Genomic DNA, 70,325 nt, shown 5'->3' with positions numbered 1-70,325 from the left:
GGAACAAACTCATTTATTTTTATCTTCGTGATTAGTGATACTTCAAATCCTGCCTCAGCACAGCTAAGAGACACTTTTGTTGCAGGGCGCTCCGTGTTCCCTGAGAACCTCACTGCTTTGAAACACAGAAACCGTTCGCTTTCCTCGCTCACAGGTCATGAGAGAAGGAAGGGGTTTTTCTTGCACTGCGGTGCACTCCAAGTGCCTCGCTCAGACCGTCCCGTTTTACGGCAGGGCAAATCCCCACCGGAACGGCCACTAAATCCTCTCTGTGAAGGAGCTCTCTTCGTAGAGCCTAGAGAAGACTGCCGCTGAAATCTCACGTGCAAAGCTGCTGCTGCGAGATCGGGAAGGGAGCGAGCGGGTCCGGTCAGATTCCCACCCGACCGACGGGCATTCGGACGATCAGACGGCAATGCCGTCTGTCCGACCGGTGTCAGACTGCATCTCGACAGTCCTGTCTCGACAGAACCCAGGAGAAGCGGTGGGGGTGATTCGCCCTGCTGAAGAATCTGTGTTTGCAGCGTTACACAAACCAAATGCGTGTTTCAGAGCGCAGGTTTTGTGGAGCAACACGATGGAGCTGCCTACACGGCTTTACACAGCAGCTGGGTGACCTTGAGGAGCTGAGGGCCCTGCGCTCTGCGACTGCTCCTGAAGCCTTTTCATTCTTTCTCTGCCTGAGCGTCTGCACCTCGACCTCAGTTCTGCCACTAACTTTTCAGCCTCATGGCTGTGAAGTGGACACTTTTTTAATGTAACTTTCATTTACTTAGGAATTGTCCCATTGAGATTAAGAATCTCCTTTTTTCAAGGGAGTCTTGGCTAGGGGGAGGAAACAATAAATTACATTTACAATAGACGTTTCAACATTAAAAACGTAGAAATGAATAAGAATGAGAGCTCATGTAAAACAGGTACAGTTAAAAGTGACTTCTGAGCCTCCCATCTCAGATTAGGAGACCTGACTGCACTGGCCCAGACATACGTCTTCATACTTCATACTTCATACCACTATATTTTGTTTTAAAAAGTAAAAATGCACATTGCGTCCTGCCCGGTCTTCGTCCAGCTGAGACTAGGAGGCCTGCTGCTCATGACTGCACCGTCTGCCCCAAAGAGCAGCTTCCATCATCATTTAGCGCTGTTTCAGTCACGGGATACAAAAACCCTTTTCAGTGTTTCGGTACATCTAGTGAAAGAAATCATTCACGTGTGTCTGAAACAAAACCAGCTTGGAACAAACTCATTTATTTTTATCTTCGTGATTAGTGATACTTCAAATCCTGCCTCAGCACAGCTAAGAGACACTTTTGTTGCAGGGCGCTCCGTGTTCCCTGAGAACCTCACTGCTTTGAAACACAGAAACCGTTCGCTTTCCTCGCTCACAGGTCATGAGAGAAGGAAGGGGTTTTTCTTGCACTGCGGTGCACTCCAAGTGCCTCGCTCAGACCGTCCCGTTTTACGGCAGGGCAAATCCCCACCGGAACGGCCACTAAATCCTCTCTGTGAAGGAGCTCTCTTCGTAGAGCCTAGAGAAGACTGCAGCTGAAATCTCACGTGCAAAGCTGCTGCTGCGAGATCGGGAAGGGAGCGAGCGGGTCCGGTCAGATTCCCACCCGACCGACGGGCATTCGGACGATCAGACCGCAATGCCGTCTGTCCGACCGGTGTCAGACTGCATCTCGACAGTCCTGTCTCGACAGAACCCAGGAGAAGCGGTGGGGGTGATTCGCCCTGCTGAAGAATCTGCGTTTGCAGCGTTACACAAACCAAATGCGTGTTTCAGAGCGCAGGTTTTGTGGAGCAACACGATGGAGCTGCCTACACGGCTTTACACAGCAGCTGGGTGACCTTGAGGAGCTGAGGGCCCTGCGCTCTGCGACTGCTCCTGCAGCCTTTTCATTCTTTCTCTGCCTGAGCGTCTGCACCTCGACCTCAGTTCTGCCACTAACTTTTCGGCCTCATGGCTGTGAAGTGGACACTTTTTTAATGTAACTTTCATTTACTTAGGAATCGTCCCATTGAGATTAAGAATCTCCTTTTTTCAAGGGAGTCTTGGCTAGGGGGAGGAAACAATAAATTACATTTACAATAGTAGTTTTAACATTAAAAACGTAGAAATGAATAAGAATGAGAGCTCATGTAAAACAGGTACAGTTAAAAGTGACTTCTGAGCCTCCCATCTCAGATTAGGAGACCTGACTGCACTGGCCCAGACATACGTCTTCATACTTCATACTTCATACCACTATATTTTGTTTTAAAAAGTAAAAATGCACATTGCGTCCTGCCCGGTCTTCGTCCAGCTGAGACTAGGAGGCCTGCTGCTCATGACTGCACCGTCTGCCCCAAAGAGCAGCTTCCATCATCATTTAGCGCTGTTTCAGTCACGGGATACAAAAACCCTTTTCAGTGTTTCGGTACATCTAGTGAAAGAAATCATTCACGTGTGTCTGAAACAAAACCAGCTTGGAACAAACTCATTTATTTTTATCTTCGTGATTAGTGATACTTCAAATCCTGCCTCAGCACAGCTAAGAGACACTTTTGTTGCAGGGCGCTCCGTGTTCCCTGAGAACCTCACTGCTTTGAAACACAGAAACCGTTCGCTTTCCTCGCTCACAGGTCATGAGAGAAGGAAGGGGTTTTTCTTGCACTGCGGTGCACTCCAAGTGCCTCGCTCAGACCGTCCCGTTTTACGGCAGGGCAAATCCCCACCGGAACGGCCACTAAATCTTCTCTGTGAAGGAGCTCTCTTCGTAGAGCCTAGAGAAGACTGCAGCTGAAATCTCACGTGCAAAGCTGCTGCTGCGAGATCGGGAAGGGAGCGAGAGGGTCTGGTCAGATTCCCACCCGACCGACGGGCATTCGGACGATCAGACGGCAATGCCGTCTGTCCGACCGGTGTCAGACTGCATCTCGACAGTCCTGTCTCGACAGAACCCAGGAGAAGCGGTGGGGGTGATTCGCCCTGCTGAAGAATCTGTGTTTGCAGCGTTACACAAACCAAATGCGTGTTTCAGAGCGCAGGTTTTGTGGAGCAACACGAAGCAGCTGCCTACACGGCTTTACACAGCAGCTGGGTGACCTTGAGGAGCTGAGGGCCCTGCGCTCTAAGACTGCTCCTGCAGCCTTTTCATTCTTTCTCTGCCTGAGCGTCTGCACACCGCGCTCAGTTCTGCCACTAACTTTTCAGCCTCATGGCTGTGAAGTGGACACTTTTTTAATGTAACTTTCATTTACTTAGGAATCGTCCCATTGAGATTAAGAATCTCCTTTTTTCAAGGGAGTCTTGGCTAGGGGGAGGAAACAATAAATTACATTTACAATAGACGTTTCAACATTAAAAACGTAGAAATAAATAAGAATGAGAGCTCATGTAAAACAGGTACAGTTAAAAGTGACTTCTGAGCCTCCCATCTCAGCCTGGATTTAAAAATATTCAGAGAAAAGAGTTCTTTTAATTTCCATCTTTTTTGTAGAGTGTTCCAGGTGAATGGGGAAGAAAAGAGAAAAGCCTTTTTTTTTTCCCCCAGTTCTTTACGAGCGAACGGAACAGCGAGCGATAGATGGTCATTTGAGCGCAGTCCGTATGGTTCCACGGTCCTCAGCTTGATCAGGCTGCAAATGTAGGAAGGTAAAAGTCCAAGAAGAGATTTGTAAATAAAAATGCACCAGTGTGTGAACTCCTGGTGGACAGAGAAAACCATCCCACTCGAGAGTACAGTTCACAATGATGAGTCCAGGCCTTTGTAGTTTGTCACAAACCTTATAGCGGCGTGATACTCGGAATCAATCTTACTCAAACATTGAGCTGTCGCATTCATATGTAAAAGGTCTCCATGATTTAAAATGGATAGAAAAAAAGTTGCTGTGACAAGTCGTTTATTTATTTTTTAATCCCACATGTAAAGCAACACTTGTTTCCAAATAAAAAAAAAACAGTTTCAATTTCAGTTTCCTAACAAGAGCTTTCGGGTGAACCGAGGATTACCTCGCCCTTTCACTCTAAATGTCTTTATTGGAGCATGTTTATTTTTGACATTTCAACATTAAAAACAAAGAAATAAATAAGAATGAGAGCTCATGTAAAACAGGTACAGTTAAAAGTGTCTGGATTTAAAAATATTCAGAGAAAAAAGTTATTTTAATTTCCAGCTTTTTTGTAGAGTGTTCCAGGTGAGTGGGGAAGAAAAGAGAAAAGAACGGAATAGCGAGCGATAAATGGTCATTTGAGCGCAGTCCGTATGATCCCACGGTCCTCAGCTTGATCAGGCTGCAAATGTAGGAAGGTAAAAGTCCAAGAAGAGATTTGTAAATAAAAATGCATCCTGCTCACGCCAAGTTTAAATCTCCAGCTCCAGTCAGGCCTGCATTGCCGATCTCCAGCTTCAGCCAGGCCTACACTGCCAATCTCCAGCTCCAGTCAGGCCTGCACTGCCGTTACCCAGCTCCAGCTCGGCCTGCAATGCTTACCTCCAGCTGAAGTTTGACCTATACTGCCAATCTCCAGCTCCAGCCAGGCCTACCCTGCCGATCTCCAGCACCATTCAGGCCTGCACTGCCAATCTCCAGCTCCAGCTCTGCCTGCAATGCTTAAGACTGGGCAGGACGCAATGTGCATTTTTACTTTTTATAACAAAATATAGTAGTATGAAGTATGAAGCATGAAGAAGTGTGTGGGACAGTGCAGTCAGGTCTCCTAGTCTCAGCTGGACGAAGACTGGGCAGGACGCGATCTGTATTTTCATTTCTTTTTTATAAATGTATTTTATGTTTGTAAATGAATAATAAAGAAAGAAGGAAAGAAAGAAAGAAAGAAACAATCAAGTTTCATTAAGAATTTGAACAGGTTCCCAGACCAGCCCAGTAGGGACATTGTTCCAGGACGTTTCTGGATCTGTCCAAGATTTTCAGCCTCTAATTAGGAAGAACTCCCTGGAGAGCGCCGAGCTCAGCAACGCAACGCTGCTTTCCAAACACTGCGTTGAACTGTCTGCTTTTTCCAGCTAAGTAAGGCCCTCGTAACCTTCTCACGCCAAGTTTAAATCTCCAGCTCCAGCCAGGCCTGCACTGCCGATCTCCAGCTCCAGCTCGGGCCTGCAATGCTTAACTCCAGCTGAAGTCTGACCTACACTGCCAATCTCCAGCTTCAGCCAGGCCTGCAATGATTACCTCCAGCTGCAGTCTAACCTGAACTGCAAATCTGAACTGCAAGTGGACAAAATGGCCCTCTTCATTATCTTGACATGTTTGTTGGGATTCTGGGACTTCAGGCCTAACAATGCTCCCTGGGTGAATACCCATAACAACAGAATGTATTTCTGAGACTCTTTCTGTGGTGGCACTTCTAATGCTATGTCTGGGCTACCGCAGCCTCATCTGGTCATGGACCCAAAATTCTGGACAAATAAACCTACAGTGTTACCTAAACTCCAACATTTTCTTACTTTGTACGACCTGGCCTCAACATATACTATTACTGTCTTGAAAATGTAATATAAAACAAAGTTTGATGATAATTCCACTTTAACCTTTATCTGAAAATGTGCAGCCAACTCCAGGGCCTGAAGTGCAATGTATTCAGACACCTACTGATTTAAAGTTGATATCTGGGCTCAAACTTATTCATCTTAACGTGCGCGTCTTGGCTCCCAAAATGGACATGGTTAAAATTTGGTTTACATCAACTGAGTCGGACATTGTAATTATCTCTGAGACGTGGCTGACTAAACCTATCGCAAATGATGACATAAATGTAAATGGATATAATGTGTATCGAACAGACAGGCCCAAAAAAGGTGGTGGTTGTGTATTCATCTATCTTAAATCTAGATTTGAAGCATCAACAGTCATGTCCAAGTCCATCCCTGAACAGTTGGAGCTTTTAGTCTTGAATGTGAAATTAGGCAAAATACCTGTCCATAACAGTAGTAGTGGGATGCTATAAGCCACCCCCCATCTGCCACCGAGGAGGCACTATCATCTTTAAAAGTTCTTCTCTCCAGAATAAATTATGGGGAACTTTTAATGGTTGGAGATCTCAACTGGGACTGGTCGAGTACGGCCTCTGAATAATCTAAATCCTTCTGTGACTCTATAAATCTCGGCCAGTTGATTAGTCAGCCAACTAGGCCAAATACTGAAAGTCCTGAAAAGTGTACTTTGATTGATTCAATTCTAACAAATGCTCCACACAAATCTTCCTCTGTGGGTGTTTTCTATAATGATTTGAGTGATCGTTGTTTTGTTGGAGCATGCAGAGACGCAAAAATCCCCAAAATGTCATTTTGTAAGGGTAACTTTGAAAAGATTAAAAATAAACATGCTCCAATAAAGACATTTAGAGTGAAAGGGCGAGGTAATCCTCGGTTCACCCGAAAGCTCTTGTTAGGAAACTGAAATTGAAACTGTTTTTTTTTTATTTGGAAACAAGTGTTGCTTTACATGTGGGATTAAAAAATAAATAAACGACTTGTCACAGCAACTTTTTTTCTATCCATTTTAAATCATGGAGACCTTTTACATATGAATGCGACAGCTCAATGTTTGAGTAAGATTGATTCCGAGTATCACGCCGCTATAAGGTTTGTGACAAACTACAAAGGCCTGGACTCATCATTGTGAACTGTACTCTCGAGTGGGATGGTTTTCTCTGTCCACCAGGAGTTCACACACTGGTGCATTTTTATTTACAAATCTCTTCTTGGACTTTTACCTTCCTACATTTGCAGCCTGATCAAGCTGAGGACCGTGGAACCATACGGACTGCGCTCAAATGACCATCTATCGCTCGCTGTTCCGTTCGCTCGTAAAGAACTGGGGGAAAAAAAAAAGGCTTTTCTCTTTTCTTCCCCATTCACCTGGAACACTCTACAAAAAAGATGGAAATTAAAAGAACTCTTTTCTCTGAATATTTTTAAATCCAGGCTGAGATGGGAGGCTCAGAAGTCACTTTTAACTGTACCTGTTTTACATGAGCTCTCATTCTTATTTATTTCTACGTTTTTAATGTTGAAACGTCTATTGTAAATGTAATTTATTGTTTCCTCCCCCTAGCCAAGACTCCCTTGAAAAAAGGAGATTCTTAATCTCAATGGGACGATTCCTAAGTAAATGAAAGTTACATTAAAAAAGTGTCCACTTCACAGCCATGAGGCTGAAAAGTTAGTGGCAGAACTGAGCGCGGTGTGCAGACGCTCAGGCAGAGAAAGAATGAAAAGGCTGCAGGAGCAGTCTTAGAGCGCAGGGCCCTCAGCTCCTCAAGGTCACCCAGCTGCTGTGTAAAGCCGTGTAGGCAGCTGCTTCGTGTTGCTCCACAAAACCTGCGCTCTGAAACACGCATTTGGTTTGTGTAACGCTGCAAACACAGATTCTTCAGCAGGGCGAATCACCCCCACCGCTTCTCCTCGGTTCTGTCGAGACAGGACTGTCGAGATGCAGTCTGACACCGGTCGGACAGACGGCATTGCCGTCTGATCGTCCGAATGCCCGTCGGTCGGGTGGGAATCTGACCAGACCCTCTCGCTCCCTTCCCGATCTCGCAGCAGCAGCTTTGCACGTGAGATTTCAGCTGCAGTCTTCTCTAGGCTCTACGAAGAGAGCTCCTTCACAGAGAAGATTTAGTGGCCGTTCCGGTGGGGATTTGCCCTGCCGTAAAACGGGACGGTCTGAGCGAGGCACTTGGAGTGCACCGCAGTGCAAGAAAAACCCCTTCCTTCTCTCATGACCTGTGAGCGAGGAAAGCGAACGGTTTCTGTGTTTCAAAGCAGTGAGGTTCTCAGGGAACACGGAGCGCCCTGCAACAAAAGTGTCTCTTAGCTGTGCTGAGGCAGGATTTGAAGTATCACTAATCACGAAGATAAAAATAAATGAGTTTGTTCCAAGCTGGTTTTGTTTCAGACACACGTGAATGATTTCTTTCACTAGATGTACCGAAACACTGAAAAGGGTTTTTGTATCCCGTGACTGAAACAGCGCTAAATGATGATGGAAGCTGCTCTTTGGGGCAGACGGTGCAGTCATGAGCAGCAGGCCTCCTAGTCTCAGCTGGACGAAGACCGGGCAGGACGCAATGTGCATTTTTACTTTTTAAAACAAAATATAGTGGTATGAAGTATGAAGTATGAAGACGTATGTCTGGGCCAGTGCAGTCAGGTCTCCTAATCTGAGATGGGAGGCTCAGAAGTCACTTTTAACTGTACCTGTTTTACATGAGCTCTCATTCTTATTCATTTCTACGTTTTTAATGTTAAAACTACTATTGTAAATGTAATTTATTGTTTCCTCCCCCTAGCCAAGACTCCCTTGAAAAAAGGAGATTCTTAATCTCAATGGGACGATTCCTAAGTAAATGAAAGTTACATTAAAAAAGTGTCCACTTCACAGCCATGAGGCCGAAAAGTTAGTGGCAGAACTGAGGTCGAGGTGCAGACGCTCAGGCAGAGAAAGAATGAAAAGGCTGCAGGAGCAGTCGCAGAGCGCAGGGCCCTCAGCTCCTCAAGGTCACCCAGCTGCTGTGTAAAGCCGTGTAGGCAGCTCCATCGTGTTGCTCCACAAAACCTGCGCTCTGAAACACGCATTTGGTTTGTGTAACGCTGCAAACGCAGATTCTTCAGCAGGGCGAATCACCCCCACCGCTTCTCCTGGGTTCTGTCGAGACAGGACTGTCGAGATGCAGTCTGACACCGGTCGGACAGACGGCATTGCGGTCTGATCGTCCGAATGCCCGTCGGTCGGGTGGGAATCTGACCGGACCCGCTCGCTCCCTTCCCGATCTCGCAGCAGCAGCTTTGCACGTGAGATTTCAGCTGCAGTCTTCTCTAGGCTCTACGAAGAGAGCTCCTTCACAGAGAGGATTTAGTGGCCGTTCCGGTGGGGATTTGCCCTGCCGTAAAACGGGACGGTCTGAGCGAGGCACTTGGAGTGCACCGCAGTGCAAGAAAAACCCCTTCCTTCTCTCATGACCTGTGAGCGAGGAAAGCGAACGGTTTCTGTGTTTCAAAGCAGTGAGGTTCTCAGGGAACACGGAGCGCCCTGCAACAAAAGTGTCTCTTAGCTGTGCTGAGGCAGGATTTGAAGTATCACTAATCACGAAGATAAAAATAAATGAGTTTGTTCCAAGCTGGTTTTGTTTCAGACACACGTGAATGATTTCTTTCACTAGATGTACCGAAACACTGAAAAGGGTTTTTGTATCCCGTGACTGAAACAGCGCTAAATGATGATGGAAGCTGCTCTTTGGGGCAGACGGTGCAGTCATGAGCAGCAGGCCTCCTAGTCTCAGCTGGACGAAGACCGGGCAGGACGCAATGTGCATTTTTACTTTTTAAAACAAAATATAGTGGTATGAAGTATGAAGTATGAAGACGTATGTCTGGGCCAGTGCAGTCAGGTCTCCTAATCTGAGATGGGAGGCTCAGAAGTCACTTTTAACTGTACCTGTTTTACATGAGCTCTCATTCTTATTCATTTCTACGTTTTTAATGTTGAAACGTCTATTGTAAATGTAATTTATTGTTTCCTCCCCCTAGCCAAGACTCCCTTGAAAAAAGGAGATTCTTAATCTCAATGGGACAATTCCTAAGTAAATGAAAGTTACATTAAAAAAGTGTCCACTTCACAGCCATGAGGCTGAAAAGTTAGTGGCAGAACTGAGGTCGAGGTGCAGACGCTCAGGCAGAGAAAGAATGAAAAGGCTTCAGGAGCAGTCGCAGAGCGCAGGGCCCTCAGCTCCTCAAGGTCACCCAGCTGCTGTGTAAAGCCGTGTAGGCAGCTCCATCGTGTTGCTCCACAAAACCTGCGCTCTGAAACACGCATTTGGTTTGTGTAACGCTGCAAACACAGATTCTTCAGCAGGGCGAATCACCCCCACCGCTTCTCCTGGGTTCTGTCGAGACAGGACTGTCGAGATGCAGTCTGACACCGGTCGGACAGACGGCATTGCCGTCTGATCGTCCGAATGCCCGTCGGTCGGGTGGGAATCTGACCGGACCCGCTCGCTCCCTTCCCGATCTCGCAGCAGCAGCTTTGCACGTGAGATTTCAGCGGCAGTCTTCTCTAGGCTCTACGAAGAGAGCTCCTTCACAGAGAGGATTTAGTGGCCGTTCCGGTGGGGATTTGCCCTGCCGTAAAACGGGACGGTCTGAGCGAGGCACTTGGAGTGCACCGCAGTGCAAGAAAAACCCCTTCCTTCTCTCATGACCTGTGAGCGAGGAAAGCGAACGGTTTCTGTGTTTCAAAGCAGTGAGGTTCTCAGGGAACACGGAGCGCCCTGCAACAAAAGTGTCTCTTAGCTGTGCTGAGGCAGGATTTGAAGTATCACTAATCACGAAGATAAAAATAAATGAGTTTGTTCCAAGCTGGTTTTGTTTCAGACACACGTGAATGATTCCTTTCACTAGATGTACCGAATAAACTGAAAAGGGTTTTTGTATCCCGTGACTGAAACAGCGCTAAATGATGATGGAAGCTGCTCTTGTGGGCAGACGGTGCAGTCATGAGCAGCAGGCCTCCTAGTCTCAGCTGGACGAAGACCGGGCAGGACGCAATGTGCATTTTTACTTTTTAAAACAAAATATAGTGGTATGAAGTATGAAGTATGAAGACGTATGTCTGGGCCAGTGCAGTCAGGTCTCCTAGTCTGAGATGGGAGGCTCAGAAGTCACTTTTAACTGTACCTGTTTTACATGAGCTCTCATTCTTTTTTATTTCTATGTTTTTAATGTTGAAACGTCTATTGTAAATGTAATTTATTGTTTCCCCCAACCTAGCCAAGACTCCCTTGAAAAAAGGAGATTCTTAATCTCAATGGGACGATTCCTAAGTAAATGAAAGTTACATTAAAAAAGTGTCCACTTCACAGCCATGAGGCCGAAAAGTTAGTGGCAGAACTGAGGTCGAGGTGCAGACGCTCAGGCAGAGAAAGAATGAAAAGGCTGCAGGAGCAGTCTTAGAGCGCAGGGCCCTCAGCTCCTCAAGGTCACCCAGCTGCTGTGTAAAGCCGTGTAGGCAGCTCCATCGTGTTGCTCCACAAAACCTGCGCTCTGAAACACGCATTTGGTTTGTGTAACGCTGCAAACACAGATTCTTCAGCAGGGCGAATCACCCCCACCGCTTCTCCTGGGTTCTGTCGAGACAGGACTGTCGAGATGCAGTCTGACACCGGTCGGACAGACAGCATTGCCGTCTGATCGTCCGAATGCCCGTCGGTCGGGTGGGAATCTGACCGGACCCGCTCGCTCCCTTACCGATTTCACAGCAGCAGCTTTGCACGTGAGATTTCAGCTGCAGTCTTCTCTAGGCTCTACGAAGAGAGCTCCTTCACAGAGAGGATTTAGTGGCCGTTCCGGTGGGGATTTGCCCTGCCGTAGAACGGAACGGTCTGAGCGAGGCACTCGGAGTGCACCGCAGTCTCAGAAAAACCCCTCCCTTCTCTCATGACCTGTGAGCGAGGAAAGCGAAAGGTTTCTGTGTTTCAAAGCAGGGAGGTTCTCAGGGAACACGGAGCAGAGAGCGCCCTGCAACAAAATGTGTCTTAGCTGTGCTGAGGCAGGATTTGCAGTATCACTAATCACGAAGATAAAAATAAATGAGTTTGTTCCAAGCTGGTTTTGTTTCAGACACACGTGAATGATTTCTTTCACTAGATGTACCGAAACACTGAAAAGGGTTTTTGTATCCCGTGACTGAAACAGCGCTAAATGATGATGGAAGCTGCTCTTTGGGTCAGACGGTGCAGTCATGAGCAGCAGGCCTCCTAGTCTCAGCTGGACGAAGACCGGGCAGGACGCAATGTGCATTTTTACTCTTTAAAACAAAATATAGTAGTATGAAGTATGAAGTATGAAGACGTGTGTGGGACAGTGCAGTCAGGTCTCCTAGTCTTAGATGGGAGGCGAAAGTCACTTTTAACTGTACCTGTTTTACATGAGCTCTCATTCTTATTTATTTCTATGTTTTTAATGTTGACATTTTTATTGTAAATGTAATTTATTGTTTCCTCCCCCTAGCCAAGACTCCCTTGAAAAAAGGAAATTCTTAATCTCAATGGGACGATTCCTAAGTAAATGAAAGTTAAATTTAAAAAAAAGTGTCCACTTCACAGCCATGAGGCTGAAAAGTTAGTGGCAGAACTGAGGTCGAGGTGCAGACGCTCAGGCAGAAAAAGAATGAAAAGGCTGCAGGAGCAGTCGCAGAGCGCAGGGCCCTCAGCTCTCCAAGGTCACCCAGCTGCTGTGTAAAGCCGTGTAGGCAGCTCCTTTGTGTTGCTCCACAAAACCTGCGCTCTGAAACACGCATTTGGTTTGTGTAATGCTGCAAACGCAGATTCTTCAGCAGGGTGAATCACCCCCACCGCTTCTCCTGGGTTCTGTCGAGACAGGACTGTCGAGATGCAGTCTGACACCGGTCGGACAGACAGCATTGCCGTCTGATCGTCCGAATGCCCGTCGGTCGGGTGGGAATCTGACCGGACTCGCTCGCTCCCTTACCGATTTCACAGCAGCAGCTTTGCACGTGAGATTTCAGCTGCAGTCTTCTCTAGGCTCTACGAAGAGAGCTCCTTCACAGAGAGGATTTAGTGGCCGTTCCGGTGGGGATTTGCCCTGCCGTAGAACGTGACGGTCTGAGCGAGGCACTTGGAGTGCACCGCAGTCTCAGAAAAACCCCTCCCTTCTTTCATTCCTCGTGAGCGAGGAAAGCGAAAGGTTTCTGTGTTTCAAAGCAGTGAGGTTCTCAGGGAACACGGAGCAGAGAGCGCCCTGCAACAAAATGTGTCTTAGCTGTGCTGAGGCAGGATTTGCAGTATCACTAATCACGAAGATAAAAATAAATGAGTTTGTTCCAAGCTGGTTTTGTTTCAGACACACGTGAATGATTTCTTTCACTAGATGTACCGAAACACTGAAAAGGGTTTTTGTATCCCGTGACTGAAACAGCGCTAAATGATGATGGAAGCTGCTCTTTGGGGCAGACGGTGCAGTCATGAGCAGCAGGCCTCCTAGTCTCAGCTGGACGAAGACCGGGCAGGACGCAATGTGCATTTTTACTTTTTAAAACAAAATATAGTGGTATGAAGTATGAAGTATGAAGATGTATGTCTGGGCCAGTGCAGTCAGGTCTCCTAGTCTGAGATGGGAGGCTCAGAAGTCACTTTCAACTGTACCTGTTTTACATGAGCTCTCATTCTTTTTTATTTCTATGGTTTTTAATGTTGACATTTTTATTGTAAATGTAATTTATTGTTTCCCCCCCCTAGCCAAGACTCCCTTGAAAAAAGGAGATTCTTAATCTCAATGGGACGATTCCTAAGTAAATGAAAGTTACATTAAAAAAGTCTCCACTTCACAGCCATGAGGCCGAAAAGTTAGTGGCAGAACTGAGGTCGAGGTGCAGACGCTCAGGCAGAGAAAGAATGAAAAGGCTTCAGGAGCAGTCGCAGAGCGCAGGGCCCTCAGCTCCTCAAGGTCACCCAGCTGCTGTGTAAAGCCGTGTAGGCAGCTCCATCGTGTTGCTCCACAAAACCTGCGCTCTGAAACACGCATTTGGTTTGTGTAACGCTGCAAACACAGATTCTTCAGCAGGGCGAATCACCCCCACCGCTTCTCCTGGGTTCTGTCGAGACAGGACTGTCGAGATGCAGTCTGACACCGGTCGGACAGACGGCATTGCCGTCTGATCGTCCGAATGCCCGTCGGTCGGGTGGGAATCTGACCGGACCCGCTCGCTCCCTTCCCGATCTCGCAGCAGCAGCTTTGCACGTGAGATTTCAGCTGCAGTCTTCTCTAGGCTCTACGAAGAGAGCTCCTTCACAGAGAGGATTTAGTGGCCGTTCCGGTGGGGATTTGCCCTGCCGTAAAACGGGACGGTCTGAGCGAGGCACTTGGAGTGCACCGCAGTGCAAGAAAAACCCCTTCCTTCTCTCATGACCTGTGAGCGAGGAAAGCGAACGGTTTCTGTGTTTCAAAGCAGTGAGGTTCTCAGGGAACACGGAGCGCCCTGCAACAAAAGTGTCTCTTAGCTGTGCTGAGGCAGGATTTGAAGTATCACTAATCACGAAGATAAAAATAAATGAGTTTGTTCCAAGCTGGTTTTGTTTCAGACACACGTGAATGATTTCTTTCACTAGATGTACCGAAACACTGAAAAGGGTTTTTGTATCCCGTGACTGAAACAGCGCTAAATGATGATGGAAGCTGCTCTTATGGGCAGACGGTGCAGTCATGAGCAGCAGGCCTCCTAGTCTCAGCTGGACGAAGACTGGGCAGGACCCAATGTGCATTTTTACTTTTTAAAACAAAATATAGTGGTAAGAAGTATGAAGACGTATGTCTGGGACAGTGCAGTCAGGTCTCCTAGTCTGAGATGGGAGGCTCAGAAGTCACTTTTAACTGTACCTGTTTTACATGAGCTCTCATTCTTATTTATTTCTATGGTTTTTAATGTTGGAACGTCTATTGTAAATGTAATTTATTGTTTCCCCCCCCTAGCCAAGACTCCCTTGAAAAAAGGAGATTCTTAATCTCAATGGGACGATTCCTAAGTAAATGAAAGTTACATTAAAAAAGTCTCCACTTCACAGCCATGAGGCCGAAAAGTTAGTGGCAGAACTGAGGTCGAGGTGCAGACGCTCAGGCAGAGAAAGAATGAAAAGGCTTCAGGAGCAGTCGCAGAGCGCAGGGCCCTCAGCTCCTCAAGGTCACCCAGCTGCTGTGTAAAGCCGTGTAGGCAGCTCCATCGTGTTGCTCCACAAAACCTGCGCTCTGAAACACGCATTTGGTTTGTGTAACGCTGCAAACACAGATTCTTCAGCAGGGCGAATCACCCCCACCGCTTCTCCTGGGTTCTGTCGAGACAGGACTGTCGAGATGCAGTCTGACACCGGTCGGACAGACGGCATTGCCGTCTGATCGTCCGAATGCCCGTCGGTCGGGTGGGAATCTGACCGGACCCGCTCGCTCCCTTCCCGATCTCGCAGCAGCAGCTTTGCACGTGAGATTTCAGCTGCAGTCTTCTCTAGGCTCTACGAAGAGAGCTCCTTCACAGAGAGGATTTAGTGGCCGTTCCGGTGGGGATTTGCCCTGCCGTAAAACGGGACGGTCTGAGCGAGGCACTCGGAGTGCACCGCAGTCTCAGAAAAACCCCTCCCTTCTTTCATGACTTGTGAGCGAGGAAAGCGAACGGTTTCTGTGTTTCAAAGCAGTGAGGTTCTCAGGGAACACGGAGCGCCCTGCAACAAAAGTGTCTCTTAGCTGTGCTGAGGCAGGATTTGAAGTATCACTAATCACAAAGATAAAAATAAATGAGTTTGTTCCAAGCTGGTTTTGTTTCAGACACACGTGAATGATTTCTTTCACTAGATGTACCGAAACACTGAAAAGGGTTTTTGTATCCCGTGACTGAAACAGCGCTAAATGATGATGGAAGCTGCTCTTTGGGGCAGACGGTGCAGTCATGAGCAGCAGGCCTCCTAGTCTCAGCTGGACGAAGACTGGGCAGGACGCAACGTGCATTTTTCCTTTTTAAAACAAAATATAGTGGTATGAAGTATGAAGTATGAAGACGTATGTCTGGGCCAGTGCAGTCAGGTCTCCTAATCTGAGATGGGAGGCTCAGAAGTCACTTTTAACTGTACCTGTTTTACATGAGCTCTCATTCTTATTCATTTCTACGTTTTTAATGTTGGAACGTCTATTGTAAATGTAATTTATTGTTTCCCCCCCCTAGCCAAGACTCCCTTGAAAAGGAGATTCTTAATCTCAACGCGACGATTCCTAAGTAAATGAAAGTTACATTAAAAAAGTGTCCACTTCACAGCCATGAGGCTGAAAAGTTAGTGGCAGAACTGAGGTCGAGGTGCAGACGCTCAGGCAGAGAAAGAATGAAAAGGCTGCAGGAGCAGTCTTAGAGCGCACGGCCCACTGCTCTTCAAGGTCACCCAGCTGCTGTGTAAAGCCGTGTAGGCAGCTCCTTTGTGTTGCTCCACAAAACCTGCGCTCTGAAACACGTATTTGGTTTGTGTAATGCTGCAAACGCAGATTCTTCAGCAGGGCGAATCACCCCCACCGCTTCTCCTCGGTTCTGTCGAGACAGGACTGTCGAGATGCAGTCTGACACCGGTCGGACAGACAGCATTGCCGTCTGATCGTCCGAATGCCCGTCGGTCGGGTGGGAATCTGACCGGACCCTTCCCGATCTCGCAGCAGCAGCTTTGCACGTGAGATTTCAGCGGCAGTCTTCTCTAGGCTCTACGAAGAGAGCTCCGTCACAGAGAGGATTTAGTGGCTGTTCCGGTGGGGATTTGCCCTGCCGTAGAACGGAACGGTCTAAGCGAGGCACTCGGAGTGCACCGCAGTGCCACAAAAAACCCCTCCCTTCTCTCCTGACTTGTGAGCGAGGAAAGCGAACGGCGTCTGTGTTTCAGAGCTGGGAGGTTCTCAGGGAGCAGGCAGCACCCTGCTCAAGCCGTGTTCGCTCCCCTGTTTTGACTGTGATCAAACACTGTCACAGTCACTGAGATCATCATCTCATCACTCCAGCCAGTTAAGGAATTCTGAGGTGAGTGTTTGAGTGTTTGTCATTATTTGTCATTTGACCAAAAATCTAGTCCCCACTAAAATAACATTGAATTCAATGTTAACATTGCCAAAAAAAATGTCCTGTCAAAGTTTTGGGAGTTTTGTGTGTGTGTGTGTGTGTGTGTGTTTGTCATTAATACATTAAGGGGACCTCAGCCTGGTAGCACACTCACGGTGTGGGGACCAATTTTATTGTGGGGACCAAAAACCTGGTAACCCACTAAAATAACAATGAATGTTGTATTTTTTTGTGTGCATGGATTTATTTACTGGGTGACCAGAGGCATGGCATTCAACGCCATGATTTTTTCACAAAGACAGGTCAAATGATGGAATCCATTTCAGAAACCAGGACCTGCGGCAGGTTGGAGCCCCGCTAGGCCTGAAACATTCACTTGAAACGGTATATCACCCACAGTCTGCCTCTGAGCTGAGCCTCCCTGACACAGCGCTCTGTGGTGTGACTGGTCGCTGAGGCCTTCGTGCGGTTCCCTTCACCCCACCCCACCTGAGTTTTTCTATGGAGCTTCATGACTTTCAGAGGGCAGAGGAGGACCTGCGTGCTCCCCTGATGGTGCAGGCTGCGTGGATTCCTCAGACGCGACAGGCTGCGGCCTGCCTCGGAGCTGAGCCTCGCTGACACAGCGCTCTGGGGTGTGACTGGTCGCTTAAGCCGCTCGTGCGGTTCCCTGCACCTAAACCTGAGCCTTTCCATGAAGCTTCATGACCTGTCAGAGGGGAGAGGATTGGACCTGCTGGCTGTTCTCAGTCAAGGCGCTCCGCCAGCCCGCCCGTCAGTCGGCAGTATTTGGGAATCTCTCCGTACCAGGAGCCATGGGAGCATCGCCACAGCGTCAGCCCTGACTGGGACGGCAGCAGAGTCCGCTTCACAGCCGTGTGGCTGCGAACTTAGACTTCGGCTGCTGTTTGGCAGCAGAAATGAGGACGAGGCAAAGCTGCAGGACGAGGTGCAGAAACTCAGGCAGAACGAGCAACGGCTGCAGAAGGTGTCGAAGAGCGCAGCTGCCCGTCTCATCAAGGTCACCAAGCTTCTGTGTGATCGCAACAAGCCGTGTCGGCTCCCCTGTTTTGCCTGTGATCAGTCACCGTCACTGAGATCGCAGTCTCATCACTCCAGCAAGGTAAGAAATTCTGAGATGAAGTTTGAAAATCACATCGACTGTGTGTGTGTGTTTTACAGACACGGTGACCTCCGTCAGAGGTCAGAGCCTCTCTGACACAGCGCACTTTGGTGTGACTCGTCGCAGCTCGTGCAGTTCCCTTCACCCAACCTGAACCTTTCTATAGAGCTACGAGTGCTGTCAGAGGGGAGAGGATGGACCTGCCGGCTGCTCTCAGTCACGGCGCTCTCCAGCCTGCCTCTCGGTTTGCTGCCCTGCAGGTGCGGGGCTGATCTGCGGCTTTGCTCCATCGGGGTTGCTTCACATGTCTACGAGCTCTCCACCTGAAGCTATTGTGAATGTTTTGTGAAGTTTTCACTGGCTGTAAAATAAAAAAAATTAAAAAAAAAACAGAATAGAATATCCAAACGAACCCAGAATGTTTTTTTTGTATGATGACGTTTTTATTACAACATGACTCGGGGATCCAACCCCAGGCATGGTCCCGAAACAGCCCACAGGTCAGCGGAATGGAGAGAGAGAGAGAGAGAGAGTCGGCCTTCCAGCACCACATCTGAAGCTATTGCTAATGTTCTGTCAGGTATTCACTGGCTGTAAAATTAAAAACAAAAAATAAAAAACAGGACAGAATATCCAAACGAAACCACAATTGTCTCTTTACAGAAGCTTTTCGGAGTGTTTTGATGTCGTGTAACTGTATATGTGTGGGTTTTTTTTTTACCTTGTGATCTGTGTATGTTTTGATTTTATTTTGAGAACCTGGGGTGAAATTGACTTTATGCTTGTGGTTTATGAGGTTCGTGAAAAAGGGCACAGCAAAGGGTAGCACATCTTCACAATGAGGCTGGCTCGTGAGAGACGTCATCAGCTTTTCAGCTTTCTCTAGATTGTCCGGATATACATCATCCTCCTTGTCCTCTTGATCTGCAGCAGCTCCATCCTCTAGGCTTCTCCAACTCCTCAACACTTACTGTCTGTTCTGGTTTCTCTTCCACAGTTCCTTTGTGTTTCAGATTCTGGGGCACCGGACTCTGTGTTTTTTTCTTTCCTTTTTCTTCTCATGTCTGATGGAACCAGCTGACCCAAGCAGCGGCATCGTCAGTTGTCTGTCTTCTTCATCGTGATCTTTCTTTTTTTCAGGTGTGATTACGTCTGTTGTGATTTCGTGTTTTGTGTTTGTTGCTTTTTTTTGTTGTTGCTTTTTGTTTGTTCACTTGGTTTTGTTTTTGTTTGTTTGTGGTTTGATTGGTTCACTCGTAGTCCACCTCCTTTCCTCCGCCATTGACAGCCGGGTCCCAAAGGTAGACGATGACCTTTTTGGCAGCAGGTAGTCCGGGGTTTGGTGGGTGGTGAGGGAGATCCGGTGGTACTGTGTTTGTTATATTTTGTCTATCTGTTGCTTTGTTTGTGTGTGTGTGTGTGTGGATATTGTGGGGAGTAGATCCAAACGGGGGTATTGTGGAGGTATGTTCTAAATTATTTCTATTAAGCATTGAATGGATTCTATATATGCATGTATACTGTATTGCAGAAATATGCTTGATTCCTTTCCTCAGTAGCAGATAGCAGGTATCACGGTCACCAGTAGGCGTGTATAGTTCAGCGCGCTGCCTTGTGGGGTACGTGACTTTCGGTCTCTGTTTTCTCTCTGTACTGGAGTGTTTATGGAGCCACGACACCAGCGATGCAGACTAAACAAAAACACACCAGTCTAATGTTGTATTTTGTATGTTTTCATCTTCCCTTACGGGATAAATTTAATGAAAAAGTTTTTGTTTTGTTTGCCTTTAGGCCGGAGAGAGCAGACAGCCACAGAGCCTAACAGGTCGTGTTTCTCCACCTCTCCCCTCTTACAAAAGGTTTGAAAATTCATGCAAACTCTTGTTTGACCTTTAGTTTCCCATTTCATTTTTTATGACGTCCTGAACCATGCGAATCTGCGAAGGCTGGACAAGACGCCGACAGAAGAAAGCCGCTAAAATCTCACTCCCAAAGCTGCAGCTGTGAGGGGGTCCGAACGAGATATCAACCCCTCCGACCAGCGCCGGCAGGTGGGTTCTATCTGTTTTTTTTTCCCACTCTGTGAAAATCAAGTGAAAATTCTGACTGAAAGAAAAAAAAAAGGTTCTGCTCCAAAAAAGCAGTTTCGCTGCCTTGTTGGGTCCGCGGTGACCCCAACAGAAACCTGGATGATATATAGTCCCGCACGCTGCCTCGCGGGGTCTGCGGTGACCCCAGCGGTAACCTGGACGATGTATAGTCCCGCACGCTGCCTCGTGGGGTCGCCGGCGACCCCAGCGGAAACCTGGACCAAATATAGTCCTGGGCGCTGCTTTGTGGGGTCTGCGGGTAACCTTGTCAAGACAGCGTAGGGGATCGTCAAATCAGCCTAAGGGGTGCGGGAGGGTTATAATGAGACTGTCGGTAAGAGAGAGTTCTCACGTTGATGGTGGGAAAACGCTATGTTTTGTCTGTCAGGACCGGCTGGTAGGAGACAGTTCTCACGTTGATGGTGGGAAAACGCTATGTTTTGTCTGTCAGGACCGGCTGGTAGGAGACAGTTCTCACGTTGATGGTGGGAAAACGGGATGTTTTGTCTGTCAAGACCAAGATCCAAGGTCGCTCTGTGTCCGTTATCTGTGAGAAAAGAAGAGTTTTTGCAGGACCAAACATAATATAGAAAGTTAATGAAAAGACGGAAATGTTAAAATTACTGTTTTCTGACAGAAAAACAAGCCCAAGCTCTAGCCTCTTCCCCGCGCTGCCTCGTGGGGTCTGCGGGTAACCTTGTCAAGACAGCGTAGGGGATCTTCAAATAAGCCTTAGGGGTGCGGGAGGGTTATGGTGAGAATGTTGGTAAGAGAGAGTTCTCACGTTGATGGTGGGAAAACGCTATGTTTTGTCTGTCAAGACCAGGTGGTAGGAGACAGTTCTCACGTTGATGGTGGGAAAACGCTATGTTTTGTCTGTCAAGACCAGGTGGTAGGAGACAGTTCTCACGTTGACTGTGGGAAAACGCTATGTTTTGTCTGTCAGGACCAGGTGGTAGGAGACAGTTCTCACGTTGACGGTGGGAAAACGCTATGTTTTGTCTGTCAGGACCAGGTGGTAGGAGACAGTTCTCACGTTGACGGTGGGAAAACGCTATGTTTTGTCTGTCAGGACCAGGTGGTAGGAGACAGTTCTCACGTTGACGGTGGGATAACGCTATGTTTTGTCTGTCAGGACCAGGTGGTAGGAGACAGTTCTCACGTTGACGGTGGGAAAACGGGATGTTTTGTCTGTCAAGACCAGGATCCAAGGTCGCTCTGTGTCCGTTATCTGTGAGAAAAGAAGAGTGTTTGCAGGACCAAACATAATATAGAAAGTTAATGAAAAGACGGAAATGTTAAAATTACTGTTTTCTGACAGAAAAACAAGCCCAAGCTCTAGCCTTTCCCCCGCGCTGCCTCGTGGGGTCTGCGGGTAACCTTGTCAAGACAGCGTAGGGCATCTTCAAATCAGCCTTAGGGGTGCGGGAGGGTTATGGTGAGAATGTTGGTAAGAGAGAGTTCTCACGTTGACGGTGGGAAAACGCTATGTTTTGTCTGTCAAGACCAGGTGGTAGGAGACAGTTCTCACGTTGACGGTGGGAAAACGCTATGTTTTGTCTGTCAAGACCAGGTGGTAGGAGACAGTTCTCACGTTGACGGTGGGAAAACGCTATGTTTTGTCTGTCAAGACCAGGTGGTAGGAGACAGTTCTCACGTTGACGGTGGGAAAACGCTATGTTTTGTCTATCAGGACCAGGTGGTAGGAGACAGTTCTCACGTTGACGGTGGGAAAACGCTATGTTTTGTCTGTCAGGACCAGGTGGTAGGAGACAGTTCTCACGTTGACGGTGGGAAAACGGGATGTTTTGTCTGTCAAGACCAGGATCCAAGGTCGCTCTGTGTCCGTTATCTGTGAGAAAAGAAGAGTGTTTGCAGGACCAAACATAATATAGAAAGTTAATGAAAAGATGGAAATGTTAAAATTACTGTTTTCTGACAGAAAAACAAGCCCAAGCTCTAGCCTCTTCCCTGCGCTGCCTTTCGGGGTCTGAGGTACCCCAACGTAAACTTAAAGAAAATATAGTTCCGTGCGGCCTTGTGGGGCTCTGAGGTACCCCAACGTAAACTTAAATAAAATACATTCCAGCGTGCTGCTTTGTGGGGTCCGCGGGGATCCCCACGTAAACCAAAACAAATTACAGTCCCGTACGCTGCCTTGTGGGGTCCTGCAAACCCCTCATGACAGATAACGTAAACCAAAATAAAATATAGTTCAGCGCGCTGCCTTGTGGGGTACAGGTGACCCCTCTAGACAGACAAAGTAAACCAAAACAGAATATAGTTCAGCGCGCTGCATTGTGGGGTCACGCGAACCCCTCAAGACATACAGGATAGACCGAAACAAAACACAGTTTAGCGCGTTACCTTGTGGGGTACGCGAGACCCCTCAAACCAGCCTAAGGGGCGCGGGAGGGATACTTGGCCTTTGGAGGACTATATTTCTCACCGTAAAGGTGGGGTCACTTGGAGAACTAGTCGAAATAACGTTGGGGTCGTGTGGACCCCTCGAGACAGCGTTGGGGTTCCTCAAATCAGCCTAAGGGGAGCTGGAGGGATACTTGGCCTTCGTAGGACTACATTTCTCAAAGTAAAGGTGGGGTCACTTGGAGAACTCATAGAAGTAAGAGTGGGGTCGCGCTGACCCCTCGAGGCAGCGTTGGGGTTCCTCAAATCAGCCTAAGGGGAGTGGGAGGGATACTTGGCCTTCGTAGGACTACATTTCTCAAAGTAAAGGTGGGGTCACTTGGAGAACTCGTAGAAGTAAGGTCGGGGTCGCGTGGACCCCTCGAGACAGCGTTGGGGTTCCTCGAATTAGCCTAAGGGGAGCTGTAGGGATACTTGGCCTTCGTAGGACTACATTTCTCAAAGTAAAGGTGGGGTCACTTGGAGAACTCGTAGAAGTAAGGTTCGGGTCGCGTGGACCCCTCGAGACAGCGTTGGGGTTCCTCAAATCAGCCTGAGTGGCGCGGGAGGGTTATGGTGAGACTGTGGGTAGGAGACAGTTCTCGCGTTGATGGTGGGAAAACGCTACGTTTTGTCTGTCAAGACCAGGTGGTAGGAGGCAGTTCTCACGTTGATGGTGGGAAAACAGGATGTTTTGTCTGTGAAGACCAGGATCCAAGGCCGCTCTGTGTACCCTTTTCAATGTAAGGGCTGTATTCCCTAACTGTGTGACAATCGAGTGAACATTCTGACAGCCTAAGGGTAAGGTGGGATCACTTGGAGAACTTGTCAGAGTAAGTTTGGGGTCATGTGGACCCTTCATTACAGCGTAGGGGATCCTGAAACCAGTCTTAGGGGAGTGGGAGGGTTATATATACTTTATACGATTTTACTCATTGAAATACATGTTTATTTTTAAATGTATGACAATAACCCTTGCGCTATCCTAGAGAAAAAAGAAATAAATTGGATTAGATAAAGGAACGGGGGGGCTTATTTTAACCCTTTGGCTGTCCTAGAGGGGGAACAAAAAGGCTTGGATTGAAGGAAGGGAATGGGGGGGTCATTTTAAAAACGCACCCCCTCATCCTGGTTTGGTCCCTGACCACTGTACATGGTTTGGTCCCTGACCACTGAAGAGTGGTCATTCACCCCAAAAATTTGTAGACGTTTCAGGCACCCTCTATCACCCCCGACCACTACTGAAAAACAAAAACAAACCGTCATTCACCTCACGTGATCTATTTTTTTTTTTTTTTTTTGTACAGGGCGACTCATCCAATAAAGCGCTTAAAATGAATGAACCCAGCATTCTGTGATTTAATGTGAGCAGCAATTTCTGAAATGAACACGAAATGCCCATTGTCCTCCCTGTAGGGCAGTGTTTTCAACCCGTGGGCTGTGGGAGATGGTCAGGATCGTACGGATTGCTGACTTAATCATACACACTCCTGGACATCACTGAACAGGACTCCCCACTGAAGCCCTACGTTGAAATGGAAGCTCAGAATGGATAGCCCCTGAGGAGAAAGGTGGGAGCAGAGGGAAAGTGGAACAACAGCTGATCGCCGGCTCATCTGCGAAGTAGCCAGGGATGACCAGGAAGCTGCAGGGAAGACTTGAATGCCTATCAATCTGCGACTAAAGGAAGGACCGCTCTCCTCCCGATCTGTCTCGATGCGTGTGCCTGATACTTGTACATCACCCTAAAGTTCCCCTTTGTTTCTTTCAGCTGCAGAAATGCTGGTTTCCTGCACCGCGACCAGACCAAGACAGGCCCTTTGTTCTCCCTCCAGTGGACCAATAAATACCCTACTGGATCATCGAAGACATGAAAAGGAACGTTTTCTTAATGCAGATGAGACGGGGTGTTAGAAATGCATGCATTACATATGATAGCTTACAAGAGAATTCAGTCAGGTTCTTTTATTTCTGGTTACCTAATACTGGCTCCAGCATACCTGCCTACAGCTGCATGGTTCCAGGGTGTCTAGTCAAACTACATCAAAATAAATGAACTGAGATTGACCTTTGTTGTCTCATAGACGTACAGAGCAGCTTAACCAAACGTTTTAAAATGTAGACTGCTTTCTGTGATTAAATTTAAACAGTAACTTGTAAAATGACCAAGAAACTGACTGTCCCTTCCCAGATCTTACAATGCAGCCACTCTGATCCTGAGTTACACTTGGAACTGGTCCCTGTCCGATCATTGTAGTACTTCAAGTATGTCAGTGCATCGTTTGCCTTGCTGGAGTGATAACAAAGTAGAAAGAAGAAGCAATGAAACGTAATTAAAAACAAAATCAACTTTGTCATTGTGTTTATTGAGGTTTCACAGGGAAATATACTGTAACCCGATCAAAAGTAAAAAGGTGAAAGCCTTTGTGAAATCCTGTTCACGTCACAGGAACAGGCTGGACTGCGAATAGTAGTCGCAATCCCCGTATGTTTTGACAGCATTCGGACTATCTCTATGAGCATTGTACGAGATCAAGCCGTCAGCATTTCTCCCGTCGCCTTGTCTCTCTTTGAGCACTGTGGAGGTGAGCACCATTGTAATGACGTACATGGCGTAAATCAGAATGTTGAACACGGCTATGGCGCACTCCATGTTGTGCATCCTGTGTTCGTCGCGAATCATCGGCCGGTACAAGAGCTCCATGCAACCCGAAACAACTGCCATGAACAGCTCCAGATTCATCATGACCAGACAGGCCAACACCGTTCGGGTGCCTTTGTTGACCCTCCTGGGCCTGTCCTCGCCGTCGTCCATCTTGCGCTTGCTCTTGGCCGCGAAAAAGCTTAGCACCACGCTCACGACCATCGCCAGACAGCCCAGGGTTATCACAGCTATGCCGCCGTGTATGTACGCCTGATCGTAGTCACTCTTCATTGGACTCTCAGAGGAGCCAGACGAGACGTACCCCGCGCTTCCCCTCACGGCGTGACTGCTATCTATCAGGTACAGGACGTTGTTGGGCAGGGCAAGGAACCCGACAATGAGAGAGGTGATGATCGCGATGGCGGCACCCAGCTTCCCCCTGAACCTGGCAACGCTCAGTACGGAGTTGGAGGAAGCGCCTGACTTTCTCCCCGTCAGCATCTCTTTCCCAGAAGAAATCAAAGAATCAAAGCCACCCACGAGGCCGTTCCTGGTCCGCTGCATCCCGCTGAGCTGAGGTGGGAGGACAAGGTTGCGTCCTATGTACGAGCAGACTGAGATCTCAGAGGTTCTTTTTCCCGACCCACCCCACCAACTCCCAAATTAACAGTTATGCTTCTGGGGCCCCCCGCCCCGCGACATTTAATAAGATGATGCTCGGGAAACCCGCAATCGAGTTCAGAGGGTCGAGCGCGAGCCTCCAGGCTAAGGCTGTGTCGCACGGCCGCTGGTACAGGGTCCACGGCATCACAAAGACCTTAAATTCTATTTCACGCTGCAGGAGACGCGCGCGATCTCACAACATGATCTGCGTGGATCTTTACGCAAAGTTCCTCCGCCATCTCGGTCGAGATCGGTGGAACTCACTGAGCTGGGTGTCCCAGCACGTGACCAACCTCAACGCACCTGAGGACAGAGCTCGCGAGTTCGAGGGCGAGCTGAGACGCCTGCTGTCATGCGACTCTCTCAACTTTCAGTCCTGCAAGCGCGCATGGGATAGGAGCAAGCTTTCCTCCAGCATAGGAAACGCAGTGGACGCTCAGTGCAAGGACGTGTTCAACGGAAAGAAGGCTGCATCAGAAACCGGGCCCGTGTCTCGCCTCCTGCTCGCCCAGCTCGAGGCCCTGCGCCTCAACCCGATCTGCGCGGGCCTCAAAGTGGCCGGCGTGCCCACACCCGACCGAGGAGGCAGCACGTACCACAACGGCTGCACCCGGGGCTGCGGGCCACTGCCGGGACGGTACAGCTTCTACACGGAAGTGGACCTCTTGGCCCACGACACGTTGACTGACACCGTGGCCCTTCTGGAGCTCAAGACCCGAAACAGCGACGTCTTGGATAACGCTACCCTATGGCGGTACAACGCTCAGCTATGGCTGACCTGGACAATGTTCTCCCTCACTTACCCGAGCCTGGCGGAACGCTCAAACGCTTACCTGGTGATCATACGGCCGGGCACGAACACAGTCACCATAAGGAGCTGTCTGAGGCCCTCCGTGACCAAGACGCTGCGCAGCAAGTTCCGCTGGATAAACAGCTTATGTCCACAGGTGCTCAACTGCCTGACGCCGACTTGCGTCAACCTGAGAGTCCAGGCCCGTTCGAAGCCGAGCTCCGGCAGTGGGGCCAGCGTCGACCCAGAAGACCTCTGCTACAGGAACGTCATGTTCAACCGAGAAAAGGCCATAGTTTGGCAGGGACATCCCTCTCATCAGGGACCGCAAGGCCGCACGCAGCATCCTACTCCCTCCACTGCCCTGACGGCCGCGGCGGATTCGGTTGCTGGGTCAGCGTTATCCCTGCGCCGAATCCGACGGAGGGGCACGCGTGAAATTATAAACCTGGACTGCGAGCTCGAGTGCTAGAGGGAAACGAACACACTGACGAACCCATCCCCTCGAAATGGGTCTGAAGGGACGGGCGCTCCACGGCATGCTGGCCAACCCAGAAATGGCGCCTTTCGAGGTGATCGAAAAACCCCATGAACAGCAGGACTGGATCCTGATAGACCACCTCATGGTGATACACAAAGTCAGAGAATGCGATTACACGGAGAGCGAGCAAGTGATCTCCGTCGCGAGCATGGCGAGTTATTTTGCGTCATGGTACGTTCAAGAGGGGGCCCAGGGTTGATGCGTCGTGCTCGTGAAAGATGGTCCGGGGGCGCAGAAGCCAAGCGTGAGGGAAGAAAGGGCGAACAGGACGGTCCCGGCACACGTGGACTTCTGTAAGGCTCACCTGGCCGAGATAGAGTACGGCACGATGAAACTGTTGGCCGACGTGGGCATGAGAGACAACTTTTTCTTGGTCACGGGGGCGGTAGCCGAGTCGCGCTGGGCCGAGACGACCGACGAGCGCGCCAGCAACCTGGTCTCATTCCACAGTGAGTACGAGGAGCGCAGGCGAGAGGAAGCTGGTCCTCTCGCGGACCGGGACCAGTTCGAAGTAGAGACCCTCGGACGTTCGGTCCGGGATCCAAGCCACTGCGACGGCAAGACCTACAGGCCTGAGGGGGTGCAGGGAGTTTACTTGACCGCGTTCGCGAGCCCTGACAACGAACGTCTCCAGGCCTTGCGCAAGGCAAGTGTCGAGTGTCGAGAAACAGAGGCCGACACGCTGATGGTGGAGTTGGCCAATGCCCTGACTGGCTCAGTGACGGTGTGTACAGGAGATTCGGATCTGATCGCAGTATTCGCAGCGAGCGGAAGACCCGGCCTGACACTGAGGTTGGACAACAGAAGTTACACGGAGGACCGAGCCATGCACGACTCGCCCTACGGCGAGCTCCTGATCGAGCCACCAAGTCGTCGGACCACGAGCGAATCACCTAACGCCGCAGAGGATTGGTTGAGCGCCCTGTGCGACCTGTGTTTGGGAGAGCACCACCTGTTGCCTTGCGGCGTGGCGGAAAGACACGTCAATCTAGGTCGCCTTCTGGAGAACTACGGTGGCGAGGGGTTCAGACTATCCGTGTACGGGTTCTTGTACCGGGGTGGCATTCGAGGCTCGGTTTACGTCACTTTCCAGAGCGCGTTTTTTGAGTCTGACGCCAGAAACAAACTGAGCGAACTTGCACTGGAAAGCCAGAAAATGTACTCGCCATGCACACGCAGCGCAAAGACGATACACTTTGTCTTCGCTGTCCTGTGTGGCGCAGCTGACACAAACGTCGAAAGCGCAGAACACGCTCCCTCGTTGCACGCCTCCGGGGATGCCGTTCGCACGGTAACTTGCGGATCTAAGCGTCTCCGCCAGCCAGAGCTCGACGCAGAATCTGAGAGCGAATCCCACCTGCAGAAGACCAAGGGGAGGATCACGGTAGGGCTAAAGCGCACGGCCAAACCCTACGCAGACGGAGCGATCCCCGAGTCGGCCTACGCTCGCTACCTGAGACTGACTCGCTCCGGAAGACACCTCTTCCTGAGAGCCAAAGCCAGAGTGCTGAAGGAAAGGAGCGTCCGATCCGAACACTTGATTTTCATGGCCCTCTGCGGAACCGACTACAGCTTCACTCCTGTGGGACTGGGAACCAAAAGGCTGCTGGGTGGCGCGATACGCAACCGAGAGAATTTCAGCTCTTGGTGCGCGAAGCTCGTAACCGCGCTGTGGTCCAAGGAAGAAGAAGATCACGAAGAGACCAAATTGTCTCTTGACTTTTGCGGGATGGCAGAGGAGTTAGCCACCCTCACGGGAGTTCCCTGGGGTACAAGCTCAAAGCATTGGACTGGGGAAAAGTTTAAAATGATGTGCAGGACGCTCAAATACGTGTGTGACCTCTGGACTTTGAAAAGGCCGCAGTTCTGTCCCCATTACGGGTTTAAAGTGCACGACGGAGTCGTGCGTTTCATGGAAGACTAAGTCTGACTTATTCTGTGTCTCCAGAGTCAACACTTGGGCATGATGTATTTTTTTTGTTTTTGTTTTTTACTGTGCAAAAAAGAAAACACATACAGGATCGATACAATAAAAGCAAATGCTGATATCCACACACGGCGTCAGAGTTTTATTTTGTCAGGGCACGGCTGTATATGCACCAGTCGTGGTCCAATGCCGGCTTCGGTAAACTCCTGTGATCTTCTGGTGTCATATCTCTTTTTTTTATTGCTTGAGTAAAACCACGTTTCAAGATTAAGACTGAAGTTCTCCGTACGTCAACTCAAAGGACAATCGGCAGACTTCAGCCTGTTTACAGATTATGTTATAACCAGAGACTGATCTCAACCCAGGTAGCGAAGAAAATGGGTCCCAAAAGACCTCAAAGGAGAAAGACGATTCCCCGGGCCTGCAAGCGCGGAACAAAAGTGGACGAGCCAGGGGGTTCGCGAGCCGCCCCAGTGGGGCAGACGGAAGGCCGGAAGCATGCCCGCTACGAACCGTATGACTGGGATTTAGACTCAGATGGGCCGGACGAAGAAAGGGGAGACGGAGGTCAGGCGGAGCGCAAAACCAATTCAGGCGAGCGGTTCGATCCCTCACGCGAAGTCTGCGAGCGCGAAACGGAATTGGACGAGCAAGGGGGTTCGCGAGCTGCCCCAGTGGGGCGGAAGACGATGGGTCCCGAAAGACCTCAAAGGAGAAAGACGATGCCCCGGGCCTGCAAGCGCGGAACAAGAGTGCACGAGCCTGTGGGTTCGCATGCTGCCCCAGTGGGGCAGAAGGAAGGCCGGAAGCATGCCCGCTACCAGCCGTACGACTGGGATTCAGACTCAGATGGGCCGGACGAAGACAGGGGAGAGGGCGGTCAGCAGGAGCGCAAAGCCAATTCAGAAGAGCGGTCCGATCCCTCACGCGAAGCCTGCGAGCGCCAAACGGAATTGGACGAGCAAAGGGGTTCGCGAGCTGCCCCAGTGGGACAGAAAGAAGGCCGGAAGCATGCCCGCTACCAGCCGTACGACTGGGATTCAGACTCAGATGAACCGGACGAAGACAGGGGAGAGGGCGGTCCGGAGGAGCGCAAAGCCAATTCAGAAGAACGGTCCGATCCCTCAGCCGAAGCCTGCGAGCGCGGAACAAAAGTGGACGAGCCTGGGGGTCCGCAAGCTGCCCCAGTGGGGCAGAAGCAAGGCCGGAAGCATGCCCGCTACGAACCGTATGACTGGGATTTAGACTCGGATGAAGCCTGCGAGCGCGGAACTAAAGTGGAAGAGCCTGTGGGTTCGCAAGCTGCCCCAGTGGGGCAGAAGCAAGGCCGGAAGCATGCCCGCTACAAACCTTACGAGTGGGATTTAGACTCAGATGGGCCGGACGAAGACTTGGGAGAGGGCAGTCAGGAGGATCGCAAAGCCAATTCAGGCGAGCGGACCAATCCCTCAGGCGAAGCCTGCGAGCGCGAAATGGATTTGGACGAGCAAGGGGGTTCGCGAGCTGCCCAAGTGGGGCAGAAGGAAGACCGGAAGCATGCCCGCTACCAACCCTACGACTGGGATTTAGACTCAGATGGGCCGGACGAAGACAGGGGAGACGGCGGTCAGGAGGAGCGCAAAGCCAATTCGGACTGGGATTTAGACTCAGTTGGGCCGGACGAAGACCTGGGAGACGGCGGTCAGGAGGAAAGCAAAGCCAATTCAGGCGACCGGTCTGATCCCTCACGCGAAGCCTGCGAGCGCCAAACGGAATTGGACGAGCAAGGGGGCTCGCGAGCTGCCCCAGTGGGGCAGAAGGAAGACCGGAAGCATGCCCGCTACCAACCCTACGACTGGGATTTAGACTCAGATGGGCCGGACGAAGACAGGGGAGACGGCGGTCAGGAGGAGCGCAAAGCCAATTCAGGCGAGCAGTCCGATCCGTCATGCGAAAAGGCCAATGAGTGGGAAATGGAAGTGGAAGAGCCACGGGGTTCTCGACCTGACTCAGGAGGACAGAAGGAAGTCCGGGATCATGCCCCCTACCAACCCTACGACTGGGATTTAGATTCAGCTTACGAGTGTGAAACGGACGTGGACGAGCCAGATGGTTCTCATAGTTACTTGGAAGATCAAGAACAAGAACAAGACTTCCCAGAGGAAGACATCCGAGAAGACCGCACCTCGGAGAGCGCGATCGTGTTCCCTGACACCTTTCTCTCCAAGAACAGCAAAATCAAGTGGTCGATGGCTGCGCGAGACCAGTCGGGCGCACAGCCGTCCCCTCCGTGCCTGTCCTCTGGTCCTACGCCTGAGGCGAGAGAGGGGGCTCAAGACATACTGTCATGTTTTCTTTTGTTTTTCACTACAAATGTAGAAAGACTGATTTTGACAGCTACCAACCGCGAAAGTGCCGCAAATGCCCATGCCACCAAGACACCAAAACCAATGGATGAGATTGTCCTAGAAGCCTATGTGGGACTGCTGATCTTGGCCGGGGTGTACAGGTCCAGAGGCGAATCGCTGGAAAGCCTGTGGGATCCAGAGTGCGGCCGAGCTATTTTCGGGGCGACCATGTCCCTGAAAAACTTTTATCGCATCTCAGCGACGCTCAGGTTTGATGATCGACGCACGAGAACCTCGAGAGCTTCGGACAAATTGGCCTCAATCAGAGAGGTGTGGGAAGAGTGGTCCGATCGTCTCCCAAAGCTGTACGACATTGGATCCGAGGTGACTGTGGACGAACGCATGGTTCCTTTCAAAGGTTTGGTTACAGCTTTCATTTGAACCTTTCTCACAGACTCCTAGACGTCTTCTCCTCTGTTTTAACTCCTTTTTCTTGTCCCCCCCCCCCCCCCCCCATCTCTCTCAACGCAGGACGTTGCTCTTTCAGGCAGTACATCCCCAACAAGCCGTCCAAGTATGGCTTGAAACTGTGGGTCGCAAGCGACGCAAAGACGAGCTACGCTTGGAGGGTAAAGCCGTACCTGGGCAAGCTGGCTCTCGGAGCTCGAGAGAAAAACCTTTCGTCGAGCGTAGTGTTGGATCTCACCCGGGGACTGAAGCACCGTAACGTCACGTGCGACAATTTCTTCACTTCATACGCACTTGCCATCGAGCTGCTGAAACGGGAAATCACCCTGCTGGGTACGATCAGGAGCAACAAACCCGAACTACCTCCTGAGCTTACCTCGGCCCGCGGACGAGAAGTGTTCTCCTCTAGGTTCGCATTTACGGACTGTGTCGCGGCGGTTTCCTATGTGCCCAAAAAGAATAAAAATGTTTTGCTCCTGAGCACTAAGCACTCGAGGGTCGAAATATGCCACGAACGCAAGGACAAAAAACCAGAGATGATCTTAGATTACAATAAAACCAAAGGCGGCGTGGACAACCTGGACAAAATGCTGGCCACGTACAGCTGCAGGAGAATGACCAAGCGCTGGCCCTTGGCCCTGTTCCACAACATCATCGACACATCGGCGTACAACGCGTACGTGATATGGAGAGAAACGCATCCGGACTGGATGTCGGGGAACCGCAACCGAAGGAGAATCTTCCTCGAGAAGCTGGGCAAAGATCTCGTCAGACGGCTCATAATGAGCAGGCAGCGAGTTCCTCGCGCAAAGCCCGCCCATGATCTAATGGTCAGCATACAAGAGGCTGGCGGGAGGGCCTCGCCTGCCGATGGAAAGAGAAAACGGTGTCAGATATGTCCTCGCTCCAAGGACAGGAAGACAATGACCTCCTGCAAGGGCTGCGGAAAGTACATCTGCAGGGGCTGCACAATCCCTTTTTGCCCCGGCTGCTCTGAGCAGCAGGAAAGCGATTCCAACAGTGACACAGACTAGTCAGAGTGAAAGGGATCGGGCTGTCTGGAAGCGAAACCTAATGCCTCGCTTCCCACCACGGGTTCCAGAGTAACTGAAACTCTCCTATGTTTTGAAAACAGTATGTCAGTGAGTCTGTCCTATGTGCTGCCCCGTGTGTCCTCTGAAATAAAGCTGAGACCTGCTGTTGTACAAAGGCATCTATGTGTGCGCGTGTCTGTGTGACCTTTTGAGATGAAAAACTGTTGAAAGGGTTTTTTTTTTTTTCTTAGGGGTCTACATGAAGGTACGGATCTTTAGATCGAACGTGCTGGTTTCAAAAAAGGCAGACAAAACGGGGCTGGTGTGAGTTTGCAAACCCCCTCAGCGCCTACAGGCCGACTCTGTCCTTGTTCGAGCCGATAAAAAGATTATACGCTTTAAGGCAAGAGAATTGGTCTCCAAGCTCTGAGGCTCTGTGTCCTCGAGGTTGCTTCACATTTAAAAAGTAAAAATGCACATTGCGTCCTGCCCAGTCTTCGTCCAGCTGAGACTGGGAGGCCCGCTGCTCCTGACTGCACCGTCTGCCCGTAAGAGCAGCTTCCATCATCATTGAGCGCTGTTTCAGTCGTAGGATAGAAAAACCCTTTTCAGTTTATTCGGTAAATCTAGTGAAAGGAATCATTCACGTGTGTCTGAAACAAAACCAGCTTGGAACAAGCTCCTTTATTTTTATCTTCGTGATTAGTGATACTACAAATCATGCCTCAGCACAGCTAAGACACATGTTGTTGCAGGGCGCTCTCTGCTCCGTGTTCCCTGAGAACCTCACTGCTTTGAAACACAGAAACCGTTCGTTTTCCTCGCTCACAAGTCAGGAGAGAAGGAAGGGGTTTTTCTGAGACTGCGGTGCACTCCGAGTGCCTCGCTCAGACCGTCACGTTCTACGGCAGGGAACATCCCCACCGGAACGGCCACTAAATCCTCTCTGTGAAGGAGCTCTCTTCGTAGAGCCTAGAGAAGACTGCCGCTGAAATCTCACGTGCAAAGCTGCTGCTGCGAGATCCGGAAGGGAGCGAGCGGGTCCGGTCAGATTCCCACCCGACCGACGGGCATTCGGACGATCAGACCGCGATGCCGTCTGTCCGACCGGTGTCAGACTGCATCTCGACAGTCCTGTCCCGACAGAACCGAGGAGAAGCGGTGGGGGTGATTCGCCCTGCTGAAGAATCTGCGTTTGCAGCATTACACAAACCAAATGCGTGTTTCAGAGCGCAGGTTTTGTGGAGCAACACGATGGAGCTGCCTACACAGCTTTACACAGCAGCTGCGTGACCTTGAGGAGCTGAGGGCCCTACGCTCTGCGACTGCTCCTGCAGCCTGTTCATTCTTTCTCTGCCTGAGCGTCTGCGCCTCGACCTCAGTTCTGCCACTAACTTTTCAGCCTCATGGCTGTGAAGTGGACACTTTTTTAATGTAACTTTCATTTCCTTAGGAATCGTCCCGTTGAGATTAAGAATCTCTTTTTCAAGGGAGTCTTGGCTAGGGGGTGGAAACAATAAATTACATTTACAATAGACGTTTCAACATTAAAAACGTAGAAATAAAATAAGAATGAGAGCTCATGTAAAACAGGTACTGTTAAAAGTGACTTCTGAGCCTCCCATCTCAGACTAGGAGACCTGACTGCACTGTCCCAGACATACGTCTTCATACTTCATACCACTATATTTTGTTTTAAAAAGTAAAAATGCACATTGCGTCCTGCCCAGTCTTCGTCCAGCTGAGACTGGGAGGCCCGCTGCTCCTGACTGCACCGTCTGCCCGTAAGAGCAGCTTCCATCATCATTGAGCGCTGTTTCAGTCGTAGGATAGAAAAACCCTTTTCAGTTTATTCGGTAAATCTAGTGAAAGGAATCATTCACGTGTGTCTGAAACAAAACCAGCTTGGAACAAGCTCCTTTATTTTTATCTTCGTGATTAGTGATACTACAAATCATGCCTCAGCACAGCTAAGACACATGTTGTTGCAGGGCGCTCTCTGCTCCGTGTTCCCTGAGAACCTCACTGCTTTGAAACACAGAAACCGTTCGTTTTCCTCGCTCACAAGTCAGGAGAGAAGGAAGGGGTTTTTCTGAGACTGCGGTGCACTCCGAGTGCCTCGCTCAGACCGTCACGTTCTACGGCAGGGAACATCCCCACCGGAACGGCCACTAAATCCTCTCTGTGAAGGAGCTCTCTTCGTAGAGCCTAGAGAAGACTGCCGCTGAAATCTCACGTGCAAAGCTGCTGCTGCGAGATCCGGAAGGGAGCGAGCGGGTCCGGTCAGATTCCCACCCGACCGACGGGCATTCGGACGATCAGACCGCGATGCCGTCTGTCCGACCGGTGTCAGACTGCATCTCGACAGTCCTGTCCCGACAGAACCGAGGAGAAGCGGTGGGGGTGATTCGCCCTGCTGAAGAATCTGCGTTTGCAGCATTACACAAACCAAATGCGTGTTTCAGAGCGCAGGTTTTGTGGAGCAACACGATGGAGCTGCCTACACAGCTTTACACAGCAGCTGCGTGACCTTGAGGAGCTGAGGGCCCTACGCTCTGCGACTGCTCCTGCAGCCTGTTCATTCTTTCTCTGCCTGAGCGTCTGCGCCTCGACCTCAGTTCTGCCACTAACTTTTCAGCCTCATGGCTGTGAAGTGGACACTTTTTTAATGTAACTTTCATTTCCTTAGGAATCGTCCCGTTGAGATTAAGAATCTCTTTTTCAAGGGAGTCTTGGCTAGGGGGTGGAAACAATAAATTACATTTACAATAGACGTTTCAACATTAAAAACGTAGAAATAAAATAAGAATGAGAGCTCATGTAAAACAGGTACTGTTAAAAGTGACTTCTGAGCCTCCCATCTCAGACTAGGAGACCTGACTGCACTGTCCCAGACATACGTCTTCATACTTCATACCACTATATTTTGTTTTAAAAAGTAAAAATGCACATTGCGTCCTGCCCAGTCTTCGTCCAGCTGAGACTGGGAGGCCCGCTGCTCCTGACTGCACCGTCTGCCCGTAAGAGCAGCTTCCATCATCATTGAGCGCTGTTTCAGTCGTAGGATACAAAAACCCTGTTCAGTGTTACGGTACATCTAGTGAAAGAAATCATTCACGTGTGTCTGAAACAAAACCAGTTTGGAACAAACTCATTTATTTTTATCTTCGTGATTAGTGATACTGCAAATCCTGCCTCAGCACAGCTAAGACACATGTTGTTGCAGGGCGCTCTCTGCTCCGTGTTCCCTGAGAACCTGACTGCTTTGAAACGCAGAAACCTTTCGCTTTCCTCGCTCAAAAGTCAGGAGAGAAGGGAGAGGATTTTCTGAGACTGCGGTGCACTCCGAGTGCCTCGCTCAGACCGTCACGTTTTACGGCAGGGAACATCCCCACCGGAACGGCCACTAAATCCTCTCTGTGAAGGAGCTCTCTTCGTAGAGCCTAGAGAAGACTGCCGCTGAAATCTCACGTGCAAAGCTGCTGCTGCGAGATCCGGAAGGGAGCGAGCGGGTCCGGTCAGATTCCCACCCGACCGACGGGCATTCGGACGATCAGACCGCGATGCCGTCTGTCCGACCGGTGTCAGACTGCATCTCGACAGTCCTGTCCCGACAGAACCGAGGAGAAGCGGTGGGGGTGATTCGCCCTGCTGAAGAATCTGCGTTTGCAGCATTACACAAACCAAATGCGTGTTTCAGAGCGCAGGTTTTGTGGAGCAACACGATGGAGCTGCCTACACAGCTTTACACAGCAGCTGCGTGACCTTGAGGAGCTGAGGGCCCTACGCTCTGCGACTGCTCCTGCAGCCTGTTCATTCTTTCTCTGCCTGAGCGTCTGCGCCTCGACCTCAGTTCTGCCACTAACTTTTCAGCCTCATGGCTGTGAAGTGGACACTTTTTTAATGTAACTTTCATTTCCTTAGGAATCGTCCCGTTGAGATTAAGAATCTCTTTTTCAAGGGAGTCTTGGCTAGGGGGTGGAAACAATAAATTACATTTACAATAGACGTTTCAACATTAAAAACGTAGAAATAAAATAAGAATGAGAGCTCATGTAAAACAGGTACTGTTAAAAGTGACTTCTGAGCCTCCCATCTCAGACTAGGAGACCTGACTGCACTGTCCCAGACATACGTCTTCATACTTCATACCACTATATTTTGTTTTAAAAAGTAAAAATGCACATTGCGTCCTGCCCAGTCTTCGTCCAGCTGAGACTGGGAGGCCCGCTGCTCCTGACTGCACCGTCTGCCCGTAAGAGCAGCTTCCATCATCATTGAGCGCTGTTTCAGTCGTAGGATACAAAAACCCTGTTCAGTGTTACGGTACATCTAGTGAAAGAAATCATTCACGTGTGTCTGAAACAAAACCAGTTTGGAACAAACTCATTTATTTTTATCTTCGTGATTAGTGATACTGCAAATCCTGCCTCAGCACAGCTAAGACACATGTTGTTGCAGGGCGCTCTCTGCTCCGTGTTCCCTGAGAACCTGACTGCTTTGAAACGCAGAAACCTTTCGCTTTCCTCACTCAAAAGTCAGGAGAGAAGGGAGAGGATTTTCTGAGACTGCGGTGCACTCCGAGTGCCTCGCTCAGACCGTCACGTTTTACGGCAGGGAACATCCCCACCGGAACGGCCACTAAATCCTCTCTGTGAAGGAGCTCTCTTCGTAGAGCCTAGAGAAGACTGCCGCTGAAATCTCACGTGCAAAGCTGCTGCTGCGAGATCCGGAAGGGAGCGAGCGGGTCCGGTCAGATTCCCACCCGACCGACGGGCATTCAGACGATCAGACCGCGATGCCGTCTGTCCGACCGGTGTCAGACTGCATCTCGACAGTCCTGTCCCGACAGAACCGAGGAGAAGCGGTGGGGGTGATTCGCCCTGCTGAAGAATCTGTGTTTGCAGCATTACACAAACCAAATGCACGTTTCAGAGCGCAGGTTTTGTGGAGCAACAAAAAGGAGCTTCCTACACGGCTTTACACAGCAGCTGGGTGACATTGGAGAGCAGGGGGCCCTGCGCTCTGCGACTGCTCCTAAATCGTTTTTGTGTAGGAGCTCTATTCGTAAAGCGTAGAGAACACAGCCGCTGAAATCTCACGTCCAAAGCTGCACAGTCAAAACGAGGGAGCTGCCAACGGGGCTTGTTGCGATCACACAGCAGCTGGGTGACCTTGATGAGACTGGGCCGCTGCGCTCTGCGACTCCTGGTGCAGCAGCTTTGCTCGGGTTCTACCAAGACAAGACTGTCGAGATGCAGTCTGACAGTGGTCGGACAGACCGCATTGCGGTCTAACCGTCTGAAAGCTAGTCGGACCAATGCGTTGGTCTGCTGCGTTCTGAAAAATGGTAGAGGATGTTTGAATACGGATTTTAACCTTTACTGTGCTCCACTGTAATTTCTAGTTGTTAATTACACTGGCATCAGCTGGAACCACCCTGCAGTTCGTGGGGCCCCAGGCACACATCGTGCATTTTATGTTCTGTAAGAGATGGTAAGAAATGTTGCATTTTTTTTTTCAAACCCAAGTACTCTTTCAGACCCAAGTACCCTCAATGTTAGTGAAACCCAAAGAGTGTGTTAGCAGTCCCAGGAATAATAGAAATAAAAACAAACAAATAGTGTGCTAAAAAGGACCCCACTTGTTACTAAAAACTGAACAAGTCCCCATAAAGCTTGGTTGTCAACTCTAATTTATCCTATTGATGATTTAAACTGTTATCTATATTTAAAACCACATAGACATTCTCTCTCTTTTTTTGTTTTTGTTTTCAGAGTCTCAAACCCTTCAGTCCCCACAAAGCAATGGTCCAGTCAGCCCCCCCCCCCCCCCCCCCCCACAATGTCTTAAAGACACGTATAGGTGTGTGTGTGTGTGTGAGAGAGAGAGAGAGAGAGAGCATTTACATGGACATGTTTGTGAATAAATAACTGTGATTTTCAAAGAGTGAACTACTTTTATTTCATAAAGGCACACTTTCAGACAAAACAGAACATCGTACAAAAACAGTAAAACAAACACAGAAAAAAGGAAAAATGACAACAATATGGTGAACACCGCGCTGGAGTGAGAACTTTTGAACACAAATCTTCAGACTTTGAAGCAATGGTCAGGGAACCGAGCGTCAGAGCTCGTAGGCTTATTCTCTCCGCGGACACAAAATGCTCCTGTTCGACACCGCATCCTACCACGACAGTTCGAGGGGCCAACACTGAGGTCCAGGCAGGCCGAGGCAGGCTGCGGCATGCAGTGTACAACAGCAGCCAGACGTTCCTGGACAGTTTTTCTCTGTTGCTGGAGCGTTCCCTTTTGACTTGCAGTCGGAACCCCCGTTAAAACAGACCCACAAGCGAGCATACCCCCCCCCCCCCCTACAGCTGGTCACAGATTGGTAACGCTCTTGACCCTCCCACCTGCCTGCTGCTGATAGTCCAGATATAAGAAACTTCGAGTTGACAGTAGCCTAGTTGAAGTTTCCTGGTAGGCTCGAAGGACAATCTCTTTGTTTCTCTTCTGCCGTGTTTTTCACTGGTCAATGGAGCCGACGAGCATCCCCACCACCACTCCCTTCTTCGGGCAACCCAGTTTCAACCCGAGGGACACATGCTTCTACCAGGAACTAATTTCGCACCCTCTCCACGTCGGTCCGACAGACGACTTCTCCATCTCGTCCTCTTCCTACTCCATCTCGCGTCCGCCCCAGCCGGTGAAAGCCAACGCAGACAAAAAAAAACTGGCCAATGTAAGGAGATACCTGGGGGGAGAACGGTTCAGAGACACCTATGAAAAGCTGAGGCAATTGGTCGACCCCCATCAGGAGCTGTCCAAGACGGAGATGCTCCTCAAGGTCTTGAGTTACATGGAAACACTGGAGGGGATGCTGGTGCAGCAGGAGCACAAGTATTCTCTGTCATCTCAGTCGGAGCCCGCGTCCCTCCTTCCTCCCGCGGCGCCCGTCTTCTCAGATGGTCACTCCCTTGCGTGGGGCTCTGATGCTGGAGGCTCAGCCCCGATCTTGTCCTCCTCATCTTCCTCCTACGTCTTGCGTCCGCGCCAGCCGGGGAAATCCGAGGACGAGGGGCAAAATCTTGCCAATCTGAGAACACAATCGGAGAATAGTAGTCGCCTGGAGACAGAACGGTTAAGGGACACCTACGAAAAGCTGAAGCGGTTCACGTCGGTGGACCCCCGCCAGAAGCTGTCTAAGACTGACATCCTCCTCAACGTCTTGAGTTTTGTGCAGGGCCGCTCTTTTCCCTGGAGTTCTGACGCCTTGGGCTCGGCCGCGATTTCGTCCTCCTCCTGTCTACCCCAGCTGGCAAAAGCTGAGGCTGACAAGGGGCAAAGACTTGCCCACCGGAGAAGACAAATGGCGGATCGTAATCGCCGGGATAGAGCAAAACTCAGGGACACCTTGGATAAGCTGAGGCAGTGCACGACGTTCGAGCCCCATCAGAAGATGACCAAGATGGACATCCTACTCAACGCCGTGAGCTACGTTGAGACCTTGGAGACGATGCTGCTAGAACAGGGGAACATGTCGGCCTCCGCGCAGCCTGCTATCTCAGAAGGTAGCTCTTTCATGTGGAGCTATGATGCCGGGGACTCAGCCGCGTGGGGCGGCCCTCACCCAGAGGCTGTCCAGGACGGGACGACCGGCCCGGCATTCGCGCAGCCCACTTTTTCAGATTGTTTCTCTTACTGCGCCTGACAGAAGCGTTCAGACCGATAGGTTTGTGGATCTGAAGACAGGTGAACAGGTGAAGTATTGCCCTTCTTCCTTTGATTTAAAAAAAAAAAAAGAAAACTTAAGGCCTTTGCAAGAAATTCTGATTTCAATATTTGTAAATGTTATAAAACACATGTAAAAACAAATGTTTTCCCTGTCCTTGTTTGCCATTTTCTTCAAGAGATCCCGAAAAGGCCTTCCAAGGTGCCATCGGAGGATGTGTCTACCAAGGTAGCTGGCGGGAGAGCAGGGAGGGTGTTACCTGTGCGCCTGAGGAAGCCACCTGCTCCGTTCCACGATTACTTCCCGATTTAATAAGACTCCAGGAAGACTTCTTTACTTGCCTAATCTTAACAGTTTTTCTCTCTTGTTTAAATTCTGGAAGTTCAAAGCTTCGTAGAAATTAGGTCTTGGATCTCAGAATGAACACAGAACATTAGGTCGTGATCACAGATTAATATTTTTCTGTCTTCGTTTTTACTGTTTTTGTACGATGTTCTGTTTTGTTTCAAAGTGTGCTTTTATGAAATAAAAGTAGTTCCCTCTTTGAAAATCACAGAGTTATTTATCCACAAACATGTCCATGTAAATGCTCTCTCTCTCTCACACAAACACACACACACACACACTGCGCTCTGCACTGAGGCTCGGATCCCGTCAGTTTGCTTCAAAGACAGACCACCCGGGGATGCCCTCTGCCTCTCATATACTGCACGATCGACCCTGCCTCATAGTTTGCTCCCCTGCAGATGCGGGCTGCGTGTGTTTCTCAGACGCGAAAGGCTCCAGCCTTCCTCTCCGTTGGTCCCCCCCTGACACAGCGCTCTGTGGTGTTACTCCATGCAGATCCGCTCGTGCTTTTCGCTTCACACAAGCCAGGCCTTTCCATAGAGCTTCATGAGCAGTCATAGGGGAGAGGATCGGCCTGCGCGCTGCACTGAGGCTCGGTTCCCTTGAGTTTGCTTCAAAGACAGAACGCTTGTGTTCGGAAAGGTTTTTTTTTTTTTTTTTTCACCCCAGCTGTCAGAATCACATCCTTAGCCAGCCTGGAACCGAAATGGCACAGAGCTCAGCAGAATGAAGAGAAAGTTGGTCTTGGAGCTGCCCCCCTGCTATGCTATTGTGAATGTCCTGTGAGGTTTTCAATGGGTGTGAAATAAAACCAAAACAGGACAGAGAATCTAAACGCATCCAGAATTCTTTTGTATGATGACGTTTTTATTACAACTTGGATTAGGGATCTAACCCAGGGATTGAAGAGAAACGGCCCACAGCTCAACAGAATGCAGGAAGAGTTGGTCTTCTAGCACCGGATCTGAAACCATTGCGACTGTTTTGTGATGATTTTACTGGCCGTCAAATAAGAAACAGGACAGAAATTCCAAACGAAACCAAATCTTTTGTTTTTGCGCACAATGTTTTTTATTGTTACAAAACGAATCCTCGAGCAGCTCGTGCTTTTCGCTTCACACAAACCCAGCCTTTCCATCCAGCTTCTTTTGCCGTCAGAGGATAGAGGATCTGCCTGCGCTCTGCACTAAGGCTCGGCTCCCGTGAGTTTGCTTCAAAGGCAGAGGACCCGGGGATGCCCTCTGCCTTCTCATACACTGCACGATCGAGCCTGCCTCTCAGTTTGCCCCCCTGCACGGGGTAAACCGGTACGTTTCAAACAGAGAAGCTGACAAACAGAGCGGAAGCGCTCGACTTTATTTTTCATCGAACTGACATCACAGAATGAAGGATTTTGCGCAGGTCAGCGTCTCTGTCCCGGGCCCCACACGTTTCAGAGCAGTTTTTGGTCATAGCAAAGTATACAAACAGACTTTTGACTTAACATGGCAATACATTTCGCCCCTCTCGATCCATTGCAATCTGAAATCTAACTTGCAAAAAGTATCGGCATGCTCACACGATCAACGGTCTCGTGCAGGAGGAAAAGAGATCGTAGCGAGGGAGAGCATGGTAGAGAAGAAGCTGAAGATGAGGACACTTGCGAATACCAGTGTTCTCACATGAACATGATTGCTTCGATGAGACGCGAGATCGCAGAGCTGAAGGGCGCTCTGGACAGAACGGAAATGGAGCAGGAGAGCAGAGGGCTCCGCGAACGGGTCGAACTGCAGCCAGGCGTTCGAGAGTCGAGCGGACACTTCGCACCAGTGGGCAGCTCGGACCAGGAGGCAATCGTCCGCATGGCCTACGAGCTAGAGGTGTGCAGGAGGGATCTCGAAGAGACCAAGCAAGCTCTGCACCGTGCTTCGGAAGACCGAAAAGCCCTCGAGGTCGAGCTGAGGGAGAACGTCGCCCGCAGCGCGGAAGGCAAGGTGGTAGAAAGCGCATCATCGCATCGCTCTCATCCTCACCTGGACTGGGTCGGCAGACATTTCCTAGCGGTTTCGCTGCCCGAAGATCGCATGTTCAGACCGGGGGAGGCCGTAACTCCGGTTGGAGTGTTGCAGAAACTGTTCGAGATGAGGTTGGGCGAGAGGCGATCGGCGGGGTTCAGCATACTGCTGGAAAATGTCAACATCGCGCTTTCCCAGAAGGAGCCGGAGTGGTACGCAAAGCACTTTGGCTTCACCAGGCCCCGTGTCTACGGCAACGGCTACAGGTGCACGGACAAGGTGGACACGGAGGACTTTGCTTGGCTCCTGTTTGAGTACGGAGCACAGGCCCCCTTCGTCGAGCTGCTGGCTGGGCTGTTGAACGTGCTCAGCAGCACGGGGAAGGGCGGCGTCACCACCGTTGCCGTGAAACTGAGCCAGACCCTGTACTCCTCGAGCGTCACCCTTTTCAGAGAAACGGTCGCAAGGGCATCCGAGTCTTTCTTCGCTGTTCGCGGCAGGGCCACGCAGGTTCGCGAGTCTCTAGGCGTCGTCACTGTCCCGGTCAATGCAGGGCTGCCATGTGAAAGCAGCGATTCTCACAGGGGTTCTGACCGCGCGAGTAACGGTGTACTCAGGTCCATCCTGGAAGGCATCGAAAGCCCACATTTCGCAAGCTCCTATCCGAATCATGGGCAGGAGGACGGATCGCTCGAAGCTCAAGACCCCTTGAACATCGACAGGTCCCTGTCTGCATTCATCAAACGCAGATATCCGGCAGAACGGAGAGGTGAGAACGGAGGCTCGAGGACCGGAAGCGTTGATCGAGCGGCGCAGCTTCGGTTTTGCCAGGGCGGACCGGGGCAAAGCTCGCTCCTCGCGAAGCTGGTACAGATCGAGCCGTTTCTTTGACGGTCGCAGACGCGCGCACTGCGCAGTCCAGCATCGAGAGATGGATGAGACGGGGGGCGACGTCCCCTTGGCAGATTGTTCTGGCGGACCCAGCGCCCGCAAGCGCTCCCGAGCGGAAACTCACATCACGGATGAGGAACCCGCGGCTCGGGCCTTGCTCTCCCTCTCGAAGTACTGCCAGGAGGAATGGGTTCGACGCATGGTGAAGCTGCACATGTTTCGAGGCGATCGCTTGAAGGTGGCCTTGCTGAGCGGAGACGCAGGCTGCGGGAAATCGTACGCAATCGGCCTGCTGGAGAAAAAGCTGAAAGCGCTCAAGATCAGCGTTGCAGTGAGCGCCATGACCAACAAGGCTGCAGGAACGCTGATGGAGTCCGGTCATCTGGCAGAGGTGCTAACTTTTCACAAGATGATGGGTCTCAAAAAGGATTTGCTGGACGAGAAGCTCGACACTGACCGTTTCATCGAGCGCTACAGGAGAACCCACTGTGGGGCGATCGTGGCCTTCCAGGCGTTCCGTCGGTCGAAGGTCAAGGAGGCAGTCGACAAACACTCCTGCGAGCGGCCGAGGCCAGAAAGCTGCTCCGCTTGCAGCAGGATCTTCGCTCGGATGAGAGACCGCGGAGCGCCCTGCGGTTTGACCTCCGTGACCGATGCGCCTCCGTTCTTGGGTACGAACGTGCTGGTTGTGGACGAATACGGGCTGATGACGACCAGGCTTCTGGAGAGGATGCTCAGAGTGATGGCTCTGTTCTACGGTCCGGACGGGGGTCCTCTGATAATCCTGGCGGGCAGCGTGTCCCAGTTGCAACCGGCTGGTCAGGGCCCGCGTCTCTGGGAGACCGGTCGCATGGAAGCGTTGCTGTGCTGTTCGACCCCACTCTTTATCAACAGACGGCAATTCGAAGACCCGGGCTACGCCGAGGCACTCTCCTACCTCCAGTTCAACACGGTGACGCAGCAGTCCCGGACCATTTTCAGAAGTCAGGTGCTCGTCAACGAGAGACAGGCGATGGACCCGGAGTACGAGCCTCACAAGACTCGCATCTTCCACCAGGACCAACAGCTCGCCACCTACACGAAGGCGTACGCCGCCAAGGCAACGCGAAAGGCGGAGGTGTTCCTTAGCGTGACCAAGGACCGATCTTCGAACAAGGGACCCAGCGCCTGGTACAACGTCCTTCAGCAGGCGACTCAGGCTTTACCCAAACTCTTTGCCATGCCCAGGGCGCTTTTCCAGGCCGGCCAGCGCCCGTGCGAAAGGGACTACCTCAGGAACCCCGAGCTCTGGGTTGGTTGCAAGGTCAGGATGCTTTGGCACATGGAACAGAACGGCATACTGCCCGTCCAGGGTGAGCTGACGCCTCGTAAGGTCCGTTCACCGACGAAGCTCACCAGGGACTCAATGTCGGCCCCCGACGTGGAAGGCATAATCAGCGGAACGGAGTTCGCTAAAGAGACCCAGGCGTACGAGTTCTACGTAAGAGGAGAAAGGACCGGACAGCTTTACAAAGTGGGACCTTCCAAATGGCACTGCGGAAACTGGACGGTGACCACGCACCCACTGGCCTGCATGCTGGCCATGAACACCTACGACTGTCAGGGCTGTACGATACACGGAGAGGTGCTGTACCACCCTCCGCGAAATTTTTCCATGTCCCCCATAAAACCATCCGTTTACGTGGCACTCAGCAGAGTCACTCGGAGGGAAAAGCTGCAGATGACAAACTGCAACTTCGCAGAGTCTGTCGGCCGGGTGGTATTCTACGACGAGAGGCTGGTGGCCTACCGCAAACGCGTGGAGATGAACTACTCGGCCTGAGCCGTCGGCCTGGGCCCTCGCAGGAACTCGCCTCTTGCTCTCCACTGTTGTCGAGGCAGGCCTTTTGTTTGAACCATGTGGCACAAACTCACGCTGGAAGAGCTGATACTCCTTGCGTCGCGAACGTCCACCGCTCAACAGCCGAGCCGGGTCACCGCTCGCACTGCAGTCTCTCAAAGGAGAAGAGAGGGCGGCTCAGTCGAGATCCTGGAGCCTCCTGAAGCTGAGTCCTGCTGCGACTTGAGATCTTACGTCTTGATCAAGTGGTGCCCGTGGTTCTCGCAGACCTTCGGGGTCCTCTCGGACGCGAATCTGAACATGCTTACGTTCGGGCTGCTGAAAGCTCACGTAGAAGAGGGGCCCGTGCAACTGGAGCTGCTGGCCGCGGCTCTGATTGTCCTTAAGGTACCCAACGCCCCTAACGCGCCCACCTGCACAGAGCCCTCGCGAGCGGTCGAGTTTCTCTGTCGTCCGGACGAGGACTAGCTGTCGTTGTGTTTTTATCTCCGTCACACCCTTCGAACCCAAATGTCTTCGACCAGGATACACGAGCCGATCCGTGCGTACACACACGGCCTGAGTGAGAGCAAGCCTCGGAGTCAGTCTGTCCCGTACGGAGCTTACAAGTACGAATCCTCAAAGAATTATCTCCCTCCTGGCCTGTTCCACTTCGTGAAAGACGGCAACCGCTATGTCCCCACGCTGCACGGCCTCAGCCTCGATTCTATTGGCCGTCTTAAGGAGGTGGCCGTGTGCTGCGCGAGCAGCTCCATCGTGGACAGACCGTTTCTGAACGCTCCCCACTTGTACGAAGTGGAGCTGATCAACACGGGTCACGAAACCTTGAGGCAGGGTGACAGGTTCTCAGTTCAGCTCCCGGACAGAAAAGACGTGGCCGCGCAGCTCGGAGTCGAAGGGGACCCGGGCTACGATATCAACGTCAACAAGGCCATCCGGGGCGGCCTGCTGGCCACCAGACGTGTGAACTGTGAGTGCGGCGGAGACCCCGTGGAGGAGGTCGTGCAGGCGCTGAAGCAGGATGAGGACTTTGACGTGTTCCAGCTGGTGTCTCCCTACCACCCCCAGTGCGTGCTGTCCATAATGACCCTCCTGGCCAACGGAGCAGAATATCATCGGGTGGAACAGGCCACTCGAAACGCAGCTGCCTCTTTGGCGAACAGCAGATTTGACTCGAATCTGGCCGCTCAGCTCGTGGAGGACCAAGAGGCGAAGCGATTCCTGAAAACTGTGATCGGACACGCGATGACCGTTGTGGAAAGTGTGCAGGGTTTCGCGGGAGGACAGGTGTTACGAGCTCGGAAAGGGCACATCGCCAGCTCGATCCGTACTGGGGATAGGTTCGTGGCTCAACTCGACATGCACAGGTGGCTGCTGTAGCAGCAGAAATGGAGGGGGTCCAGCACGAACAGGACGAGCGTTGCATCTGACCCAGAAAGATAGCTTTGCTTGTGCGCAATCAGGCAGTTTGCTTGTTAAATTGCTTGTGAAATTTCTTGTTAGACGAATGCTTTCACATGTATGAAAATGTGCTGATGTGAATAAAATTCAACAAACACACCTTGGTTTTTGTTACTGATTTATTCTCATACCACCACAATCCTATTCTGGTACGTGACAGTTTTGAATTTAGGCTTCGACACATTCGTCTGGACCGTATTCCACTGTGTGGCCTGGGTGGAACGGGTAATGAAACTCTCAACGCATGGTGCTTTCGCTACAATCCCTTCAAGCAGAAGCTCCCGGTCTTGCTTGTGTGAGGAACGGTATTTTGAAAGTGAATTGCAACGACTGGCTTCAGATGTAATTTTTGCGGCCCAGCAGCAGCATTTCGGTTTGCCAGATTCTCTGGCTCCAGATATAAGTCTGACTCCTAATCGCTTGTCTGTTTGACTTGATGAAACGATGAACCAAGCTTTTTTTTGTTTTGTTTTTTTCAAAACAGAATTTTATTTCTTTATTTTCACGATACATCTTGAGAGACGTTTTTCCCACCACAGGTTACACAAAAACGTTTACCGTGACAATCGTTTTTCGCACCAGTTCTTCAAATTATACAATCAGGACAGGTGGAAAGATCACCTTCCCAAACCTTAGACACAACTTCCAGCTGTTTGAGATCAATCTGCTCGGCCTCAGTCAGTCCTATGTACACAGTCCACACGGGATCGCCGTCTGAGTTGAAGGCGTAGTGTCTCAGTTCGTAAAGCAGAGTGTCGGTCACCGCTTGGATCCTCTCGTCCTCCTTCTCTACAATGTTGCGCATGAACAGGAACGTTTTGACGGCTGGAAGATATCCAGGAGTCAGCAGTTTTTTAACCAGAGCGGGAAAGTTGGAGCAAACGAACCGCTCTTCCATTTCGAACAAACAGGGGTGCTGTGTCTGACTGGGGTGGTCGACCTGACAGCCATAGCACTCGTCTTTACGGAGCTGCTCCAAACAGCTGGTGAGGAGATGGAACATGACTATCTTCACCGCTTGTACGAGAGGGCCCGAGACACACGCTTCCTCTTCGTCCAGTTGTCCGTGCCGGAGGCTGGACGGCTCGGTAGAAGAGGACTGCGAGTTTCGGCTCTCACAGGTGGTTTCCTTCCTCTTCTTCCTAGCCTTTGCCTGGATGCAAGGGAGATAACCCGCCTGCACGTTGTGGCTCTCGCTCTTATTTTTGTAAGAGGGCGGCGGATCGTGCTGAGAAAGGTCGAGCTCTGGATTCGTGTCCAGATCAGATCCCTGCATGGGGTCAGTCTCACTAGTGGTTTTCTCAATTCCCACTTCAACGCTTTTGCGAAAGGGTGGAAGAAGGACCCCTTGCAAGAGCGAGGGAGAACAGTCAGAAGACCGGCTAGGCTGTGTCCCAGAAGTAAGCGCAGCCCGATCTGTCTTTTCGCATCCTTGACCGGTTAGTGACGGTGAGGCTGATTGAGTAGCCCGAGCCCAGGTGACCGGAGGATTTCTCTGCGAATGGTTGCGGAGCATGCCTGTTCGCTTGTCGATCAGTCTGCAGTTTGCAAACGGGTTCGATCTTCTCCGTTCATCTCCCTCTTTTCAATACTACGGGTGGGTCGGTTTTACCTAGAGAATTGGGGTCTTGAAGGGTGGCCTTGGAGGCGGCGGAGAGAGGCCAGCTTCCTGCTTGGCCTCGTGGCTTGATGGAGAGAGGGATAGGTATCTGAAAGCAAATTGACCCCAGTTGTACTATTCCACTCAGTACCAAGTGTTAAGGTCCAACTCTCTCCCCATTCTAGCAGTTAAGGCGCAGCTCATTTGCCCTCCTCGTGTTTCACCCTAATCATCTGCACACACTCGGGTGAGTTCACAAACACTGTCAGCACCCACGGGCTAACAAACCAGATGTGAAATTCTGAGCTTGGACTCAGGTTCTCCCATCACGGACCTCTAGCGCCCTGGGGCTAAGGAGCATTCGTTGACAAAAAAGAAAGAACAACAACACCAACACACCACTCGTTTCAGTCAGTGAACGGTTTATTTGCGTTTTATCAGCATCATCTGCACGGACTCGTCCGAAGCGCACAAACACATTGAGTTTGTCAAACAGTCACAACAGTTTCTGTAACTCCGGGCTGACTCCTGTCTTTCTTTTTGTTCTTCTTGTCCTGACTGCGGTGTGGTACGTGGCCACCCTGGACTTTCGTCATCTTGACTCTGCAGAGGTCTTCCACACTCATATCTTTGCTCGAGCGAGATGGGTTCAATGAGATCAGGGGCTTGAGCGCCCCCTCTGAACCCAGGTCCATTCCGTCGAGGCTTTGGTAGTTTTGTCCCGCCTTCGGCCCCGTGGCAGCTGCAATGTCTCCCCTCGGACTTTCACCCGTCTCAGATGCTCCGCTGCAAGCGAGATCAAACCACCATTCGCGGGATCTCCGGTCGACCTCGGGGCTCAAGAAACCGAGGCGCCTTCGGAGCAAGACGCTCCCTCGAGCCCTGTCTTCTTTCGGAGAGGCGAGGTTTGTCCACCAGTCGTTTCCCGAACACTCCGATGAACCCATCCTCTCACTCATTCCAGTCTTTCGTGTATCTGGAAAAACAACCTCTGCAACCACAGCACGATGTTGGCAATCACCAACGCGGATAGAAAGACCTCCAGGAGCACCTCCAGACAGCTCTCCGAGTGCGCCTCCGGAGTCCTCAGGTGCATCGCCCTCTCCCCCCTGCTCCCGTTTGTAAATACCATCACGGTCAGAGTGCGAGCGGCTCCACCGCCGTCAACAGAGCACCAGCTGCACGCTTCTGGTGACGCCCCAGTAAAGCGCCAGAGCCGGAGCGCCGCAGGCGAGGGGCTGGGGGTCCGAGGCGTCGGTCAGCAAAATGTGAGCAGTGTTGTAGGCGAGCACGACAGTTGTTAGCGAGCACCAGAAAGAGTGCGGCGCGTCGTATCGGTCGCGAGGGTGGAAGGGTGTCTCCTGGAGCTGCCCGAAAGCTCGCTTCCCGTAGCGATGCGCGTCGTCGTCCCGAGGGGAGAACGTCGACAGCCTCTTCTCCCTGTACACTGCCACAGTTTCCCCTTTGCTTGTGTTTGAGAGGGCCAGGTGTTGCATGCGTCTGTGCGTTTCGATCAGGCGGGCAAATTTCATGCGCATACAGGAAGCCGCCGATGTTACGGCCCCCACAGCTAGTAAGGTCTCGTATCCTACGATCCACTGGAAACCTCGCGCCAGAGGGTTGTGGATGATCAAAGAGCAAAAGATGAAAAAAGACAACCCGAACCTCGCCCCGACGGTGCACAAGCCCATTCTCGCTCAGCACAAACGGGTCTGGCCGAGCAGCCCCAGTGACCCCACCGCATTAATCCAAAGGAACAAGCCGGCCGTGCACGACCAGAGCGGCGGCCAGGCTCTCCGGCCCTCTTCCCAGCAGCCAGTACGAGACGGGTCCGTGCAGTACAGCCAGGTGTACGTGTAGGCAGAGAACAAAAGTGCAGAGAGGAGGCATTTGACCCAGAGGGGAATGACCCTCAGCGGGTGAGCGATGACTTTGGGATCCGCTTGAGAGACCAATGCGCTGGAACTCCTGGCGGCCACAGCAAGGCCTGAGATCAGAGCCGCGCAAACCATTAGGGACCAACAGGCCTCGGTCGCGTCCAACGCCGGGTAATCCCAGAGCCTTACGATGTGAGAGAAGACGGTGATCACGCTCGCTGCGTTCGACACTCCTTTGAGCGCGCAGACTACGGAGCGCTTTGCCCGACGCGACCGTCCACGCGTGCGGTTGAGCCAGCACACCGCAGGGGATAGATACAGTGGATGGATGCCGTAGGTCACGACCGCTCCTCTGTTGAGTGCGGCCGATGCGATCAGGTCCCGATCGGGCACGAAGGTCCTCGGCAGCATTCTCGAGCTGCCGTTCTCCGAGTGCTCGCCCCCCCCCCCCCCCTCTTCCGCCACTTTACGATGGTTAGTTGTCTGATGCACCGTCCGAAACCCCAGGATTCCCCCCCCCTCCGGCCGCCAGCCTTCGTCTCACAGTCTGCGGGCGGCTCTCACCGCGTCGGCCGTGTTTCCGGCCAGGCGAGAATTCTTCAAGCAGGGCATCGACGCGACTTCCGCGCCGAGCTCGCGCATCCGTTCAAAAACCTCCCGGTCATGGGCACGCCACTCGCAGGACCCGTTGCACCTGAACGTGTTCCCAGACTCCGTACCCAGGTGGACATAGTGGCTGCGTCTCACATTGCGAAAGTGATCGAAGACCTCGTCTTCGCTTGACACCCAAATCAGACCGAGAGACGCCCCGACGGTTTCTCCCAGCGGCGTGTCGTCTTTCCCGGCCGCCGACTTGGCTATCAGGTACAGCCTGGATGAGCTCGAGCCGTTCTTGCAAGGGACGGTCGAACTGTTCACGTCGCCAGTGCGATACAGCGGGCCTGAACGCGACGACACGCAACCCACGAGCTGCAACGCTTCCTTGACCAATGAGGGTTTGGAAATTATGCAGTGCAGAACGTACCATAGGTGCTCACTTCTAGCGGGCACGTCCCCCAGAGTCAGCGTGATCACGTTGTTCATCAACGAGGTCCTGAGGTCCCGCGCAGGAGCGGCAACACTGCGTGCGTTCGACCATTCCCTGTTGCACCTTATCATGTCGTGGAACTGTTTTAGGGACCTGTTCCATTCTGACACGAAGACGTGTATCGGAATCGCTGGGATGTACAGCTCGTTTCGGTTCCTGGCGTAGCTCCCGATGCACCTCGAGGCCATCTGCGCACTGCCCTTTACGCAGTACGTGTTGTACAGGTCCACTATCGACGCATACTCTTCCGCGCGAGCCGCGACGGGAGCGAGGCACACGCAAAGGTCTCCCACCTGCGGAATCTGCTTTACTTCGGAAGATATCATCTGCGAAGGGACGTAACTAAAATCGAGAGGGCCGAGGGCCATGTTATTGCAACGTCTCTTCCAACAGGACGAGGGGCCCATGTGTACAGCATCACAGTCATCACCCACGTCTTCCTGAACCAAACGTTGCGATCGCTGAACGCCAGCCACCTTCACATCGGGCAGGTTGAGGGCAACGCAGATCGATTCCACCCTCGAAACCATGATGCACTCTCAAAAAACGTTGGAACCGCATTCTCCTCGTTAGTGAAAACTATACAGACCCTGATGCCAAAAACCGAGAAAGGAATTGGAATTGCTTGCAAGCTATAATCAGAAGGCTGTCTTTACCTTACACTAGCCCGGAAGTGCACAGAAACCCATGATATTCATGAAGTACACATTTTTTTTTTTTTTCGCTTTTGATTTTTATTCAGGTAATTCAGGTAATTGCAAAAACAAACAGCAAAAATGCAAGAACACAAGTCACACAAGCATACAGACAAATTGCAAATGTACACAACATGTCATGTTGGGGTTGCAAAGGCCAGTCAACCGTCTGCGAATCATCTGTGCACTGAGACCGACGAGATGAACTCTCGCAGTGTCGCTCGTGCATCAGAACTGCTGGGCGCCTCTCCGGACGACCTTGGGGCGTAACCGGCCTGCTGCTTCTTCTTCGCCACAGTGATGTCGTTGCTGCCCACGCAGCACGCGGCCTCCGCACTGTCACTGGGGGGTGAGCCGGCTCCTGTGTCCATGGCAGACGAGTCTTCGACGTCCTTGTGCTTTCCCGATGCCCTCGTAACTGATTGCTCTCGCAGTTCTTCCAGTTCTTTCAGCAGCGTGGGGACATCCACAGACGTACTCTCGTGTGAAGGCTGCTGCTGCCGGTCCCAGTTTCTAGCCCGCCTGTTGTAAGGAGTATCTCTCGCTATGGTCTGCAACTCTGAGCTGTGCAACGATACCTCGGGTGACGCGACCCCTTCTGTGGCCGCCGGGAACACATGCCCTTGCTGCATCGCGTCCTTGATGCCGTTCTTGATCATGTCGCCCATGCTCGCTCTGATCATTTCGATCATGGTCTCCCTCTTTTTCCGCGAGACCTCTTCTTTTTGAGACTCTTGTCTGTTGTACTCCAGCGCTATATCTCTCTTCTGTTGGTCAGTCAGGCAGTCGACTCGCGAGGGCTTCGTCTTCCCGCTCTGCGACCCGAAGTCACCTTTGCATCTGTCCTCGTAATCGAAGCCGTAGTCTTCGTAGTCTTCGTTGTCTTCGTTGTCTTCGTCGTTGTGGCTGTAGCGGTGACGGTGGGGCTGAGCTCGCCCAGTTGGGCTACCCCGTGCCCCGAGACGATCTCCCCTCAGGGCACCGTACCGCAGCAGGCTGATTCTCTGACCCCGATCCTCTGCAGCCCGTCTCGAAGCCGAGAGGAGTCCCCTGACTTCCTCCAGTTCGTATTTCGACAAGGCTAGTTGCGGTTGATCCTCACGAGCATCCATGTCCTTTTCAGACGCTCGATCTACCGGGTCCGGGCTCATGGCGTTAGTATGGGCTTCCTCGCCCGCGCATAGTCTGTTTCTCACCCCGGTGCGCTCCGTGAAGTCCTCCGCTCCTCGAATCGTGAACAGGGTGTCAGGGTCCTGGGGAGATTTCAACCTCTGTGCGAGAACTCCGTTCTGTACCTTGATTGCTCTTAGGACGTCCTCGAGCGCTCGCATCTCATCCGCCTGCTTGATCATGAGCCGTCTCATGACCTCGACCCTGTCTTCAGCGCTCTCGCTTTCCCGGAGCTCACCGCGGCCCGTCTCCTCGGCCGGCGCCGCAGTGAGGGAGCTCTCTGGCTCACGCGTACTCTCCTCCTTGCCACGACGCAGACCGGCTTCGAGGGCTTTGTCTTTCACGGAGCAAAAGCCCATCCTCGTCATGGTCCGAGACACGAGGTCCTTGTCGGTGAGGACCACGCAAAAGCAGGCTGGTCGCATGGGCACCGACACCAGGCTGCACTCCTCCGTGACCGGCCCGACAGAGTTGTCTCCCACCGTCCCCAAGCTGAATGCCGTGCTCAGCGACTCGTCCTCCCTCAACTCAGAGAGCAACCTGGCAGTATATTCCGTGCTGTCGCAGGCCACGCAGCAAAACAGAAACGTCTTGTCCGCTGACCTGCTGTGTACGTGCCAGTAGCACTTCACGCGGCCGATGCCTTTCTCCGCGTCGTGCATGAACACGGCCCTTCCTGGCTGTGGGTGGCAGGCCCCAGACAAGGAGAACAAGTTCTCCACCGAGTACTCGACCCTTGACTCTGGGTAGATCTCGTCCACGTCCGCGCCGTACACGCTGCAGACACCCACGATGAACGAACACGTCCCGCAGGCGAGGATGTCCTCCAGAGCCTCATCGTAATCCTGTGTTGTGGTCCCGTAGCACTCTCTGCAGAAGATCGGCACAAAGAGAGAGGGGTCCGAACGTAACTTCTCGCCCTCGCACTCGCAACTGTCGGCGTAGTCCACCAGCGTCATGCTGCTTTTGCTCAACACGGCTCTCTTTACATCTGCCTTGGACATCTTCACATAAACGCTCTGGCCTTTGAGGCAGAACAGAGGTCCTGTCCGAGGGACCGAGGCCGATCCGCAGCTGTCCGAGCTTTGCATTTTCTACTATCCCCGATCGAGCACGAGGCGCCTATCTCCTCGGCTATCGGGGGCATGAGCGGGAACAGGCTACCGTGTCGAAGATCAGATTGTCCCCCCAGACAAACTCGTCGTCGAACTCCATGAGTCTCTCCAGTGCCGGCCCTGAGATGTGAACAACGTTCTCGACGGTGCAGTAAGGTGGTGTGCCCGCAAACGGAAAGACCCGATTCCCCTCACTGTTGCGCGAAAGCCTAAGCTCTGTTAGCAACTCCGAAAGCCGTCCTGCCTTGGCAGGAGACAGTCCAAATGTCCCGCGCAAGTAGGATCTCGCCCCGGACCGTTCAAACTCGTCCTGGGAGCGCATCGCCCCACCCTGAGTAGGTTTGCACCATTTACATCTAGCGCGTTCTATCACTGCTATCACGTGCTCCGAGCTCGTGCGGAACACGCATCGCCTGTGCGCAGGGATTCGCCAGAACCACTGGTTGGCAGGGGAGAAGAGCGCTCCGCGCACAGTCGACCTGTCGCTCTCCATTACCCCCCAGACTCCTCCAGATGGTGCCCTCGGCTCCTCACTCTTCGCAGACGACGGGCTCTCGTCTCGGACCTTGCCAGCCTTCGGATGGAGAGGTCTCGGGCTGTTCATGCCGGGCGATGCGTCGCAGAGCTGGAGGCGACAGGGGACAGGCAGGAGTAGTGCTCGAGAGGCGGAGGGGCTCCCCGGTTAGTAATCGAGGCCGCAAGGTCGCAGGGAGACGCCGCCAGGCCCCTGACGGCCCGCCCTCGCCGAATGCTGAGAACGGAGCGCCTGGCGATTCAGCGGGCTACGTGTCTGGCATGGCCTCCCAGGCCATCTTTCAGATGTTTCCAGAGGCCGGGTCCGCGGACGGGATGGAGAGTGAATTCCGCGCTGTCAGCGAAGCAGATCAATTTCTCCAAAAGCAGTACCCCATGCTTCACATGAACATAAGTGGCAGGGAGCACCCCTCGATACAGAGTCTCCGTTACGAAACGGAGCGCTCCAAGTGCTTGCTGTGCGAGAGGTTGGACAGAAACACCCTGGACTCCATAGGTGTGCTCGAGCCGCAAGAGGTGGCGCCGTACTTGAAGTCGTGCCGTCGAACGTTCACAAAGAAGCAGATCAACCTCCACTTGGCGCACTGCGCGAGAGACGACGAGAACGTCATCGGGGTGCTCCGCAGCATGACCGTGGACTTGATTTCGGGCTCGTACTCCCTGGCGAGCCAGGCATCCCTTTGCGTCATGAACCGAGTGCGCACCCACATGGGTAGAGTTTTCCTTGTACCCGACCAGGCAGTGGCCAAGGTTCACAACGACGCGGTGAAACAGTTCATAGGCTTGGCCGCCACCTGCCAGTCGCTCATGAAGCGCAGGCAGTGCGATTCGGACAAAGCTTCCGGCGACCCGCCCTCCTCTCAACTTCTGCTGTAAAGCCCGAGGCCGAGCATCAGGAGCCTTCGGGTATTAGCGCACGCCCGGGCGTAAGGGAGCACGGTTGACCGCAAGAGCTTGCATGGTCTCCGCCTTGGAAGTGTTGCCACATGGTCACTCTCCTCGCCGCGATGGCCACCTGGCTTATCTGCCGAGTCCGAGCTCAAGCGCCGGCGGACTCGGAACCTTACGGATACGCTCCTTACGCGTGGATCTCCGTGAAAAATTGCGGCTCTCACACTGGCTGGTGCACGGGCACCAGCCAGGCAGGTTTCGCTTTGAGCAGGACAGGTGCTCTCAAGGGCGAGTGTACGCATTATTGCCCGGGAAGGATCAGCGCCCTGTGGAGAGACACGCGTGGACGCTCTCATGACTTGACCAGGTACCAGAGGGAAGGTGTGATGCTGGGAGCCTACGTGAAGAAGCTCGACAGGTCCTCCTGCGTCCCGGTTCCCGGGGGATTCGGGTGCTCCGAGCGGGTGGTTGCGAACGCCCCGCTGAACAGGATATCTACAATGCTACACGCCAGCCCTCGCAACAGAGACTATTACTTTGGGACGAATACGTCAGGCCAGTGCGATCCGGGACCTCAGTGCGCGGCCTACAAGCTCATGAAAAGAACGCTGCGCGCGTCCGAGGCGGAAAGGCGGTGGCCAGACTCGGAGGACGTCCTGGCCATCCGTAACTCGCCCTACGCCTGCTTGCTGGCGTACGTTGGCCTGGGGGACGCAGAAAACATCGGCGTTTGTCACCTGCAACTGGGAGACAACTGTTTCGAGTCCAACGGCAACACGTTCTGCGTGAGCGGGTCGGGGCGCGCGAAACCGGGTCTGACCAACTGGGACCGCTCGGCTTCGGCTCCTCTGGCTATGTGCGAGGTCTCCAGCCTCGACGAGGCTGCCCGCGGCCCGGATTACTCGCCGACGGCCGAGGAGATCAGGGACTTCGTCGGGCCGTCCATGTGCGACGCCACCGTCGTCTCGGTGGGGCGTGCTCGGTACTCCTCGATCGGAGGCTACTTGGCCTTAGCTCTAGACGCCAACCTGTTCGCCTCCGTTGCGCAAGCAGGCCACATCGTGACGAAGGTCCCATTCGACGAGTGCGTGCTCCCCGCGTCCCCGGATCGAAGACACTTCCCCGTGGTCCTGGCCTCCCTGGCCGAAACCCTCGCCAAGGCCAGCTTCTCTGTCTCATCCACGGCTTTGCTCTTAGACGCGAGCCGATGGGGGCTGACGGACTGCTCCAAGTCACACTGGGAAAGAGACCAGTTCGGCAGAGCTGCAAACCTCGCGGCATCCGCCCTGCACGGACGAGGCATCCGCAAGGTGTTCCTCGGCCTTCCTGCGTCTCGCGGGCTGCTGGCAAAGACCGACTTCTCAGATCTGGCCGAGTTTGAGGCGTTCGTGACGCCGCGGGGCCGCGCGGACACGAAGGATCCCAGGCACTGTCAGAACGTGTGGGTGAGCCCGAGCGGCTATAACGATGAAGGAAACCACTACGCTGTGGTTCCCTACCTCATGACTCTGCTGAGGAGAGGAGTCAGAGCGAACAGGATCATCTTCACTCTGTCCCTCACCGGAGCCCTGAAGCTCAGCTCCCTGGAGGGCACAAACGCGGGAAGGTGGGAGGTCTCGGCCGGTCTGCCTTTAGCGGACCTGGAGACCAACACCGCGCTCAAGTGCGAGGAAGACCTCAACACCAAGTGCTGCTCGGGCTCCACAGCCACGGTCTGGGGCAGGGGGGTGATGGTGAACATGACCGTGTCTTCGACGTCGTTCGAGACCCTAAAGCGATTTCCAGAACTCGTGGCCGTGGCCTTCGGGGTGAACCAGTTCGTGATAGCCCCCGTGGACTCTGACTTCAAACGCGGCGTGCGTCCAGACACCCCCGCAATACTGGGCATCGCCTCGGCCGTGCACAGGCTGAAGGACTGGAAGAGGCAACAGATGGCCGCTGGGATATCCACCACAGAGACCACCCCCGCAAAGCCCTTTTCTGGCGCGAAGCCGTTGAGGTTCGCGAGGTCTGCCTCGATCCCCCCACCACCGTCCTACCTGGGCGAGCTGTCCGAGCTGTCCCAGCTGGACGACGTGGTGATCACCATCCCGGAGAGCGAGTACAAAGACCCGGCGTCGGGTTCCAAGAGCTCCCTGGATCCCTGTTACAACGTGGGTCTGAGCCACACTCTCGTATGCCCCGGCCTCGTGGCTGTCCACGGAGCGCTCGGGGTTTTCAAGGAGCCGCACAGGGAAATGTTCGCCACCAGCTACGACAGGATCTACATCGGGAACGTGTACTCGATGGAGTCGTGCACTCCCGGGGAACCGGTCGAGACGGCCGAGTCGTCGGATCGCCCGCCGCAGGTCGCGATAAACATCAACACCATGATGCCCACGACTGACCCGAGACACTACATGGTGGGAATCCTGGACACGAAAAGATTTGTTGAGTACGCTCCGCCCGTGAGCAAAGTGTGCACAACGCACAACACGGGAGAGAGCTCCCAGATCCTCAACCTGGTTTCAGTGGACGACGGATTCGCGGTGGACAAGCTGGCGGTGGATTACGATAACGGGTCGATCATGAAGCCGGCAGAGGCCTTCCACTTTGTTTCCAACTTCACCCCGGGCCTGGACTACATCAACCTGAACGTGAGCTGCGTGAACTACGATGTGAGCGCCCTCAAGCCCTGCCTGATCTCGGTCTGTGGAGGAGACGACAGCTGCCGGAGAGACTACGGCAAGCTGTGCGATTCGGCACACGAAATCACCAACGACGCCCGCAGGGCCGGAGACCTGATGAGAGAGGGCCTGGAGGAGTTGGCCTCGCAGGAGCGCAAGGCTTCGGGGTACGCTCTGCCCGATAACGCGCCCTTCCCGGCGCTCGACCGACCCGAGCAACGCCGCTCGACGAGGCGCAAGAGGTTCACAGGCGTGATACTCGGAGGAGCCGCCCTGGGTCTGGCGATTCACGTTTCCAACAGAGTGGACCACCTGGAAGCCCAGATGGACTCGATGAAGAACGCCTTCACGGGGATCTCAGGGCAACTGGTAGAGGTGAGCAACAGACTGGACGCGAACTTGGCGATGATGGACGGCAGGATAGACGAACAGGAGAGGAAGATGAAGAGAAACACGGACATAGCCAACAAAAACTTCGGACTCCTCAGAGACGCCATGAAGAGGAACACCGAGGCGGCCCTGCGAGACACCAACGTCAAGTTTTCTGTGATGACCAGCTACCAGATGTGGTACGCTCAGATGCAGAGCGTGACCCATCAGATGACGCAGGCTGCCATGCACACAAAGTTCATGGCCAGGGGGGTAGAAAACTGTCTGAGGCAAATCGCTTCTAAGCGCTCGGGGAGCTGCCCGAGCGGCATGTCCGTGATGCGCGATCACCCGGGTCTGTCCGAGTTTCCCACCGTGGGTGCGGCCCTGTACAGAAACCGAAAGCTGTTCATCGTGCACTCAGTGCCGAACGCTGTGGAGCGCGCCGTGGTCCGAGGGATCATACCCATACCCAAAATGAGCAACGACGGCATCCCCTGTTGGCCCGACTACAAAGTCTGGCTCATAGACGGACGGTTCTATGAGCCGTCCGAGTGCTACGGCAAGTACTGCAGGAAGCCCGAGCTTCACGAAAGGTACAGGAGGTGCGTCAAGGATCCCTCGGAATGCAAGACCGTGTGCGGTGAGTGCCACAGAAACATCTGTTACCGTAACAACAAGGTGACTTGGATGGAAGGGTCAGTCACAGTCGAGATCGAATCTCCCCCGCTGAAGCCTTTCTCCGGACCGCACATTTCTGAAGGACCTGTGTCTTTTGCGGACCTGCTGAAAGAGACTCTGCCCGGGACTCCCGGAATGGAGCTGCTCGAAGTCGTGAACACAACGTTGAACCTGTTATCTGTGCGTCAAAATCTGAACAACATCACCAGAGACCTGAGATATTTTGACACCAAGTACAGCGAGATCACGGTTGGAAGAGTGTCTTTGGGAGGCTGGCTGTCGGGGTTCGCTAGCAGCTCAGCTTTATGGATTTCGATGGGCCTTCTCACGACCTGGTGCGGAGCACTTTCTGCTGGGATTGTCTACTTGGTGTTTTGCGGAGGGGGATGTGGAGCAGGGCCTGCGATCCCCAGATCCGCAAAGCTGAGGAGGACTAAGATGCTGTAGTTTGTGTAGTGGGATTGGACGTGTTATTTATTTCGTGATTTCGTTTTGTGTACTGTATGCGCACCATCCCTTGAACAAGGAGGATGTAATTTGTTTCTGACATTCTTTAAAATGCTTGGTCCCGTCTGCAATGAACGCTGCGAAATAAAACAGTTCACAAATTGTTTCCAATTGCTTCGAAGCATTTTTTATTTTATTTCCTTGACACCCATAAAACAGAGCTTGCACTTCGTCTCAGTGAAAATACACTTTTCCTCCTTCTTTGTCAGAAAATAAACCATCAAACCTTTAAGTACCCCGTTCACATGTTTACGGTATTGTGCGCCTTGCTTCATTTGCCCTGATCTCTGGGATGGGAAAGGGAGAGGTTGATGAGCTACAACTTTAAGAAAAGAAATACATTTAAAAAAAAAACCTCTGTGTTCACAAGCAGTTGCACTCATCTAAATTAACTTTATGGACAAAAATTCCATCTCCTCTGACTTATTGTTTCTATGCACACAGCATGGGCTTCCATCGCTCCTCCCAACCCTCCACCTCTATGCTTTACCCCCTGCACCTCCATAACTTCTTTCCCCTAATCAACCTACGAGCTTCCTTTTTCCCTCCCCTCCTTTCATCACAGTCTGCCTCTTTGAGCATTGCATGGAGGCTCGGGAGGTGGAACAGTGACAGAGTGTAGCAGACAGTTTCTGTGAGCATCGGCCGGATTCTAAAAGCTACAGTCGGCCGTTTTGAAGCAGGGGCGGAGGAGGCGAGTGGCAGTCAGTAGCTGTTTGCATTGGTCACGCCCTGTGAACATATGTCTGACTCTGACAACTCCCATCGGACCCAGAGACTTCTCGTCTGACCCAGACACTTCTCGTTGTAAGCTGTGAGTGGAGGTCCTACGCTCTAAGGGAAGGTGAGGCTCAGTGATGGTGATACGAAAAGCGCAACAATGAGCGGAGTGAAAAATTCTTCAGTGGCTGATACTCTGAGACAGTCAAGGAGGAGCCATGTAGGTTCTGCCAGGGTTGATCACAGAGGATGGACCGCAGACACCAGTGTTCGCTCATACAGGAACACTCGAGAGATTCACCCCTCAGCATCTGGATGGAACTCGCCTCTCTGTTTTAACAAAGGTCGGAGCACGAGGAAAGAGACGTCGGCGGAGTGTAAGAACAAAGAGATGCAGAGGATGACCCAGCCTGAGCAGAGATGGATCTGCGGAGGCCAAGGCAGATACATCATGCCTTCTCCCCTGCGCAACCTGCAGCAAAGGAGAAGGTACGAAAATGAGAGAATAAGGAGGAAGCAAAACCGGCTCGACCAGATGTCCGAGTGGGCCGAGGGCAACATTGCTGGTCAAGGCCGGAGGGACGGAATTCACGATGGGACTCGAGGAAGCGGATGCAAACGCGTCCTCAGACGCGTCCCTATCGTCAGCCAACCTCCTCTCTACCCGACAGGCAGGGCGCAGGTTGGAAGGGAGCGAAACTCTGAGCACGCGCCCAGCCGAAGAGGGTTAAGCCCTGCCGAGGGTTGTGAACGAAACAGAGGCAGTAACAAACATCACCAGAGTGAGAAGATCAAACGCAGGCGGGACCCTAGCCTTAGCCCTCGCAGGATTAAATCCGAGACATGGCCTGCGAAAAGGAGGGCCGAGCCAGAGACACCCACCATGGAAGAACAGTCAGACTTTGATGCGGATGCCGGTGAGGTTCACAATGGAACGAGAAAGGGGGTTCGCTGGGCTGTTCCTCACGCCAAAAGCTGGCAATCGACGTCCGCACATGGAGGCCGTTTCAGGGCGCGAGGAACCGCGGCTAGGTCTTGGAGATCGGAGTCTAGCTTGACAAAGGAAGACAGCTCCAGCGAAAGCGATTCCAGTGAGGGCGAATCTGAGATTGGCGAGATTCGCAAAGACCAGGGCGAGGCCAGAAAGAGCGAGTGCAGCCCGTTCTACGTCAGCGTCTCGGACGAGGACGAGGAGGAAAAGAGTCAGGGGGCCGTAGAGAATGAGGCGGCCTCCCTGGAGGAAACTGAAGACGAGGCAGAAGATGCCCGCGGCAAACCTCTCTGCCTGGGTGCTAGAAATGAAGCGTTTCGCGACGTAGTCGTGTATGAGCCGGGAACTAGAGGCATTGAACACCAACCCGAGGGGAAAGCAGGCCACCTCCGCCACCCTGAGCCACCTGCGGCATCCCCAACGAGCCCGTTGGAAGCGTTGGAGGTGACGGAGAAAAGTTGCGACACGGAGAGCGCACGCTCCCTTCGCCCAGAGGAGATCGAGGTCCAGTCGTCAGGGGAAGTCATCGAGGTTGCGAGCAAGACGGAGGACGAGCTACGCGCCGCCATTCACAGCATAGGCGGCGAGACGTACGTATTCCAATCGATCCTGGCTCCACGCTAGGTCTAAGGGTGATATTCACAAGTTGAAGTTTGTGTCAATTTTCCAGGATCTCCTCGAGTTATTTCACCACGGCAGTTGGGGACGCGGAGTACGTGGAGAAGATGCTGAGGCTGGAGGAAGAGCACGATGCCGTGCTTTCTCAGAGCAGCCAGACGAAAGCATACGACGACATCAACTTGGTCACGTACCCTGACGACATCTTGACGCACCCACCGGAATCCCTAAAGGGTTTCCAGGTTCCTCCTCCGCTCGCTTCGTCTTCGGCAGAGCCGTTTCAGTTTCCCAGCTCTGAACTGCCCCAAGGGTTTGTGAACATGGAGGGGCTTTGCTTACCGCCACCCGGGATGCCTAACGGCGCTCTCGGTGTTCTCAACGCCATCAAAACCATCGACGCCATTGACGCTGTCGACGACGTAGGGGATGGAATCCTGAGCTCCCAGCCGGACGTAGAGCCACAGAAGCATGAGCTTGGCGCTGTGCTCCATAGCGAGTCTGCGGGGGTCCAGAGAGAGCAAGCCTGTCTGATCGTCGAGTCAAACCAACAGAAGTCCAGGATGCGTCAAGACGGGGAACTTGTGCGCGGAAGCCCGAAAGACAGCGTGAGACCGTGCCAGTGGGACGGGATTCCCAGCGTCCCTCTGTCCACGCTCGAAGGTTTCGTCACTTGTCAATCTTGCAGCCGGGTCTTCAACCGCGCGCCAGTGTGCCGCGGGTATCTCCTGCAACTCAATCGACCCATGCAGTGCCTCTGCGGATGCGTCCTGTGCACGCTGTGCTTCAGAGCGCAGGGAGGCTGCCGAAAGCACTGGGTCATCTCCGAACACGGAACGGTGAATGCCACGGCGAACGCGCTGGCTGACATGCCGGGGATGGAGGCCGTAGGAGTTTGGGATCTCGAGCGAGAAGGTCGCGACCGCTTCATGACGGGGATCGAAACTGAGGAATGTGTCGAAAGGATGTTGGCCGAAGGGTCGCCCAGTAAAGAGGAACTTAAGCGAGGTAAGTCGCACACCCTCTCGCACCTGGACCTTGCACAGCTTCAGGAGTCTGACTTTAGTTTCTCCGTTTTCTCTCCTTTATACGCAGCGTTCCAGACCCTGATAAAGAATCCAGCAAACGACATGTCTTTCGCCTACTGGGAAAATAAGCTCTTGCCTGAGTATGATGCCTACAGATACGTTTGCATGCCACACATCCCGGGGTTTTGGGACCGCGTGCTTGTGGGGAAATGGTGCCCGGAGAGCACCCAGGCGGCCATCAGGCCCGACGTGCACCTGCCGCGGCTGTTCGACGTGGACATGGGCGTGCATTACTTTCACTGGTGCTGTTTCGTGCTGAAGGAACAGATCATCTTGGCAGCGTGGTGCACCACCAAAGTGTACCAGGGTGGGAGCATGAGAGTCCTGCCACTGATCGACAGTTCTTTGAGGGGGACGGTGTCCGAGGTCGAGTTCAAGAGGATGATTTTCCTCCTGCGCACGTGGTTCACCGTGCAGTACCACTCCAGGGAAGGCGGCGAGGGCTTGGAAAGGGAAATCCACACGGTCTTGGACTGCCAGCCGCTGGAGGGACCCACCATCGTTCAAACCATCGCTGAGCTTGCCCTCCGAAGCGGAATGGAGAAAGCTGATCCCAGCTACGTTCACAAGAGGGTACGACCCTTCGCCTTGGACGCAGATGTGTTTTCAGCTAAGAATGCAGCTGCGGCCGCTCTGTTCGACTACCGACCGCTGTCTTGCTGCGAATCCCAAACGCTTTACATGAACGTGGCAGAGGAGTTCAGCAACTGCCACCGTAACTCTGAGACTGGAAATACGGTGACCCGACCCATTTGCTACGAAGGTGACAGAAATGTCTACATATGAACATTTTTGCTCACAATGTTCACATCATTTCATCATCTTTTTTTTTTTTTTTTTATATTGTATATTTGTAGAAACAGAAAAGGTGTGTGGCATATGACTGCATATGAAATGTCTTCGAAGTGCTTCGCTTTACTCTTTTACAATTTGTTTTCTTTACCACAGTTATCTAGAATTTTCTTTCGACAAGCAGATTTAATTCCTTGCGACTATCATTGAAACAGCCAAGGCTTGCGTGGTTGTCTTTCTACCTCATGCATTTTTTTTTTCATAGCCTGCAATCCAATCACATGAACTGTACCCTCTTGAAATGTAAGATGTATTTTCATTTTGTACTTTGAATAAATTCATTTTGCTGTTGATTAAAGTAGGCCTCCTGTATTCTTACAGCTCCTCTCTCTACATTTATTGGCCAAACAGAATATGGAAACGAGTCAAGCAGTTGTGTTTTCAGAATATATTTTATTCAGATCGACACAAACAGAGAGTCAAAAAACGCCGTTGAATTAAAAAACAATACAAACAGAACACAAAAAGGCAGCACAGCGAAGGAGATGCACGCTTTTATACAAAGGCCAGTAAGACAAAGAATAATAATAATAAAAAAGACACAAACAGACAGTCAAAAACGCTGTTGCATTAAAAAACAATACAAACAGAACACAAAAAGGCAGCACAGCGAAGGAGATGCACGCTTTTATACAAAGGCCAGTAAGACAAAGAATGATAAAAAAAAAAAGAAACCAGACAACTCAACAATCCGAGCCTTTCTTCCTTCCGCGATGAATTGATGTGCGTTCCCCATCAGAAAACCAAAGCGGGGCTACCCAGTTTAACGGCAGTCACACGAGCCCGTGAGGGTGCCTCTGAGTAAGCTGGCCATCTTCGTACGCCCTGCTGGCGTCTTCTACTGTAAGTTGAGACACCGGTTCCCTCTTGTCGTCGAGATCTCTGTGGAGGTTCAACGCGAGCACCGTCCTGTTTATCTTGGCCGAAGCATTGAGTTGAAGCCCCACACTGTCTGACAGAGTGTCCACCGCGCCCACCAGCCTGACCGCGTCGATCCTGCCCCTGAGCGCCATCAGCATGTAGCGCAGCTGGTCCCTCTGAGTCTCGGCCGAGCGCAGCTCATTCACGTACTCGGCGGACAATGCCCTGTCGCAAGACTCGGAACCGATGATCCCCTTGATCATTTCTATGTTCACGTCCAGACCCGTAATGGACCTAGCCACTGTGTTGATGGCGGCGTCCACTTCGGCCTCCTCCCTTTTCCTTATCAACGCGACAGCACGTTCGCGGTCAATGGGGTGCATGAAGAGGGTGACGAAGAAATTGGCCCCGCACAAAAGCACGAATTCCACAAAGGCCCAAAGTCCTCGGGCCACCTTGCGCGTAAAGCTGGTTCCTCTCGGTCGAGGCATCCTTCCTCCCGGCTACTTCTTCTCCTTCCTTTCTCATGCACGTGTCGCTCGTATTTCATTTCCCCCCTTCAACTCCCTCACACGTGCAGTCTGCGCCCATGGTTGGGGCTCTCGAATATCCTGCTAAATATGGGAGCTATCAATCGAGCGGTTGTCTGCATGGGGTTGCAAGCAAACAAGCCTGTGCCACTGATTCTGGGCGCGAGCCTGTCGACCAGGGGCTCGCGACCCGTCGGGTCGCAGGCTATCATGAGCCTCCTGTCCGAGGTCGTCCCGATGCTGTAAGTACCACAGAAAGCCACCCCGAGAGAGGGCTGCATGATGTCGGTGGCCCGCTTGTTCCCGTTCGCTCTCTCCGTGGTGTCCTTGAAGAGGTCCCCCACGTGATTCAGCACGCTCTTTTCGAACTCCGCCGCGTGCAGTGCTTCGCAGAAGATGCTGTGGTTGCTCTCCTCTTCGCCGTCACCTCTGCGTCTGCCTCGTGGCCTCAGCGCAGAGCTGAAGGGCCTGAGCAGAGTGGGCATGCATGTGTAGGCCTCGGAGCGCATGAGGGGATCCAACGGCACCTCGCCCGTCAGGCCCTGCAGGCTCTGGGACCGCCCGGTGGTAAAGATGTACGGCCGGCGGTAGCCGCACGCGCTGTCAGACTCGGGGCAGAAGCCGTTGAAGGCGTCCGCAATCACCATTTCGTACGGCCCTCCGCGGCCCTCCAGGTGCACGTCTCCCCCTCGCACGTCCTTCATGTACAGGTTGGGGATGTACAGTCCGGGCGACTCCAGGGTGTCTGGGATGACCACCGACTCGCAGTACTGATTGACGGTGCACACCTGATGAGTGTTGTTTGCCGTCGGGTTGCACAGCACCTGCGTCCCCAGCGCGTACAGAGCAGACTTTTGCTGCATCAGGGACACTCCGCACCCCGTGAACCTCACTCCTCTGAACAACAGATAGGACAAGCCGGAGTAGTAGACGGTATCGTAGTGGTCCCTGACCACGTTGTGAGTCAACAGGGTGCTGTAGTGCATGCCGAGCAGTATTTTAGCCAGGTCGTTTCCGATGCCGGAGATCTTCCTGAGTCTTATCGACCACATGTACGTGACCACGGAGTTGCGGTGGAACCCCGGATCCTTGCATTCGGCGTGGCGAGAGGCCGTGGGCTCGAAAAGTTCGCTGATGTCTTTGGCTTCAGTTTCGGGCGCCACCTTGGAGAACGAGCATGACCCGGTCAGCCGCGCGACAGTCAGGGCTCGGTCGCCGTCCAGGCCCAGCTCGCGAGAGAGGTCCAGCTCCCCAGCCCTATACCTCAGCGGGTCACGCACCCAGTCGGGGTCGCTGTCAACGACAATCATTTTGCGAAACACGCGAGCCCCCAGGCCGGGAAGGATGATCCAATACATCAGGTTGCAGTAGTCCATGTCGTCTAAGGTGAAACTCACGGGATATCCGTGTTCGTTCAACGTGATCCCGCGGGGTCTGTGACTGATGAAGCAGGGCATGCAGGCTACGATGGAATTGGCCCTGTCGCCCACCACATTTTTAAACAGCGCCAGCACTCCGATTATCAATCCCTCTAGCTGTAACAGCACCTCTCGTTCCTTTGCGGTGAACTCAGCCGCCTGGGTGCGCTCTCTTTCCCCTAGCATGCGGCGCATGTGAACCGCGCACACGGGATCCGCAATCCAGGACCAGAACATGCGGCCACCCGTCCACCCCGAGTTGTTGAACACTTCGACTGGCGTGTTCGATAGAATCCTGTCTCTCATCTCTAGCATGCTATCCGTACCCCCGCGGTAATTAAGTGCTTTGTTGAGAAAGTTGAGGTTGATGCTGACGGTCTTGGCGTGTTCACTGTCTCCGAAGCGAGCCAGGAGCTCGCTTCCGATCTGCGCGATCTCGTTGGAGAGGCAGTTCATCGCAGAGGAATTGAACAGGGCCACCCTGGGCCTCACGACCCAGCGCGCTGGGTCGACGGTGGCCAATGTTGACGCTCCGCCGTCTGGAGCTTCGGGCACCACCATGTTGCGAACGTCAAACTCCAACAGCGACGCGGGGTTCTTGATCTTATGGTACCAGTCGTCGCTGTGCGCCAACTGCGCCATGCTTTCCACGGTGATCCCTCTGGGTCCGTTCCTCATGAACGCGTTCAAGTCACCCTGCAGCTTGTCCCTGCGCTCCTTGCCGAAGAGAGCTTGAGGACTGCCGAGACGGTGCAGCTCCCTGAGCGTCACCCCGACCACGGCGCCATCGTACTGATGCAGGTACGAGACTGAGGGCGACCGCTGGGCCAGCTGCTTGTAGCCGACCTCTTCTGAGTCGGCGGCGGAGAGCACTTTGGACGGCGAGATCTGGCCAAGCGCCGGAGCCGTGCAGCCCACCGTGAAGTACTCCCACTTGAAACCCTGCGTGTTGCTGAAAGCTTTGTGCTCCGTCGAAGTTTCCCTGGCGCATCCGTGCTCCATCTGCACACCGTCCACCAGAGCGATGGGAATGCTGACAGAACGCCCGCCGCCGATGAGAATGTGGTTCACGGGCATCTCCAGGACCTGGTCCCTGAAGCTGGAATCGTCCGTGAAAGCCAGCTCCCCGTCACCCAGCTTGCGTCTGTTGACGAACTCCATGGTGAACTCGTAGAGCCCGTCGCCGCGTGACTTCTCGTCGGCGGCGGTGTAGACGCAGAACTCTGGCGCAAGCTTCATGTTTTCGCAGGTGATGCGTGTCCTGACGGTGCTATAGTCTTGGGACATCACCCTGAAGAGCGTGTCTCCCATGACAAGGACCTCGGGCCTGTCGCTACACAGAACCCTGCGAGCGTTCTCCACCACGCAAACGAAGGAGTCAGGGTGCGCGTTCACCGTGCCGCACATGAGCTCGGCCATCGTCAGCACTGAGTCCAGCTTCTCCGCTCTCGACAGGGAGACGAGCTTTTGGCAGATCCTGTCTGTCAGCGTGGGCTGAGCCGCACAGTACTCCAGGACCTCTATGGTCTTGGTGAGCTCCCACGAAGTCCTGGCCTGCTCCAGTTCCCTCCGTATCAGCTCCTCCGCCACAGAGGGCACCGTGATGCCCAGCAGAAATCCAAACTGCATGGTCACCACTTTGGACGTGTGCTGAAACACCTGGCTGTACTCTCTGGTCCGAACCCCGTTTCCCACCGTGTCGTAGGTACCTCTCTGGGCCTCTCGCTGATCCGTGATCCTGTAGCGCCGCATGAACCGTGTGCCCGTGGGCACGGACGTGTCCGGGATCAGCATCTTGTACACCAGGCCCGCCAGCAAACGGCTTGTGTCCTTCTGCTGCTTGAAGAGAGACACTCCCATGTGGGCCTGCAGTATCATCACCACCGCTTCTGCCGACACCGAAGAGTTGGCCGCCGATGCCTTGACCACGTTCTCCGCCACGAGCTCAGCGAATGCTCCGGTCGAGTCGGCCAGGAAGCGCGGCGCTTTGACCAGTTGTTTGGCTGCCTCCAGAGATCTGAGCGAGTAAACTCTGGGGTCTGTCTTGACCACGCTCATGATGACTTTTCCTTCTTGTTTCTTCCTTTACTTCAGTCCCCCCCCCCCCCTTCTTGATCCTAAGCACAGGGACGGGTCCGCTCACACGATTGCTTTGTCGCGTCCGCTTTTGTCCCGCGAGGCAGTCGATTTTCTATATGGACTGTCATTCTGGGTCCCGTGCGCGTACGGGGGAAGCCTGCTCAGAGCCATGATCATTTCTTCCCGACACCTGCCGTCATAGGTAAGTAAGCTCGAATCGTTTCGGCCGTGGCGTTCTAATAGCCTCTCTGCAACGCACGCGTCTGAGGCAGAGCTGATAGCTTTCAGTTTCAACCTGGCCAGGCGGATCGCTCGCTTGCGCGTCAGTGCGAAGTCCCTCAGGCGACAGTCAGCTTTGTCCGCCTCATCCTCACCCTCTTCGTCGCTGCTGTCCCCGACGACCTCGTAACGATACCCGCTCTCCCCATTCGAGCCGCACAGCGCCTGCCTGTTGCCGCAAAGGCAGCAGAGCGCCTTGAACAGTACGCAGAACATGGCCAACGAGCGGTGTCGAAGACGGGGCAGGAGCGGATTCTCATTAACCCCCCGGTTACTGTCCGATAGGCGAGTCAAACAGAACCATGTCGCTAAGGGCAGACAAAGAACCCGTCTACGTCCGTGAGGCGGCTTTGGCCGAGTGGGCCTTAGCGGACAGAGGCGATGCGAGGGTTCTGGATGAGTTCAGGAACGGCCGTTGCGCTCACCGTGCGCGCAACCGTAATCCCCGCTGCAAAGAGGCGAGCTGGGACTGCTACGAGCGGTGCTACGACCTGTTGCCGCTACACAGGGATGTGGCGTCTTGGGCTTTTGTGAGTGAGGATCCGCAGCTGGCCGTGGTGATAGAGGAGATCGTGAACACTTTCAGCCCAGCCTTGTCGGTGGAGTTGCTGCTGTGCAACGTGCTGGGCAGCAACAGCGAGAGCGCAGCGTGTCTGGTCCGTTATCTCGTGGGGCACTACGTGGCCAACCGCTCTTGCTGCGGGCACATCAAAAGCACCCTTAGGAACATGATCCGCTGGACGGTGCTTGCGGGCTTCGTGCCTTGCCTTTTCCTGCCGTGGAACAAAATCCGATCCCTTGGCCTCGGCCTGTCTGGCA

General features: G+C 52.6%; 2 protein-coding genes across 7 annotated transcripts; both read left to right on the top strand.

Moving 5' to 3' along the window:
- Positions 1-16,054: 16,054 nt before the first annotated feature.
- On the top strand, positions 16,055-26,792 carry LOC144994151 (uncharacterized). Of its 6 annotated transcripts, XM_078950897.1 has the most exons (5): positions 16,055-16,560; positions 16,999-17,722; positions 19,514-19,547; positions 19,668-19,773; positions 23,635-26,792. In XM_078950897.1, exon 5 carries the CDS (start codon positions 25,573-25,575, stop codon positions 26,785-26,787), a length of 1,215 nt encoding a protein of 404 aa, XP_078807023.1. In that variant the 5' UTR covers positions 16,055-16,560; positions 16,999-17,722; positions 19,514-19,547; positions 19,668-19,773; positions 23,635-25,572; the 3' UTR covers positions 26,788-26,792. The 6 variants fall into 6 exon arrangements, with proteins under 6 accessions (XP_078807023.1, XP_078807019.1, XP_078807021.1 ...); XM_078950893.1 differs by having other exon boundaries at positions 16,056-17,982; XM_078950896.1 differs by lacking the exon at positions 16,999-17,722 and having other exon boundaries at positions 16,059-16,560; positions 17,782-19,547.
- Positions 26,793-60,070: 33,278 nt separating this feature from the next.
- On the top strand, positions 60,071-64,735 carry LOC144994150 (uncharacterized). Its single transcript, XM_078950890.1, has 3 exons — positions 60,071-62,374; positions 62,455-63,407; positions 63,495-64,735. The coding sequence occupies exons 1-3, from the start codon at positions 60,954-60,956 to the stop codon at positions 64,271-64,273; spliced, it is 3,153 nt and encodes a 1,050-aa protein (XP_078807016.1). The 5' UTR covers positions 60,071-60,953; the 3' UTR covers positions 64,274-64,735.
- The last annotated feature ends 5,590 nt before the right edge of the window (positions 64,736-70,325 follow it).

The sequence above is a fragment of the Oryzias latipes genome, chromosome 8, assembly GCF_053564925.1.
Source record: "Oryzias latipes strain Hd-rR chromosome 8, Olatipes_Hd-rR_3.1".
NCBI lineage: Eukaryota > Metazoa > Chordata > Actinopteri > Beloniformes > Adrianichthyidae > Oryzias > Oryzias latipes.
Note: the sequence above shows the minus strand (reverse complement) of the source record. Positions and strands in the feature narration are given on the sequence as shown.

Coding starts and splice junctions, on each gene's coding strand:
- LOC144994150 (XM_078950890.1), top strand. CDS start 60,954: ATGAGCGGAGTGAAAAATTCTTCAGTGGCTGATACTCTGAGACAGTCA. Junction 62,375..62,454: donor CACAGCATAGGCGGCGAGAC/GTACGTATTCCA, acceptor TCAATTTTCCAG/GATCTCCTCGAGTTATTTCA. Junction 63,408..63,494: donor TAAAGAGGAACTTAAGCGAG/GTAAGTCGCACA, acceptor CTTTATACGCAG/CGTTCCAGACCCTGATAAAG.
- LOC144994151 (XM_078950897.1), top strand. CDS start 25,573: ATGATGCTCGGGAAACCCGCAATCGAGTTCAGAGGGTCGAGCGCGAGC.